Here is a 70,656-nt window from a genome sequence, read left to right as displayed (position 1 = left end):
CCCACCTTCAATCTCTACTTTGCTGGATTCTATCCCTTCCTTAACATAAACGGCCACCCCACCTCCAACACGCCCCTGCCTGTCCCTCCTGTAGAGTTTATAGCCCGGGATTGCGGTATCCCACTGATTCTCCGCATTCCACCAGGTTTCCGTTATGCCCACTATGTCAATATTTTCCCTTGTCACCAGACATTCCAGTTCTCCCACCTTTGCTCGTAGACTTTGCTCGTAGACTTCGGGCAATCGCATAAAAGCATTTATACACGGAATGCCCCAGGATGCGCTGCTTATTCGCTCCTTTGTCTCCGCATCCTCTCATTGTGCCAAACCGTCTATCACATCCCATCACCCTACCTTTCCCAATTTCTTCTCCTACTCTGACTTTGTCTTGTTGTTCTCTAACCTCCCCATCCTCATCCAATAGGGATGAGGAGTCCCTATGTCATGAGTGAGGCATGACATCACTTCTGGTTGTGACATCACTTCCGGGGCATCATTTTGAGCTTGGCACCAGACTACACGATCACTAGCTACACCACTGCCTCTGCCCCTGCAGTTATGTGATCCTGGAGATTGTGTTGCTGTCTTTCCCACCCCTTAAGGGGTCAGAGGCCGAGGTCCTTAGGCTAGGGCATCACAGTGCCCCAGTTTGAGAACCTCAGCTCTAAACAGTTGTTTCCTCTAACTCAGTGTTTTCCAACATTTTCCAGAACTCATGAAAAAATCACCACTAGGTGGTAGAGTAAGAAATCCAGTATGGTGTAATTCTCAGTTCAGTGATTTTCTTGGCCCAAAATTTGACTTATTTTCCCCAAAGTTCCAGACCACACATTTGTGCAAATTGCCTAATTTAAATGGTTTAACAATTTAATGTGAGTCTTTAATGTGAGTTCCAGTTCCAAAATGGGAAAATTCTCTCACGTTTTCAGGACTCCATGTATGAGAAATCAGGAGCTGCCTGTGAGAAGATCAAGACAACCTGCCTGCGAGAGGAGGGGCGCTTCCTGGCGAACTATGTCAAGTGGAGCAGCCGAGAAAACTCTGAGGAACCCACTGTTGAATACTTGCAGGGAGTGGCTAACATTCGGCTGTGCATGGACAGGGCTGCAGAGCTGCTCTTTGAATTTTATGGGCCTTCAGGCAAGTGAGAAGACAGAAACCAAATAGGGATGCAAATGTCCCAAAGAACTAAAGTACAAGAGGCTTCCTGCTGAGACAGATGAATTGTGTGATAGACGTTACCATTTGTGCCCCTATTGAACAGAGGAAGGAATCTGTGCTTTTGTATTTCAAACAAAATGTAGTATATGTGTCTCCTCCAGTCTTCTTGTACTGCCAGGAGAATGTTTTTCCTCTTTCAGGTGCAAAACTTTGAAAGGCAGTTTATTATTCTCGGTTCTTCTAGAAATGATATCTTCTAGATATCAGTAACTTGTCAAAAATAAGCCCTTACTTTCCTTTTCTGCAGATGGTGGTAGAGAAAAGGACAAGCAGCTCTACCTGCAGAGAGTGAGGGAGTTCTGCTGTCAGACTCAAAATGACTGGTATAGAGTTTACCTTGTCCGAAAACTCACTAACCAGTATGGGTTGGAATTCACACAGAGGCTGTCTGATGATCGTCAATGTCGCTGGATATTTCCAGAAGAAATAATTCAACAGCAACAGGTAATAATTATGTTTCTAGGTCTTAGCAGCTTCTAGGCATTGATTTCAGATGAGTGACTTTGTATAAGAGGACCAAGTGGGCATTTGTTAGGAGGGAATGTGTAAAATAATGTTCTCTGGAAGGGGAAGGAGGGCGTTCTTTACCGAGTGGGTTGCCCCTGCAAGAGGTGGGGCTGGGCTTACTGAGGTCTCTTCCTGCTGTGGGAAGCAGCCCAGTCCAGCCCAGCTCTGCCTCTCTAAGAGACAAGTCAAGGCTTTGCTGAGCCCATAGGTTCAGTTTTTTCTGGCCTTCCTTTCTTCCTCCAATCCTTTGTTCCTTCCTTCATTCCTTCTACCCTCTTCCCCCCACCTTCTTTTCCCAAGTCTGGCCTGCCATCCTACCTTGCTGCCTTCTCATCCATTCCCTTCATTCAGCCAGGGAACAGGGGAGACAGCAAGACCTGGTAGGCCTCACCAGCATAACCGCTTCTGGGAGGCCTTTTTTGGTGCTCGCTCTCCAGTGCCTTGGAGTTTTGCTCCAGGCGTGCGCTGAGACCAGCGCTAACCGTAAAGTGCCTGGAGCAAGGGAAGAGCTCCAGGTGGTGGTGAAGTTCATTAGGGTGGAGGGAGGGCAGCCTGTCATGGAGTCTCTCAAATTTTCTATTTTGCTGATGCAGAAGACCTATAGTGGGGCTTGGGGCTTTCCCTGGGTGAAGGAACGAAAGTCCCCTTTCCTGAGGAAACCTTCAGCTGCTTCCTGGTGCCTGCTGGATGCAACTGTGGCCATTTTGGCCCCACTGCTCTAGCCAGAATGTTTAGAATTGGGCTGCTAATCCACAGGCAAGTTTACTGTACTTAAGCCTGTAATTCAGTTGCAGAAACACTGCTTCTTGTTGAACATTTGCTTTAACAACAGCTCTGTGTGTGTGTGTGTGTGTGTGTGTGTGTGTGTGTGTGTGTGTCTAACTTGCTTTCATAGTGATTCTTTAAAAAAAATGGGATTTTTACTTTGTGATCTCAGATGCACCAGTCAGATCAGATTGATCAGTTTCTAATATATGGCAAAAACTACAAACGCATTCGTGATGCTATGGGAAAAGCAATGCTAGAATGCCAGACAGACGACATTGCAGCAACAGTGAAGGTAAGGACTTCTTTTTGACTTAATGCCCTGCACATGCCCGATCTCGTCTGATCTCGGAAGCTAAGCAGGGTCAGGCCTGGTTAGTACTTGGATTGGAGACCGCCTAGGAATACTGGGTACTGTAGGCTTATACCAGGGGTGTCCCAAGTTTTTGGCAGGAGGGCCACATCATCTCTCTGACACTGCGTTGGGGGCCGGGGGAAAAAAGAATTAATTTACATTTAAAATTTGAATAAATTTACATAAATGAGTATATTAAAGATGAACTTATATGAATGAATGATCTTGCAATAGATAAAGGCCTGTAAAAGGCCTTTTGCAAAGCAAGGCTGGCCTTTCCTTCACTGCCACTACTGCATCACAGATGTGAAACAACAAGCAGTGGAGGGAGCCCTCATCCCACAGCTCATGCAAGGCGTCAAACAGTTGCTCTCGTGCTGAGAGCAGTTGCGTCGGGCCCATGTGGGCTCCAACAAATCTCTGTAGGGCCAGAGGCTCATTGGAGACTGGGGGCTCCCTGAGGGCCACATTGAGAGGCCTCGAGGGCCGCAAGTGGGTTTGGGCACTCCTGGCTTATACCATAGTCTTTCGAGACTGAAGGTTGCCAACCAACCAACCACCTTTTTGAATCGGCACATCTCTTCCTGATTGACCTGAGGGGAATCTTTTAATTTTGTAGCCAACAGGTATTTAGGACCAGATGTGTTCCTGTTAGCGATTCCTGTCTTCCTAGCTGAACTGAATAAAAGGATATTTTCTTGCTTACTGTTGATGCCCTTTTGGTTTAGTGAGAATACACGTAGGATCATATAGGTGTGTTCCCATATCCATAGGGTTTCCATTCTGGAACCCACATGAATGCCTGAATCAGTGAATACAAGGGAACACCTACCCCATCCTCCGGAGACGAGAGAAACTCTGTTCTCCTCGCCTTCAGGGGTCTTCTGAGCCCAGCAGAAACCATGGATGTCCGTCTGCAACCTCTGCTGGGCTCAGACCAAGTCTTGGAGGCAAAAAAAGTTCTGGTTTTACGAAAGTAGTTTTATGGGGGGAAAAAACACGGAAGTTTTGCCTCTGAGGCTCAGTCTGAGCCCAGCAGAGGCTGTGGACAGACATCCATGGCCTCTGCTGCCACAGACCGCATTGATATCTATCACTATGTGCCAAAGATGCAGGTTCTATTAGGTGCTCTCTCTCCCTCTCCACCTCCCTCCTTCACCTGGTCTTTGTAACTGATATTTTTCTTTGCAGGCATGTAATGGCTCCAAGTCTGTGCAGGCTGTTCATTTTCTATTGGCTGTTTTCAGAGAGCTCACATCTTTGTACAGATGCAGGGAGCCTAATTATCATCCTAAGCAGAAGGTAAATCCCTTGGTTTCCAGATTGCATGTTGCTTTGTACACAAATGCTCAGACAGGAGAAATAGAGTTTTTGGCTGCAGTGAACACAAATGAGAGTGGGGGAAATTCTGAGCCAAGAGTGATTGGGATTTTTTTTTCAAATAACTTTAATTTGAAAGTCATTTGAAATTTTAAATATTAATCAACTCTTTCCAGGTGTTATCACAGTTGTCAGTGTTTCACAGAGTGCAGCAAGTTTCTTGAGTTTCATTAATTTATTTTTTATAAAATACTTTCTTTTTCAGCAATGTGATGTTCTGAAAGAGTTCATAAAGAGTTCTGAAGTTCTTTCTTCTCCAGAACTGAAGACATTTGCAGAATCTCTTGTGGCTAACAATCTCCCATCACTGAGAGTGAATCCCCAGGATTCCAGTTACAGGAGGATAGTGATTGAAATGGCAGTTCACACTGCCACAGTTTTGCTGTGTGGCCAGAATCAAATCCTTGAACCTCTAAGGAATCTGGCGTTCTTGCCCAGCACAATGCAGGTAAATGAAGTATTTGCTGAGCCTTTGTTCCACATTCTTGTTAGGTTCTTAAATCATGTATTGCTTAACTAACCTTTCCCCTTATATTAATTCCCCTGCATTTTTGGAGTAACTGGTGATGTACCCTTGTCTCTAATGTTTCCTTCTGTTTAGTTGCATGAGAAAATGGGTAACTTGTATCTGGAGTTCATGTAGTCCTTCAGGGCAGTCAGATCAGAGTTTGCTGTAAGGTGGCACTGTGTAGTGCAGGGGTGCCAAACATTTTAGCAGGAGGGCCACATCATCTCTCTGACACTGTGTCAGGGGCCGGGAAAGAAAGAATTAATTTACAATTTAAAATTTGAATAAATTTACATAAATGAATATATTAGAGATGGAACCTATATGAATGAATGAAGGTCTTGGAATAGCTCAAGGCCCATAAAAGGCCTTGCACAAAGCAAGGCCAACCTTTCCTTAGCTGCTACTGCTGCATCACAGACGTGAAACAGCAATTAGGGGAGGGAGCCCTCATCCCACAGCTCAGATGAGAGATCGAACAGTTGTCCTCATGCTGAGAGCAGTTGTGTTGGTTCAGCACAGGCTCCAGCAAGTCTCCGGAGGGCCAGAGGCTCATTGGAGACTGGGGGCTCTCCAAGGCCCTGATTGGGAGCTTCCGAGGGCCGCAAGTGGCCCCCGGGCCGGGGTTTGGACACCCCTGGTGTAGTAGTATGGTACCTAGTCTTACTGTAAATGTCTTTGTTTTTCTGCAGCATGCTTTTTTGCCAACCATGCCAGAAGATTTATTGAAACAGGCTGCCGACTGTTTGAGAGGTGTTTGGTATAGTAAGTACTCTGCCCAATTTTGGGAGTAAGCTGGGAAGAGTTTTCAGTGGTGCTTTTCAAAAGGAGAGGGTATTGGCAGATTCTGGGGATATTCGTTTTGCAGTTTTGGGAGATAATGTTCTCTTGAATCATATTGCCCTATGTATCCATTTAGGCTAATGGACATGTAATCTGCTTCTTTTGGTTTTTTAAAAAAATCAAGTACTGGTCACTTTCAAAAATGTATAGTAATGGCCAGAACTTTACAAAATGAGTTTTGTGATAGGAAATTTCCACAGATATTTTCTAAATTGTGTGTTATGGTGTCAAGGGTTTGAGACATGGTGCTCTGGGCAACAATCTCATCTCTGAGAAGAATCTATAGATTTTTGATTATGAAGTTCTGTAACAAAACCATGAGGTCAAGCTGGTCATTGAAATGGCCTTAGATTTGTTCCCTGTTGACAGGACAATATGCACTGTTGTATGCTATTCTGTTCTTTCGTATAAAAGATCTTCACAGCATAATTAAAACCAAAGAGTGACATTTACAGTCAGTTCTCTTTATATGCAAATTCACTATCTGCAAATTCATTTATCTGCGAGGGGCAGAAATGCCACCTACCTCTCCTTATCTGCAGCTTTGTTCTCATTATCTGTGAATACTGTGCCAGTGTACTTGGGGTGGGGCTGGGGTTTGGTGCAGCTATGAGCAGAAAGGCAGGGGTGAGAGAGGTCATGGGAGGAGGAGAATGAAAAAACAGTGGCCTTCTCATGAGCAGAAGGTCATGACCCACCAGCCTGGGAAGCCCTGCCTTTGTCTCCTTAAGAGGTAGGAAAGAGGGGAAGGTAGCCACATGATCCCCAGGATCGTACTGTTACCAGGGACAAGGGGGATTTTTTGCACATTAACCTACAGCCAGTGCCAGCCTGGGGGGGGGGGGGTGGCAGGGAGCCTGTGGACCCCTCTGCAGGGCTCTCCAAGCCTCCAAAGCTCTGAAAAAAGTTTTTTAAAGCCCACCTGCTATTTTTGTAGCGAAACTGGATATGGGTGTGTTTTTAATTTTTTTAGAGATTTGGAGGCTTGGGGAGACTTCAAGGGGATCCACAGGCTCCCTGGCCCCCCAAAGAGTTTGGCACTGGCTATAGGTAAGTATGCAAACCCCCTCATCCCTTGCAGCAGTTCAGTCCTGGGGGTTATGTTGCTAAGCCTAACCCTTCCCCCACAACAACTTACTTCAGTTCTCAAAGTCCCTGGGAGTTTAAGAACCATTGCTATGCAGTACAGGATGGCTCCTGTATCTTTGGATTCAGTTATCTGTGGATCAGATCTGTGGTCCCCTTCACACGCGTCTCCTCTGGAGGCAAGGGAAGCAGAGCTCCCCTCACCTCCAGAGTGTCCTCTGAACCCTGCAGAGGCCATGGACATCCATCTGCTACCTCTGCGAGGCTCAGACTGAGCTCGGCAGTTGAAATAATGCAACTTCCAGGTTTTCTGTGAAACCGGAAGTGACGTTCTTAATTCCTTAAGATTGTAGTCGCCAAACTTATTACCGCTGTGTGTCAAAAATCAGTCCTTGTTTGGACTGGAGCTTACCATTCCACCTCCATGCTGCGTGTATTCTCAGTAGATCTGGGCCACAGGACACTCTGGGCAGTTGCATCTGTCGCCCGGCATCTCAGAAGACTATGCAACAGGATGTCTAGGCAGACGCAACTGTCCAGAGTGTCCCGGTGCCCAGTTTTACTGAGAAAACCCACGGCATGGACGTGGAACAGTAAACTCCACTTATGGAGCGGAGGGCTTTCCCCAAACCCCAGATCCGGTCCCCAGGCCATGGTTTGGAAAGTCCTGAGATGCTAACTGGGTAAGAGGCACTCTTTCAAGTGGATGTTCCTCTTTTTAGCAGGGGGAGAGTAACTAGCCCACCTCACCCCAGCAGTGTCTTTTCTAGTGGCTGTCTGCTGGTGTTCTTTTGCATCTTTTTAGATTGTGAGCCCTTTTGGGACAGGGAGCCATTAGTTATTTGATTTTTTTCTCTGTAAACCGCTTTGTGAACTTTAGTTGAAAAGCGGTATATAAATACTGTTAATTAATTAATAATTAATAATCTAGTTTCACGGAAGTGAATCCCCATGGATACAGTGGCGCGCCTGTATATGGCCGGAGGGGATTGCAGTAATTGCATCCAGCCAATTATACTCCTTGTTTTTAAAAAAGTTGTCTGGGTCAGTTTTCTTCATCAAACAGGTATTGGTATTGGCCCTTTGAGAATCATTGGACACATTTGTGTCTGTTTCTGGACTTGTCTCACCATCTTGGGCACTATCTCAGGGATTCTAGTTGAACTTTCACAACCTTGGTGATGATGAGAAACTGATGATGTGAGGTCAAGGCTACTTGAGAGCTGCTGTGGGGCTGAGGCAAGCCCAGGGAAATAGCCAAGAGACAGGTGGTGGAGGAGGGTGAGTGAAGCAACCCCCTCTCCTCTGCTGAATTTTGTGGCCTTACATTGGGACAGCAACCCTCAACAAGTCAAGGGACAGTGGCGTAGCTACGTCATTTGACACTCATAAACTTTGTCACTCCCCATATGACACAATTAATTTTTTTACATCCTCCCAACAACCCTGTGAGATAGGTGAGATTGAGAGATAGTAATAGTTATGACATGAAATGAATAATAATAATGACCAGAAAATAAATGCAGTTAGTATTTCTCCACAAGCAATGAATGAAATTCTGCATCAAATGGTATATATAATATGATGGTATTATTTCTAAAAGCCATGATTTCCACAATTTTGGTCCCTAGGGTGTCATCAGGACACACTTCTTAGAATGACAATCTGTCCAGGACCCTCTGGAAGTGATGTCACGTCTGGAAGTAACATCAAGCAAATTAAAATAAATAATTATAAATAATTAAAGAAAAACAAATAATTAAATAAGTGGAAGCCAGCCTGTTCCACCAAGTGAATTTTATTTGTAGCCTGCCTGCAATAACGCCCCACCCACACACACAAAAATCAGTGAGATTTTCAGCCCTACCCAGTGCCCAGTTCACTTTAAGTTCTTATATTTAAACCATATCACTAGCAGGATCCACCAGGCTTTACAAATGTAAAATAGAAAAAATTCACCTACCTTACCAGCTGAAGCCTCTATTTTATTCTTTTTAAGAGGGGAGGCTGATTTGTGGAGCATTTGTTGAACTCCACGTTCATCAGATTGGGACCGTTCTGGTAGCTTTGTATTCCTCTTTTCCTGACCTGACCAAGAGCCAAGGCACATTTGCTTACTCGTGAGTGAACGCGACCATGTGGCTTAGTTTCGCTTTCCGTGGGGCTTAGTACATTGGTCAGCTTGGAAGGGGGATTTCCTTCTTGGGTATTTTTTAGGGGCTGTGTTCATCTGATCAGGACCATTCTGGTGTTGTTGGATTCTTCTCAGCCTGCCCTTTCTGATGAACTAAGGCAAGTTCATCTACTCACGAGTAACCACATGATATGGCTCAGTTTCACTTTCCCTAGGGCTCCATACATTTTTTGTTTCTAGTTTTTCGGCCATAACGTTTGATAGAGAGGAGATATTTCACTCCTGGTTTTTTCATTGCATTCTGCTGGAAATTCCACATCCAACAGTATATAGCACGATGGGGTTATTCCTAACCACCTCAATTTTAGTGATTTTGGGCTCTTGTGATGTCACCCCCACAAGGCTGGTACCTAGGGCAAACTGCTTCTTGCTAGCTATGCCACTGTCAAGGGATAGCCATCATTGAGGAGGAAGCATCAGATATTGGAGTTGTTGATGAACCCTTGCTATCACCCAGCCCCATAGACTTCAAGCTGAGATTCGGTTTCATAATATTCAGAGAATATATGGTGAAGAGGGGCCCCCTAACCTCATTTTTCCCACAGGATTAATGATTCAGTAGCCGCTTATTCGGTAGCCACTAGATTTTTCAGGAACCTAGCAGATAATGAAAACTGACTGAAAATCTTTCAGATAAATAAAACAACAAATTCTTCAAAGTCACTGAACTAAAAGGAGTTGACCTGTAATGGGCCACAATTTTAGTGACGACTCAGTAGCAAAATACTGGAGAAAAGGTGGTCACCACCCCCAGGACCTTCTGGGCAACTTGTATGTGAGAAGTAGAGACCTCTAAAAGAGAGGAGAGAATCACAAAGTGGTGGAAAGGGCACCACCCAAGTCAATCTATTCCTGTTTATGAAACTTAAAAGTCAAACTATGTTAGTGTAGAAACACAGCTACAACCAACCTCCATCTTTTCTCTGGTAATCTAAAGTTTAAAAAGATGCGCGTCATGCCATCAACATGTTTGGTGGTGTTCCCTGCTCATCCAAACTTCATGTGGATGTGGAAATGCTGAGCGTGATATTGTGTCACAGCACATAAATTGAGCTTGACTTGAATTTTAAAAGTAGTTTTTGTCCATTCACAGTACTATAATGTTAATTTCTTTCTTTTATTAAATCAGCTTGTCCAAATGGCCATCCCTGCACTGTTGGAGAGGTAAGAAACAAGCTGGCTATGCAACATTTTGCTTACATCTTTGCTGTTTCTCAACATTCTGTCTTGTAATAGGATGCCTTGAAGCCAAACTAAATTGGTTTGGTTCATTTTTGTTACTCCATTGTATTCAAATGCAGGTGTTCAACAATAGATAGATGATGGCAGGGTTGGCACAAGCTTTCATGGGTTCCTCTGGCACAAAAATCCCATGGGGGCCACTCTCTTTATATGCATGCTAGCTCCTCTACCAGTCTACCCAGAAACTGGCCAGGAGAGAGCACAGAGGAGAGTTCTCCTTCATGTGGCCGCTGCAGCAGTGGTGTGAAGGTGAATGTTTCTCCGTGTTTTGTCTCTTGCCCAGAAACCAAGCTAGAGATGAGGGTTTTCCTCCTGCGCCACTGCTTCAGTGGAGGTCTGTGGCTGCTATTCCCTCCTGTTCCCGGTTGCTCAGCAAGTGTCCTGACTCCCATGAGTTACTGAGCAACTAGGGAAGTGGGACTTCAGCCACAGTAGTCTATCCTTCATCTTCCCATGGACCATTTTAAAATTCCTGTGTGGCTTGCTCCTAATATTGTATTGAACCCAGGGCAACTGGGAATTTTAAAATGGCACCCAGGAAAGATAACAAATGACTGCCACTCCATTCTCTGTTGCCAGGGGATGCTTACCAAGCTATGAGGTGGAGGGGGGAGGAGTGCAGTAGCAGCAGCAGCAGTGTGTCTGTCACCAGGAACAGATTGTGTGTAACCAGGCATCAGCATAGACGTCTTTAGGGGCTATAGGCTCTTGGCACATGTCCAACCAAGCCTTCACTTGTGCTGGTTAAAGGGATAGTTCAATACAATTCTGGCAGCTCCTAATTTGCCCATTTTTGAAATGGGGAGATATAGAGATTAATAGTGGAAGTGCAATTAGAGTGGATTTATTTTTGAAATAGAGCAGTTACAGTGTGAAGATTACATAAACAGCTTCCTCTGAAGCTGGGTTAGTGGCTTGATGATTGGTTGCTATTACCTTGAAGTTCAAGGGGGAGACTCTTTGAAGGGGAGAGAAACTCATCAGAGGGGAAAGCAAACTTCTAGCCAATGAAGTCCTTTCCAGGCAGAATCCATTCCAGCCTGCCTACCTGCCAGTCAGACAAGACTGGGAGAAAGAGCTCACAAGAGGCAGAAAGAGAATGATGCAGCTGCTGTAGCCTGAGGTCCTGAGTCAAGTCCCTCCCATAGTAATGTGGGAGGTTTCATAGCTTTCAGGAGGAGCTGGCAGCAGAAGACTCATTCTTAGGGTTTAGGAACCAAGCATACAAAAGCCCCTATCCCTCACACAGCACCAAACTCGATCGCCTAGGCTAGTGAGCCATCGACACCCTCATTGCCTCCCAGTAGTGTCTCTTCATAATTGCTGTCCATGAAAATGAGTGCTTGCTAACCCTAACTTCACTGTGCCATGCCCATTATTTCCTATGGGAAAGCCATTGTTTATGTGTTTTTGATACACATCCAATTATCCAGGAACATAAACCTTGTGTAAATTAAAAGCTGCTTTTAAAAGAGGGGAAATTAGTCTTGCTTTTTACAATTACTAATTTTTAGAAGAGAGAAATTTTTTTACCCTGGAGTCCAATTTGGCTCAGCAGAACCAAACAAATCTTGCTTCTCTGTGTTTGGTGGTAATGTTTGTGCTTTTTCTTCTTCCAGTGTGGTCGTCCTATGGTGAGCAGTTGGTGTGTTGATTGTGGTGTATTAATAGGAGGCAGAGACCACATCCCATTGCCACAATTTGCTGTAATGCGGTATGTTGTTCTTTCTTCAACCTCTTAACAATACTAGATGGAATAATCTTTTATTTAAGGCAATCTCAAAAGAGTAGAAGCTATAGGAATTCTAAGTGAGTCCATTCTGGAATAGGGCTCTGCCTCATTGGTTGTGGTATGTTGATGATTACTTGCAGAGGTTCTGTACTAATCTCTTGTTCACCCATTTCCATGATTCTAGGATGATCTGTTTTCCTTTGTGTTTGGGCAGCAGTTCCCAACCTGTGGTCCACAGGAGCACAGGAGGTGGTTCTCAGGCCAACTGGGCCCAGCAGTTGGCAAGCGAGTGAAGCACTGTGAGCTCATTGCTTCCCTGGTGCTTGTGTGGACCCTCCCTTGGCCTGAATTAGTCCAAATGGGGCAATCCAGCAGCCACTGGTGATGGCATAATGACATCATCATGTCGTCACCACTTCCTTCTGCGGCTAGGGAACCACTGTGTTAGGACCTGGGAAGAAAGCAAATTAACAGCTTCACTCCCTATATACCATACAAAATCAATCTGTCTGTACTGGTTTTTTTTCTTTTTAATATTATATTGTCAATCCTATGAGAAGAGAGGTACTAGCTGGCAGAAGAAACTTGGAAAAAAAATCTCATATTTTGTAGCTAGTATAGTTTCACTTTCTATTTTATGTAGGACTATAGAGGACAGAACACAAAGTGGCCACGTGCTTGGAGACCCTAGAAAAAGAGAGGCTGTGGTAGCGTCTGAGAGGGAGATGTCTCCAGCCATCTTAATTCTGATTCGCTTGCTCACTCATTTGGCACTGTTTCTAGGAGCCACCAAAGATTGCCAGGTATGTATTTGTTGTATTCTAAAGAAAACCACCACTACATAATTCTCTTAAATGTATTTCAGTGTAGAAGTGGATGAGGGACAAAGGTGTACTTTTCAGGGGGTCCAGGTCTGCAAGCCTATTTCCTTGACTGCAAAAAAGGAGGCTGAATTGTATTGTGGATGATGCTTGGGTGTTGTTTTTTTTAATTGAAAAGATTTATACCCTGTCTTTCCTCTGCTAGAGCAGATGCCCAAGACAGCTTACAGTTTTAGAATTTAACAAAAACAAATAAACAAGAACACCACAATATAAGCAACAATAAAAAAGACAAATCACACTCTCTAAAGACTGAACAAACGTTTTGATCCTTCACTGAAAGCCATGAGGGAAGGGAGAAGCTCTTAGTTCTCCTAGTAGAGAATTCCATAGTTGTGGCACCACTACAGAGAAGGCTCATCCCCGTATCCTCTGTCTTGGGATAAAGGCAGCACTTGAACGAGAGCCCCCTTGGATGACCTAAGACAGTGGTTCTCAAACTGTTGGGCAGCGACCCACCAGTTTGTGTAATGCTTCCCCTGTCCCTTTAAGGGGCGGGGGAAGGGGAGGGAGGCATCGACACAATCCCCAGGATCACGTTGCTAAGAGGGGCGAGGGATGGTGCTTTGCACTTACATTGAATGATGGACTGCAGCAGGCTGCAGGAGGTGCAGGGAGCCATGCACAGCCCTCCGCAGTGCTCCTCGAACTTTGGAATGTTGACTAAAAGCAGGCACAGAGCATTTCCGTTTTGCAGGAGGCGCCTTGCGCCTGCTTTTAGTCAACGTTCCAAGCCTCGGGGAGTGCTGCAGAGGGCTCTCCCTGCGCTGCAGCCCTACATCATTCAGTGTAAATGCAAAGCACCCCCCTTGACACGATACTGGGGATTGTGTCACTGCCCTAGCCCCTCCCCCGCAAGAACTTACTAAGGGAGTAAAGCTCCCTCAAAGTTTGAGAAACGCTGATCTAAGAGATTGGGCTGGAATGTATGGGAGAAGGCAGTTCCTCCGATAACCTGTACCCAGACCATGAAGGACTTTAAAGGTCAATACCTGCACCTTGAATTGGGCCGGGAAGTGAATGGGCAACCAGTGCAATAGCTGAAGCAGCAGCCCAACAGATTCAGACCACCTAGCTCCAGTAACCACCCAGGCCACCCCATTCTGCACTAATTGCAGCTTCCAAACCATCTTCAAGGGCAGCCTCATGTAGAGCGCGTTAGAGTAATCCACTGTTGAAGTCACTAAGGCATGGACCGCTGTAGAAAAGAAAGATGGAACACCAGATGACTCAAATAAAGCTTCAGCTGGCACACCAGCCAAAGCTGGGCAACCACACTCCTGGCCACAGCTGCCACCTGGTTCTCCAGGTGGAGCTGTGAGTCCAGCAGCAGTCCCAAACTGCACCTATTCATGCAGGGGAAGTTTGACCCCATTCAGAGTGGGCAGATGACTCAGTACCTGCATTGAGGATTTCCTGACAAGGCGGGCCTCTGTCTTTTCTGGATTCAATCTCAACCTATGGGCCCTCACCTAGACCCCAACTGCCTCCAGGCAGTACTGCAGGACTTCCATAGCCTCCCTGGAGTGGGATGGTAAGGGGAGAGAGAGAGCTGGGTATCATCAGCATATTGGTGACATCACCCCAGAGGTTTCATGTAGATGTTAAAAAGCATGGGGGACTATATAGAACCCATGTGGTACCCCACAGGGTGAAGGCCAGGGAGCCAAACAGGTATCTCCCAGCTTTACCATCTGGGATCTGTCAGCCAAGAAGGGATGGGACCACCACAGAGCAGTGCCCCCATTTCCCAGCTTGGCCAGTCAATCCAGAAAGATCCCATGGTCGATGGTATCTCTGAGAGATCCAACAGGACCAGCAGGGTCACACTCCCCCATTTAGTCAACAGTGAAGATAATCCAACAGGGCGACCAAGGCAGTCTCTGTCCCAAAACACATTCTGAAGCTAGATTGAAAGGGGTCTAGATAATCCATCTCATGTTGGATCCCTTGAAGCTGAGACGCAACCACCTGCTCAATCACCTTACCCAAGAGAGAAAGATTAGAATCTGCTTGACAATTATTTAGTTTGTTGGAATCAAGAGAGGGTTTTTTTCAAGAGTTGATGTACAACTGTGGTCTTCAAGATATTAGGCATCACTCCTTCCTGCAAAGATGAGTTTACCCTATCAGCCAGATAAACTCTGGCAAATTGCTGGGTAAGGGTCAAGCAGACACGAAGCCAAGCTGCAGAGGACCCTTTCTGCATTCTCAGGTCATAGCAGTTGAAAAGAATCCATAATAGTGGATTTGACAGATGCGATGGGGACAACATCCAGAACTGTTAAACCAGAGGTCAAGTTGCGGTAAATCTGAGCGATTTTATCTGCACAGTGCCTTGCAAACTCATCACAGTGGGGCATCAAGCACTCCAACTCACTGACAAAGCAGAGTGGAGCAGATCTCGAACCACCTGAAAAACCTTTGCTGGACTGCTCCTAGAAAATGCAATGGTTACAGAAAAAACCTTCTTCACTGCCATCCCTGCTATGGAATAGGCCCTAAAATGGGCAGGCTTGTATCTCTGCATTTATATGGCATGTTCAGATCTTGTGAGATATGCTGAAGCCAATATGAAGCAGAATCAAACAAGCTACATTCTGAACTGCTGACTCATTGTGAATTAATGGCTCGGGTCCTCTTCCTGAAAACAAAAGAGAGAGAGAATGCTTGTACTTGCAACTCTTGGGCTTGTCTCTTGAGACACTAAGTCCCAGAACAAATGTGCAAAAAATCATGTGGGAATGAGTATTTGCCACAGAAGCAGTGTATACTGTATTTGCATGCAGAACCTAAGTGGGTTTTTCTATCAATGAGTTGTTTCCCATAAACTAAGCAAAGTACCATTGCTTTTTATTCTAAATTTTCCACATCATTTTTGAATATATGATATGGAAATTCATGTGGTTTTTTATATATGTGGGTTTGAAGTCCTCAGAGGAGAGAAGGCAGTGCCTTAGACTGGATCCTTTGCCACAGTTCATCTTCCCATCTTCTTTTGCTTGAATGTTGTATAGGAGAAACAGCAATGAAAGTGGCTTGTGCTTGATCTTCAGCTCTGTGAATCTGGCAAGAGAGGGAGAGGGAAGCCCCTTCCCTTCAGGACAGCCAGGGGAGTCCTCAGTGCTTTGATGCTCTTTCCCTGGAGGAGGAAGGGGGGGGGAGGTGCCTTGGATGCTGCTGTTTCTATTGCCCTATGTATGCCTACACAGAGGTGTGTTTGGTGGGGCTTATTTCCAGGAATATGTATGTAGGCTTGCAGGCCAAATCATAGGAAAGGTGGCCTGCAACTTTTCTTGGAAACTACAGTTTCTCCACTTGCACTGCTCCCCTACCTGAAAGCATTTTTTTCTTTTCCCCGCCTTGTTGACAGAGGGACTGTCATCCAAAACATACCTAAAGATAAATAGGTAGGGGTGTGTGTGTGTGTGTGTGTGTGTGTGTGTAGAAGAGTGTGTGGGGGTCCCACTTTACACCTGATGCTTCCTGCTTGCTTTCTACTTCCAGCTGATCCACCAAGAGTTCTTTGAATGCTGTGAACTTGGGATATTCAGTTGGAGCAGCAGTCTCTGGTAGGGATGGGGGCCTGTTGAAGACTGTGCTACGTAGGAGGATTACAATCACATTTGTGCGATTGCTCTTTCTGCATGTGGAGTGCAAGGCTGTTGCATCACATGTGAGAATATTTGTGTTAAGTTTCAATAATACATTAAGAATCATCTGTGCTCCAGAACTAAGGAGGATAAGCAAGAGTTGTATTACGCTCAGTGCTCTGGTAGAAGCATCCTGAAAATGGGAAAATGTTGATCCTCACGGTTGTCAGATTGTAATTGATATTATGGCAGACCATCACTTCTTAATTCAAAGGAATGCGGTTTAGTGATTATAAGCTAGGCTTTTGGACAACTGTGACTTTGCGTCGCTTATGACAGAATACTTATAATATAACAGCATATTGTGCACTCTGAATTTTGCATTCTGTTGTTCAAGTCCCTACTGCAGATCATTAAACCTCTGGTTCCGGATCCAGTGAGCTTTCTTGAGGAACATATTCATAAGGACTTGGAGCAACTGATGAATACCCTTGGGAAGAGTGTGGATGAAACCGCTAATGTTGTCCATCTGATTCTGTGTAGTCTTCTCAAAGACCATCACCAGCACGTAGGCCAATGTAAGGAGAGGGCTTATTACTTGTTTTTCCAGAAAAGCAATTTTATGCATTATATCAAGGGGGTGATGGCAGTGGTCAGAGGTGATCAAGGAAAGCAGTATTGTACCATTTCAAGCATTTGAAATTGGTAACAGCTGTTCCTGCATGGGCAGCAAGAATAATTCTTAACATGACTTGGTAGTCTCCTTGGTTCCATTGAAGAGTCTTATGTGAGTGTGAAGGGAACTGGGCCGCCCCAGCCCTTGGATGCTTGCCTACACAAGCCTTTTGGGTTCTGTTTTGTCATCCAAGCCTCCCCTGAACTCACAACACTCCAGAAGTCAAAGAAAATATATTTTATTAATAACTGAGGTTAGTAAGTAGGTAGCTGCCACCCATAACAATGGGATACTCAAGGGCAATTATACACATTTCAGTACACTCATAGGTGCAAAATGAGAAAGCTAGCTCGATCTATTCTGCTTACTCACATGCCTATGTTCAGGTTGCAGGGTTACATCTTGATGTTCATAGCAGCAGAGTTTCCCCTTGGCATATGCCAACCCTGAGGGGAGCCAGAGCAAAGACACAGCCCAGATTTATGGAACGGCCTGTCAATCATAATCCCCCAAATCTGCTGAGTCGTGCCCAACCCACTTGTGCTGTTGGACAAATCACCTTCCTAGGTCCGCTTTGACCTTTGCACATACTCCTTGCTTGTGGCGTGATCTCATCATTTGCACCTGTGTGTTATCTTCCTGGCTCTGTTGCTATCCTGCTAGTTCTCAAGGCCATCTGGCCTTCTGGAGTTCTTCAGACTCTCTACTTCAAAGTTAACTCTTCACACCTTCTTCGCTCCATCATTCTACCTAGCTATCTGGTCTAACTTCAAAAGACATTACTTCTTTTCCTATGTTCTTTTACAACCAATAGGCATCTGAATATTTCTCCCTCAGTTATATTGCCCTACCTCGTCCCATCACCTTGATATATTTCAAATATTCCCTTATAACTCAAAAAGCCCCTTAAAATCCCATACACCTCCTTCACAGTGGGTTATGCAACTTTTCAGACTTCCAAAATGGTTGTCTTTGCATTAGTAGTTTTATATGCTAGATGAATCCTATCAGAGGCATGCACTGTTGATGCACAAATCTAAGCTGGAAAAGTGTGGTGGTCTGTATCATTTTGGTACACATGGTGCTCTTGAGACATTTTGGTTTTTAACATATATTGTGTTATAGTGCTCATTTATATGCAAGAATGGTCTTTTTTAATCCTGCATTTGAATTCTTGTGTGCCTTTCGGCAAGACAATTATCTTTTGCACTTGTGGCTTGACTGAACGCAGAATATGCCTGTCACTCTGAAAAGATCATGTTTGACTCAAAATTCTTTGAACCAGTAAAGAACTCTTTGAACCATTAGCCATTTTGAATGCCTGTCAGGATGGTAAAGCAGGATATAAATTTGTCAGTAAATAAAGGGGGCTTCAGAGGTCATTTATTTGTAACCTTTCAATGAGAGAAAATGTGCCACCTACTCTGCCACATTCACTGCCCCTACACTGGCAACTGGAGGAAGAAAGTGGATATCTTTCTTCATGAGCTATTGCAGGAAGAAGAGGTTGGAAATGTCTGTTGTACTGTTGATCCCTAAAGCAAGAGCAAGAGCAGGTTCCTAGCTGCTGCCATTACCACTTTCCATAACGGGGGGGGGGGGGGGGTTAGAGGAAATGGGAAGGTAGGATGCTCCTGACATGCAATAATGCTCTTTTGCAGGGCCAGTGCGCTTTGATGGTCGATTTTCTACTAAAGAGAAGAGGAATAATTGGGAAGGAATTGTTGCACGCACCATTATTGCTCCTGAACTAAAGGTTTGTTAAAAATGCTTTCCAAGAATCTCATTGACTAGCCCACATATCACATGTACCCCATTCTTGATTGATGTAAAAAATATGCCAATTGTGATATGATTTGGAATCTACATTACAAAAGAGACTGTAAAATTCAGAGACATAAAATGTACAAATGAGGATTGTTCATGAGTTTTGGGAGGGATTACTGAACAAATAGACATGAAGAATAGAAATTTTGAATAACAAAGAAGTTACACTAATCATATAGGTGGGTGTGCATGAGAAATTACAGCCCTTCCTGCCACCCTTTTTAAGTAATTGGAAGCCTTTTACAGTAAAATTTGTGATATCTGGGATCAAAGGTTTACTGGGTATCTTAATTTAGCAGATAGTAGAACACCTCAATAGCTATTAGTTGCACTCTTAACATTATCAGTGCTTTCAGTTTCATTCAGGACACTGCCAGTTTCCCATAATTGACAGCAGCATTGGTTGCATGCTGGAGGCCGGGTTGGTGAGCTCCCTGTGCCAGCTGAGAGCAGAGATGCTCAGGGTCCTGTTTCAGGGAACTGCCAGATTCTGTTGCTCAAGGGAGATTCTTAGATCATTTAATGTGCCAATTCACAGAGAGCCTGAAAAGAGAGGGTGCAGGTGACTGGGCCTCTCTTCTTCCCCTTGTTCTTAAACCGTGTGCGTGCGTGCGTATGTTTTGCTTTGTTTTTGGTGACGCATATTTTCTTGTTTTCAAGCAGGATTTGGATAAAACACTTCTAGAGTTGAATCAGCAAATCAGCGAGGATGAGAGAGTCTGTTCCAACCCATTAGTAAAAATTATATATGGGGACCCTGCAATTTTTCTGTCCAGATTGCCCAAGATCAGCACTGTGCACTGTTCCAAGATGTGGAGTTGCAGGAAGCGGATCTCAGTTGAGCACCTGGGGCATGTTGTCCAGCAGAAAGGTGGCAAGGATGTTGTGCCCATCTTGTGGAATTTTCTTCAAAAGGTGAGCACACCCAGATCTTTCCCAGGACAGCACTGTTTCAGATATACTAGAAAACTGGGCAGTGCAGGGACCCACATGTAAAATGCTCTTCATAATTGGTAAAGGCAATTGCCCAGCAGACAACCTTGCATCCTCTCTTCTCTTTCTTGAGCTTTATGAACATGATGTCTTTGATCTTAAGAGCAGGAAGTCTCCTGTCAGCAATTGTCAAAAACCGAAGTACATCAGTAAGCATGAAAAGTGTAGGTGCTTTGAAAAATTAAAATCACAGCTACAGCATAAGGTAGTTTTGTGTTGGTATGCGTGAGGTCAAGCCAACTCCCAAAGGTGTCTGACTGCTGTCAGAATTGGATTAAACTAGTTTTCATTCATGCTTATGTCACTACTGAGAGTTAGGAGAGGAACCTGAGGAAGGTTCAAGTAGGCACAAGGCACAAACTCTGCTGTAGATGGTAGTAGTTGTTCATGTAAACCTACTGCAGGATTGTAATTGTCAGTTTTGTGTACCCTTGGAACACATACAAGACACAAACATGTTTTTCTTCAGGGGATTGTATCACAGTGGTATGAGGGGGAGAAGGGAAGGACATGACAATGGAGGAAGAACCAATGCAAAAATGGAGGTTTGCCATGTGTAGGGCCAAACTGGATGTGGCATGAATCCAGTTGCCTGGTATTCTTGGAAGGGGCACTCAAATCCCTTGCTATCTGTCAGCTTTTCCTGTCTGACGTGCCCTATCTTGTTCTTTCTTTAGGAAGCTGAATTGAGGCTGGTGAAGTTTTTACCAGAGATTCTGAGCCTGCAGAAAGACTTGGTGAGAAGATTCCAGAACCATCCTGAGGTGGAATCCTGTAATATTGGAGACTTTCTGAACAGTCTTCCCTCAGGTGCCATCAATGAGCATTAACTATAGTAGCTAAAATGGGAGAAGGATTGTCTTCACACCCTGCTTCTGGGACATCTGGTTGGCCATGGTGTATGCAGTACTAGATGTACATCTAGTACAGTAGATGCTGTACTAGATGGCCTTCACTTTGAAGAACTGCTCTTATGTGTTTAAATTATTCTGTACTTCCTCTATTTCTAAAATGTCATTGTGTGATTGACAACATGCAACAGAATCTTCCCAGTCATAACCCTCCAGAGCTCTCTCACCCTGCAGGCCTTTTGACCTCCTCAGGGGTGTGTTTTCAGCAATCAGGAAAGTTTTTTTTCATTCAAACGGACATTTGGTTAATACCTCTGTGTATAGTGTTTGGATTCCCTTGTTTTCTCAGTTGATTCTCTCAGTTTTTTAGTTGTCCATTTTGGGTGGTGGTGTTTTCATAACTGTTGTTTTTGTTTCCATCGGATGTGAGCTGCCTTGGCAGTCTCTGTGGAAACCAAAAGATGTGATAGAAATCTCTCAAATGAATGAATAAAGGGCATGAAGTAGAGTTCACTGAATTGGAGGGATTTTGGGAAAGAGCTGCAGAAATCAACAGTTTCAGGTCTGTCATACTGTTTGTACCTTGCCTTCCCCAGAAAGCATACAAAATCTTATGAAAAACAGAGTGAAAATATTTCTTTCTGTGTGGAATCGGCTAAGAAGATCCTTGGAAACAAATGGTGAGTGGCCAGTTTGCACTCGAACAGAATGTCCCCCAATTTCTATTGGATTGTCAGCTATTCCACCCAGCAGGAAGGTGGCACTTGTTTGTTGTTCTTGGCAGGCTCAATTTTTCCTATTTTGTTTTATGCAAGAGGAAACACTGTTTCGCTCTTTTGCCTAAAGATGTAGATCGTTACTTACTGTCCTACAGTTCTCTCCTGTTGCTGCTCTTGGTTCTTTTTAACCCTCTTTAATGGGTAGTGCAAGCAGCAACTGTTAACCTGCACATGCCTGATCTCATCTGATCTCAGAAGCTAAGCAGGGTCAGGTCTGGTTAGTACCTGGATGGGAGACCGCCTGGGAATACCAGATGCTGTAGGCTTATACCATAGTCTTTTGAGACTGAAGGTTGCCAACCAATGGGTAGTGCATAACACAACCCATTCCTTCATTCCAGTGTGCCCCAGTGCCTGCCTCCCAGGCTGGAAACTACTAGAATACGTTAGCCATAACAATGTGACAATTAGAAAACAACCAGGAATGAGTCAAGACTGAAATTATTAGTGGGTTGGGACACCTCCCTTACTAGCAAAAGCTGCAGCATTTCTGGCTCTTTGGTTTAGAAAGAAGGTACCTGAGGAAGGACATGTTTGAGACATATACAATTATGCACGGGATGACTAGAGTGGGTAGAGGAACCAGGGTACACCCACTAAAATTGAGTGAGGAGAGTTAAAGGAAGACAAAATGAAATATTTCTTTATCTAGAATGTGATTAATCTGTGGAACTCCTTACCCCAGGATGTTGTGATGGCACTTGGCCTTAGATACTTTTAAAAGGGAATTGAACAGATTTATGGAGGAAAAGTCTTATCACATGTTACAAGCCATGATGTGTTTATGCAACCTCTGGGTTTTAGAGGCGACCTATCTATGAATGCCAAGTGCAAGGAAGCAACAACAGGATACAGGTATCTTGTTGTCTTGAGTTTTTCCAGAGACATCTAGTGGGCCATTGCAAGATACAGGAAGCTGGACTAGATGGCTCTTGGCCTCATACTGCAAGGTTATGATGATGATGATCTAGAAGGGAATATCCTCCAGTGGGTCTGGGCTTGGAACTCAGAAATGTTTCCTGATCATGTTACAGGTGAAATTAAACTTCCCCAAGGCTATTGTGATGTTGACCTCACACTCAGTGATAAGCTTGCGATTCTCCTGCCTCGTCGGCGAAGTCTGGGCCTCTGTTCTACAGCTCTAGCCAGTTACCTCATCAGCTTGCACAATCACTTTGTCTACACCACTGAAGAATCTTCAGAGGATACCAAGAGGTACCTCCCACCCCCCCATTTCTCCTGGGGCTGCCATATGGCCTTAGTGCTGCCAAATCAGCAGCAAAGCAGAGCTTCTCATTCCTCTTCCCTCCCTCCTCGGCAGATATTCTGTCAACCCCACGGAAGTGGCTGAACTGCATGTGATCACTTATGAAGTGGAGAGGGACCTGATTCCACTGATTCTGTCCAACTGCCAGTACAGTGTAGAGAAAGGAAGGGAGGCTCTTGAGGAATTTGACCTGGAGAAAATTCAGCAGCAGATCATTAGCAGATTCCTACGAGGGAAGCCCTTAATCACACTGACGGTAGGTAACATTGCAGTTTGGTGCTGCTGTTTTGCCTCCCTAGTGCCCATGAGATCCAATTTTCAACCCACAGAATATCCGGCCAAGGTCCACTGATTGAGGCTGTTCTTTGTTCTCTTCTCTGAAAGGGCATACCCACGCTGGTGTACAGGCATGACCGAAATTATGAGCATCTCTTCAGTGATATCAAGAGCAAGCTGAGCCAGGTAACCCAATCAGTGACTGGAAGAATATCGCTTGTTAAAATCAGGAGTAGTTCTCCACTGCACTCTCTTATGTCTGATCTGGTGTACAGTTCTTGGAAGTTAGCCCCATGGAGCTATTGGGGACTGAATTAACAATGAATATGTGCACTGAGCTCTTCCAGTCTAAAGACTGTGTTTGCTCACTGGCAAATGGCAAATTGAGGCCTGGCAAATGGCACTTATCATTCTCCTTTATTGCCCAGAGGAGGAGTGAATGCAGTACTACAATATCCTACCTTTGTTTCATAATGGTGTCATAACCTGAAGGAGTACCTGCATGGTGCATTTACTCTTTACTCTGCACTCTTTCCTGTAAAGAGTAGGTATGATGAATGCTGATAAAACACTGATGTTTTATTCCCTTGAATTACAGAGCTCCCTCCCAAATTCCACAATTAGCACGATCAGTGGGGAGTTGCAATCCTACAGTGACATCTGCGATGCTCTCAAAATTATTGAAACAACCTTAGGATTCTTGGCTATGGCTGGAGGAGACTCGAAGATGACTTTGGCTGAGTATGTTGAAAATATTCTACAAATGGGCAGTCACGTGAACTCTCATGTGCTGAAGGTGAGTGAGGGGAGTCAGGAGTCAACCCACCACTATAGGAGGGGAGAGTCCAACAGAGCAGACTGAAGCTGGGAATATCTTGCATGCCCCAGACCAAGAGATCAGGATCTGGAGGTATTTCTCCCAGATCTCTCTTTGCTGCTTGACTAGGAAGAATTTTAAGTGTGTGTTGCCTGGTAGTCCTTGGCAAGCCTCACAGGACAGCTGAATACACTGAGTGAGATGTACGAAATGATCTGCTCCGCAGTTCTTTTATTAGGATGCAGCAAAGGAGATCAGTGTGTCTTTTAGAACTAAAGAAAGTTGGAGAGAGGGGAGAGGTCTGCCAGGCTCCTTGATGTGGCAAAAGACATTGAAGTACTGTTTGCATGTTCCTCTAAAGCAGCAGTCACCAAAATGGAGACTGCTGTGTGCCGGGAACGTGGTGGGCATAAGAGACTTCTAACAGATCTCTGTACATTTTATATTTTGGGGGTTTAAATTTTTTAAAATGTTACTTAGTCATTATATTGCATACAAGATTATAAATAAGAGAGACTGTTAAACATGGTGTGTGCTTCAGAATATAAATAAATGAAAATAGAAACTCTTACAGCAATTCTTATAGACAGCTGTTAATTTCTCATCTCTAAGATGTATACAGGTACCCCCCCCAAATCTTGTTATCTGTGGTTCCCCGCACCAATTAATGTCGCTTAGGTGCTTCCCATTGGCTCCAAGCTAAAATGTTTCTACCTTTTACAGGACACTATAACCTGCAAACTTATACCAATGTGCAGGAAGCCTGAATGCTTGAAGATACTAGATTGACCATTAACAGGAAGCAGTAACGTCCTGCTTCTTGCTGATGTTTGATCTAGCCTCTTTAAAATTCAGCCTGCTTCCACATTGGTATAAGCTTGCATGCTTATAGTGTTCTGTAAAAGAAAGATACATTTTTACAGCAGTAAGCATCAAAATGTTAATAGGCACAGGGGAAGGTATGGAGGTAGGGTTCCCGTGTATCCATGGAGGGGGGGCTGAAACGGATCCCCCATGGGTACAGGGGGACGCCTGTATTTGCATTTCTTCTAAATGAACATTTGGCTATTCGTGTATCATCTTTGTAGCTTCACTTGTAGGATTCAAGGTTAGGATTATAATAGTCTACTTTCTTTAAAAAACGTTTGTGTGTGCGTGTGTGTTTCAGGCTCTGAGTCGATGTCACCTAAAGCACGCCATTGCAGTGTGGCAACTCCTCTCTTGCCATAAATCTGAACAGCTGCTGCACCGGAAGAGGGTAGGGTGATCTAAGTGGGTGGGAATCCCTTGCAGTTCTGGTGCTGCTCTTTTCCCTTCTTCCCCCAACTTATACCGCTGTGTGTTTCTTCTTCTTTTCATACCTCCCAGGATCCCTTTGCAGAGGTCAGCCCATCCTATAAAGAACCCCTCACTGCAGAAAACACCAAGCTTCTCAATGCCTTCCTCACACAGGCTGGGCTGGAGGACTTCCTCCAAGAGCTGCATGAAATGATCATCCTTAAACTGAAACATGCCCAACCTGGGGAGGAGTTCAACCCCACATGGAGGTAAGAGTCTGCCAAGTCTACCCCAAGCTTATTAGGCTTGAGCTTGTTGTTCTTTCCCTGAATGCGGTGCTCTCATGATGATGGTGAAAGCTGTTTTGTGAGATTACCTGCCTCTCCCCCCCCCCCTTCCTGCATACCAGTATGGCTGATCATATTTGTCTCATTATTTTCCAGCCTGAAGGACACACTTATTTCATACCTTGAAAGGAAAGAGAGTGACACACTTGGGGAACTAGAGGATGAATTCCCAGAAGAAATCCAGCTTTCCCAGTGTATCTCTGCCTGGAAAACAGCTGCTGTTCTTAAACACGATCGAAGACTTGGTTAATACAGCACAATAATTGGCAGGCACTGCCTCTCTCTCTTTCCTCACCCCACTCCCAAAAAAAACACGTTGAAGAGAAAACTACTGGATTTATGAGTGTTGCTCTTGTTTGCACTGAGCAAGTAAATTATGGGGCCTAAAAGCCTTTTCGGGTTAGGTAAATCGTAAACTTAAGTGTTGCTGCACTATAGCTGGAATGAACTATAATGCAGAAGGATAAAATAATTCCTGTTTTAGAAGATGAAGGATTTAAATTTTGTTTTTAGGATGTGATTTCCAGAAAATGCAACTTAGAAATGCAACCACATTCAGAGGAAAGGGTTCAACTGGAGAAAAAACCTGTCCAGGGACCCGATCTACAGGCTTTGCCAGAGCCAACTGTGTCCTTTGTTCCCCCAAGAACCACTGGACAGTCAAATGGAGGGTGTAGTTTACAAACCTGAGGTTATGTGCCACCTCACTGACTGGCTCCTTTACTCTTGGAGTTATTGAGATGAGAGAGTCAGTCCCCTTTCCTCAAGATCCTTGTCTTCCAAAATGCTACCAAAGCTGCCTTGCATGTTATCAGGGGCATCACTTCTGTTCTATTTCTCACCAATGGGATGTCTCTGTCTTTGAATCAGGGCATCAGACCAAAGTGTTTCAAAACTTAGTGGGGGGAGCTTCTTAGGTAGCTGCCTTGAAACATTCCAGCACAGGCAATATTCCCAGGTATGTTACCTGGACATCACTGCCTATCAGATGTTTTTTATAGTAGATGCATCATGTTTGCCTTTAGTTTGCCCTCTTTGTAGGGGCTTTGACTGGGCATATTTCCTGCTGAGACAATCTTTGCATTCACATGAGAGCCTTTAAATCATCTTATGGGCGGCTTGACTCCTCAAAGATGCATATTTTAGTTATACTAGTTGATATTAGTATATAGTTGACTTACTAGAGCTGTGACTTTGCTTCAATACACAACTCTCCTTGGTCTGAAAAGCAGCACTTTTAGAACTGGAGTTCAGGCATATTTCTGAAAAAGAAGCCGTAAGTTGTCTTAAATCTATTGAACCAAATAAGTGTCTTCATACGCTTCTAAAAATAATGCACAATATTTTATTTAGAGCAATCATGTCAGTCAACCAAGTATAATAAGCTCATTCATCTGAGGTTATGTGCACGGTTGAAAGAAAGAGGATTCTATGGAAATAAATTGCTTAAAGGACAAAAGAAGAATTAGTTATACCATCAACACTTTGAAGGAACTTGGTTTTTGTTGGGAACCAAGTAGATACTGGTGGATATTTTTAAGCACTTCCCACAATAAATTAGGGGAAACTCCTCTCTCAGGATAAAGTAGAATCCCCAAATAGTAGCTTTGTTGTTGATTCTGCTTCCTCACCATGTTTAACTGTAGAACCTGAGTGCTTCATAAATTACAAGTTTATTATGGCAATTATGCTGCATGCTCTTCTACTTCCTTTAACTGTGCTGTTCCTCAGAAGGACTAGCTTAACACTGGTTTTGCTGTTGAAAGGCTGAAAGCTCTACTCACAGAAATTCTGGGGGCTGGTCACCACTGCAGTTTTCCCAAGCCTGTCTTGTCCAACTTCCTACCCTGTCAGTTTGCATTAGGTTTCAAACTTTGTTGTAAGTCTTTACTCTGAACTATAATAGGACTTCAGTTTATTTCAGCAGTTGTCTTACATTCTCATGGTTAGAGTAGTGATACAATACTGTTATCTGCCCTGCTTGTCTTTGGAACATGAGGAATACGAAGGATAGGATCAAGTGATCAAATATTACTCAGGCTTTTCTTTATATGTATGTGGATGATATATCTACACTAGTGGTAGTAGAGCAGTAAATCCTCTGGATTGATCTACTACTCTTTTCCAGTTTTTTGCAATGCGTACAAATTCTTGTGGTTGCTTTTTTTTGTCTTAATAAAATATTTTCTCACAAATGCTTATAATGGTGTTTTGAATCATGCATCTTGATAGGGAATTCCTGATGTTTTGAGTTCTGGTTGGGAAAATGGGTTTTAAACAACCTCCCAGAAAATATTAGTATGAAATTTTAGCCGTTAAATTACACAGTGAATTTTGGGAGCTTGCTGTGTTTGGCTGAACTGCTGTAGTCCCCTTGACACAATGTCCTGTGAGACTGCGTTCTCCACTTAAACAGTATTTATTGATGCAATTCTTACTGGACTGGCACAGGAGAGATCCTGCACATACTGTAACTCAGAGCTACCGGCAGAAATGTCTTTCTATTATCAGCATAAGCCTGAGCATCTTATGTGCAAAGCAATTTTGCATGAACAGGTGGAGCATGTTATTTCTGCTGCTGTGTCAATTATTAAACTACAGGTGGTGCCCCGGTATCTGCAGGGCATCCATTCCCAGACCCTCTGCGAATACGGAAGTCTGCGGATTTCAGCACCTGTCCACCTATAGGTGGTGCTCTGGTTGTGTTCAGAGGTCTTTTTGAGGACTGGGGAGGCAGTTTGTGGCCTCCCCGACCCTCAGGAGTCCTTGTGAGGTCTCCAGAAGACCAAAAATTGGCACTTTGGTCTTCAATTGGTGACCATATACAATTGGTGCTGATTTTTGGCCTTCTGGGGATCTTTTTGCAAGGCCAAACAGCCACTCAAATAAGCAACTCAGAATGACTCGGTACACATGGATGAAAGTTCACAGGCTTTTACTGAATTGTATACAATTGGTCCATGGGACTCATGTACAGAGCATGAACCCCGTCTAAACAGTGGTCCCCAGCTTTTATTCTACACAAACCTTTGTCTGAAAATCCAGACTTCTCATTTGCTGAAGGTTTGACATCATAAATGGGGCTCAATTTTAATAGGACATAGATAACACACCATTTACATACAAGATGGAAAATAGGTGGGCAACAAGTGAGCAAAACCATTGATTGGCTCTTATTTACATACAGGTGGGGTTTCATCTCAAAACTTTGCCAAAATTACACAATTTCAAAGAGTTTCCAAAACCAGTAGGGATCACTGTAACTTCATTTTATCCAACACTGATCCTCACTCATATTTATTAGTCTAATTAGGGACCTCTTTGAGAAAATAAGTTTTCATACTATCCCTATTAAAGAAAACACACAAATACTTAAACATGGGCGTGAAGACCTTAATTTGGCAGAACTTCTTACCCTTTTATTGACTTTTATTCCTTTAAACCCTTTTTAATTAGAATGGCTTTGCTCATGCTACTCATACCTCTTCTCCTGGTTTTAGTATGTTTCTTGTGGGCCCTCTTGCTAACCTGTGTAAACTAGAATCTTTTAAACTCCTTTTTAAGAATTTTACTATATAGTTCTGTATAACTATTTACTTTAAATATATTGGTATTGAGGGCTTTATGACCTTCCTTTTGTGACTGGCTAGCACTTATTAAAGTGTCATAAGGCTTCAGCTAGTCTTCTTGTGACCTTTCTACACTCCAAATAGTACTCTGCATATGTGATTTCTCTCAACTCCTTGCTCTATTTACTTTCAAACACATTATATGTATTAATATTATATAACAATAACTATGACAAAAACAAAAGCACTGCTAATGTTTTACGCAGAGTACAAAGACAGATCTCTGCCCTAAAGGGCTTACGATCCAGGCAAGCTGTTTTGAGGCAGCTCTCCACCTGCTCCCCCTCTGATCCATCTATTCAAACAAAGACTCTTTCTTTAAGGATGGTCCATCTATCTTAACTAAATGTTACAAACTTGTTTCTGCAGGTGTCTGCCAAGAACAGGCCAACTGATAAGAATGTTTGCTAAGCTAAAAGTTTCCTAAAATCGAGCAATTTGATTCTTTAAGACTTTAGAAGAATAAACAAGTGACTTTTGGCACTTGGCATGGAGACCTGTGCGCCTGCCAGAAGCAGCCTGCTATCTTTTGTGGCCTTGGTTTCTTTTCTAATTTCTGTGTAGCTTCCATGCAACTAGCAAACTTTTAAAAATACTGGTTTTTTTTCCATCCTGTTCTCTGTGAGACCAACTTATGATGTTTAAAATGACTTTTCTGTGCCTTAATAAAACCAGGCAGTTAGCAATGTGGTTTTTCAAGCTGTTTAAGCATTTGTTTCTAAAAATCAAGCAGCTCTCTCTTCTATTGTGCATATGCTATAACATTAAACTAATTCTTAGTACTCTGTTTATACTCTATTGGGCTATCCAGGTCTAGGGTCAGAGGTCACCTTGCCTTAACCTTAGAAGGCCTCCTGAGGGTCGGGGAGGCCACACACTTCCTCCTCGGCCCTCTGAAGTGTTGGAGTTGGTGCAACTCCATCTGCTGTCCAGGGGGGCAGGATACTGTCCAGAAGGGGTCAAGCTATGGCCCTGTGACTCTGACCTTTCTACCTGTTCTCTCTGTGATCCTTGTGGGGTGTGGCCCTAACCCTTTATCCTTCCCTTCTTCTCTGAGCACTTCCTCTTGTCCTCTGACCACCGACCTGTTAAGGTGCACACACCAGGGCTCTGATGCCCAGGCCATCTTGAGCACAAGGCATGCAGGGCGAGGCAGCTCCAGGGCCTTGCTATCTCTAAGTGTTGAACCTCTGATTCTAATCAGATGCTGTAAATATACACTCAATGGAACTGTAAGTAAATAACTTCTTTTTGCAACTTTAACAAGCCATTGCCTCTGTCTTTTTTTTTTATTGATTAGCAGTCAGCCGGGTGAGGGAAGTTCCCTGGGGTGATACCCAAAAGGGGGGTTTGCTGTTTAAGCTACTCTGCTTCCCCCCAAAAAGGAAACTATTTTTAATTTCCTCCAACATGAAGTGCTTTTGAACACAACTAGAGGACAGCTTCAGTTGCAATCAGAGGGCAGCAGATGGGGCAGATCCACTAGTTTGGGACCCGCAGTGAGGTCTTTAGTTCTTCACAGTTAAGCTCATCAAGTTTTGCAATCTCTGCAAAATGAAGATCCCTGCAAGAAACTTGGGAGCACAATGTCTGCAAGCAATCTCTGCAGCAAACCTTTTGCAAGTATAGATTGCCTGATTGGGGATCATTAAGAAGTCAGGAAGTATGATGGAATGCAGGGTCTGCTGAGGCCCCCAACCTAAGGTCTGCTTGGCTGAAAAGGGTCCCTGAAAGTCCCTTTTTCTTGCCAGTTTACCAGCAACTCCGCAAAGTGACCCTCCCTGCACTTTGGGGCTTTTAGAGGAAGGGCACTGGGCTGCAATCCTATCCAGTTTCCTGGGAGTAAGCCCCATTGACTATAATGGGGCTTATTTCTGAGCAGGCATGCATAGGATTGGGCTCTGGGGGTGCAATCCTATCCACACTTTCCTGGGAGTAAGCCCCATTGACTATAATGGGGTTTACTTCTGAGTAGGCATGCATAGAATTGGGCTTTTGGTTGTACTCTCAACCAAATTTTTCTCAAATATGAAAGCAGGCCATTGGCACTTCTCTCTCCTCTTCTACCCCAGCCCACCCCCTTTACCAGGCATATCCACCCCCCCAAATCTCACAATGACAGTTAACAACTCTCTTACTTTCCCTCCCCTCACTTGTCCACACCTTCCAAAGATACAAAATCACTGCCTCACATTCTCTCTCTCTCTCCCACCCCCCCCTCAGTTTAATCCTGCACTTGTTTCAATCATGTTTCCTCATTGCCCCTCACCCACATTTCACCACTATGTGATCAACCTGCTCCTGTCTTTGCCAGCACTTTCTGGAACTTTTGATAAGATTTTGAAAATAGGATTTTTCCTCCTTTTCAGAAACCACATATACTTCCCTCTCCAAGCTTCTTGTCAATTTTTTTGTCATGTAATGATTTAATTGTATTAATTTTATTCATTCAAGGTTAATTTTAATGTAGTAATTTAATGTAAGTAAAAAGCTGGTAGTGTGCCTTGACAATTTTAGTGCCTTGTCAGTGTGCCGTGAGCTGAAAAAGGTTTGAAAATGGCTGTACTAGTTGATCACTCAGAGGAGCTGGAATGGGGCTGAGAAAGAAACAAAAACTGAAGGCAACTGAGTTTAGAAAAAAAAAAAAAAGGCTGTCACTTTGTCTATTAGTCAGCACTATGCAAGTTCTTACACAGGCAGTTTCCAGAAAGCTGTTAATGGAACAGGAGCTGCTTTATTTTTTATTTTGCTTTTGGCTGCTGGATTGTAAATGGAATCCGTTGCTCTAACATGGCACCAAACGTCTACTTTTGACTTGCACAGAGTCTCTCAATAGTTTAGGAGTTGAGCAGGCACTCCGGGTTGTGCTCTGGAAGTTACAGCTGCTTTGGATAAATTGGCATAGTGGCTCCTATTCAGGCTTTTCTGGGAATTACAAGGAGGGGGGATATTGGAGGACAACAAGAATGAAAGTACAGCAGACCCACAGTATCCATGGGTCCACCATCTGCAGATTTGACATAATGCAGATGCCAGCAGTCCGAGGATACCCATAAGGGATACCAGGGTCCACATTTAAATGTCTTTGAAACAAAAATGTATGAAAATAAGGGCTCCTGCCATTTTGCACCCAAACCGCTCCATTTCCTATCTTCCACAGCCATTTTAGGGCTTAAAGACCTTTCCAGGTCATGTGGAGGTTCTTTACTCCTCCCAGCCTTGCCTCAGAATGTATCACTTCTTCCACTGAATCGTATCCCTGTGTCAGGCTCAACTTGGTCTTTCCATGTCTCTGCCAGCAAAAATCTGGCACAGACTCAAGAAGCCCCATTGACCAGACTGGGACTTTACTTGGGATAAGGGGACAAATGTCTCCTTCCACCTAGGAGAACTCCAGCCGGCTCAGATCCAGTGGTAGCCATTTAGTGCCACTGCTCCTGTGCTGGATAAGAGTGGGCCATAAGCCTGCTCCTAAATACCTAGTTAGTATCTTCCCAGCGTGTGTACAGAGTATCTTGATGCCATCTGACAGTGTGACTATGTCCTGTTTCTTTGGCTGATAGGAAGCAATTTGTTAAAGTCCAAAGTTGGTATTTTACACCCCTCCCAACTTCAAAAGACCCACCTGGGAATGATTTGTTAATCAGATGTCTAGCACCTCTTACATGCAGGTGACAGGCAGCCATTTTTCCTTTGCCCTGGTGTCAAGAGCTGGGGAGTCAGCCTCTTTCTGATAAGGCTGTTCCCAGGATTGAATTTTACAGCTTCTTTTTGTCTTCTTAAAACAGAAAGACAGAGGCTGGTCACTAGGATGAGAACTAGGCACCAAAGAAATGCAGGTTTTTAACCGAATAAATTTAGGTGTTGTGTTCTTGACACCTGTTTTTACCTGGCCCACAGGTGTACACATTCCATCCCTGTTGTGTATATACAGTGTTGGGCAAAAATGTTTTAAGCCCATGGAAATTTTACTTGGCATTTTTGCATTGCAGCAGGGGAAGAGTGAGGTTGAGGAGTGACCTGCCCTAAGGCCACTAGTGTGTTCATGGCAGAGGAAAAATTCACACCAAGGAAGTCCTGATTCGCAGCTCAATCTCTTTAGATACATTAGCCTTTACCCTCACATCAGCATCACGCAGTTTCTCATACAGGGAACAGATATATGTTCAGTGTGAGAATTAGCAGCCTTTGGGTGGGTTTATTGTGGCAGAGAGAGAGCAAATGGAAGTTCTGAATAGTAACAAAGCTCCTATTTTCTCCACTTCTAATCTCCTCTTGCAGGTCTTAAAGCAGTGATTTTCAACCCTTTATATCTCATATCACACTGACAAGGTGCTAAAATTGTCAAGGCACACCATTGGTTTTTTGACAATTGACAAGGTGCACCCATTGACAGCAGGGGCTCACAACCTCCAGTGGCCCTTCTAACATAAGACCCTTCCCCAAACTCTTGCGGCATACCTGCAGACCATCTGCGGCTCACCAGTGTACCACAGCACAATGATTGAAAATGGCTGTCTTAGAGTATGAGGCATTGTTCATACAGCCTACCAGTGGTCTCCATTTTCCATCTATTGAGTTCCTGCAGAAAACTGTGCAAAAATATGCTCTGTCAGGTAACCGACTAGAAATGCCTGTGCTGTTGGCTGTGAGGAATTGAACAGGGCCTGAAGTAAGAGTCACAGCCACTTGAACGAAATAAGCCAGTCACTCCCAAACTGAACAATGGCTCCTTGGGGGCCACAGAAACCAGCCAGGGGAGCTGTGGAATCCTCATGAAAAATCTGCCACCCTATAAAGTATAGGATTGCAGCCCAAATGGGGAGCTGCGGCCAATGGCCCAGTAGGCCAAGGGAGCCACCAGTCTTTGTTCCGGAGGACCAAATGTTCCTGACCCCTGTGCTTCTGAGACCTTTGCTTGAAATGTGTGGGGGGGGGGATACTGCCAGTCAGTGCTGGCGATGTTGAGCCACATGGAACCAGAACTTGACTCAGAGAGCAGCAGCTGCATTTTCTTATATTGGTCCTGGGTTAGCAGCTGTTGTTCTTAAACACGATTGAAGACTTGGTTAACACAGCACAATAAGGACACACTTATTTCATACCTTGAAAAGAAAGCTCGACACGCCTGGGAAACTAGAGGATGAATTCCCAGAAGAGATCCAGCTTTCCCAGTGTATCTCTGCCTGGAAAACAGCTGCTGTTCTTAAACATGATCAAAGACTTGGTTAACACAGCACAATAATTAGCTCTCTCTCTTCCCCTCCTCCCACTGATTGTTGCTCTCGTTTGCTCTGAGCAAGTAAATTCTGGGGCCTAAAAGCCTCTTCAGGTAAAGGAAATCCTAAGACCAAGTGTTGCTGAACTATAGCTGGAATGAACTGTAATGCAGAAGAATAAAATTTCTGCTTTAGAAGATGAAAGATTTAAATTTTGTTTCAAAGATGTGATTTCTAGAAAATACAACTTAGAAATGCAAACCACATTCAGAGGAAAGGGCCCAACAGGAGAAAAAACCTGTCCAGGGGCCTGATCTACAGGCTTTGCTGGAGCTCATAAGAACATAAGAACATAAGAACAGCCCCACTGGATCAGGCCATAGGCCCATCTAGTCCAGCTTCCTGTATCTCACAGCGGCCCACCAAATGCCCCAGGGAGCACACCAGATAACAAGAGACCTCATCCTGGTGCTCTCCCCTACATCTGGCATTCTGACTTAACCCATTCCTAAAATCAGGAGGTTGCGCATACACATCATCGCTTGTACCCCATAATGGATTTTTCCTCCAGAAACTCGTCCAATCCCCTTTTAAAGGCGTCTAGGCTAGACGCCAGCACCACATCCTGTGGCAAGGAGTTCCACAGACCGACCACGCGCTGAGTAAAGAAATATTTTCTTTTGTCTGTCCTAACCTGCCCAACACTCAATTTTAGTGGATGTCCCCTGGTTCTGGTATTATGTGAGAGTGTAAAGAGCATCTCCCTATCCACTCTGTCCATCCCCTGCATAATTTTGTATGTCTCAATCATGTCCCCCCTCAAGCGTCTCTTTTCTAGGCTGAAGAGGCCCAAACGCCGTAGCCTTTCCTCATAAGGAAGGTGCCCCAGCCCTGTAATCATCTTAGTCGCTCTCTTTTGCACCTTTTCCATTTCCACTATGTCTTTTTTGAGATGCGGCGACCAGAACTGGACACAATACTCCAGGTGTGGCCTTACCATCGATTTGTACAATGGCATTATAATACTAACCGTTTTGTTCTCAATACCCTTCCTAATGATCCCAAGCATAGAATTGGCCTTCTTCACTGCCGCCGCACATTGGGTCGACACTTTCATCGACCTGTCCACCACCACCCCAAGATCTCTCTCCTGATCTGTCACAGACAGCTCAGAACCCATCAGCCTATATCTAAAGTTTTGATTTTTTGCCCCAATGTGCATGACTTTACACTTACTGACATTGAAGCGCATCTGCCATTTTGCTGCCCATTCTGCCAGTCTGGAGAGATCCTTCTGGAGCTCCTCACAATCACTTCTGGTCTTTACCACTCGGAAAAGTTTGGTGTCGTCTGCAAACTTAGCCACTTCACTGCTCAACCCTGTCTCCAGGTCATTTATGAAGAGGTTGAAAAGCACCGGTCCCAGGACAGATCCTTGGGGCACACCGCTTTTCACCTCTCTCCATTGTGAAAATTGCCCATTGACACCCACTCTCTGCTTCCTGGCCTCCAACCAGTTCTCAATCCAGGAGAGGACCTGTCCTCTAATTCCCTGACTGTGGAGTTTTTTCAGTAGCCTTTGGTGAGGGACCGTGTCAAACGCCTTCTGAAAGTCCAGATATATAATGTCCATGGGTTCTCCCGCATCCACATTCCTGTTGACCTTTTCAAAGAATTCTATAAGGTTCGTGAGGCAAGACTTACCCTTACAGAAGCCATGCTGACTCTCCCTCAGCAAGGCCTGTTTGTCTATGTGTTTTGAGATCCTATCTTTGATGAGGCATTCCACCATCTTACCCGGTATGGATGTTAGGCTGACCAGCCTATAGTTTCCCGGGTCCCCCCTCTTTCCCTTTTTAAAAATAGGCGTGACATTTGCTATCCTCCAATCTTCTGGCACCGTGGCCGTTTTGAGGGACAAGTTGCATACCTTAGTCAAGAGATCTGCAACTTCATTCTTCAATTCCTTAATAACCCTTGGGTGTATGCCATCAGGGCCCGGTGACTTATTGATCTTTAATTTATCAATGAGGTCTGAAACATCTTCTCTTTTAACCTCTATCTGACTTAACTCCTCGGTCAGGAGGGGCCGTTCGGGCAGCGGTATCTGCCCGAGGTCTTCTGCCGTGAAGACAGATGCAAAGAACTCATTTAATTTCTCTGCCATCTCTAAGTCTCCTTTTATCTCCCCTTTCCCTCCCTCACCATCCAGAGGGCCAACCGCTTCTCTGGCGGGTTTCCTGCTTCTAACATATTTGAAGAAGCTTTTATTATTCCCCTTAATGTTGCTGGCCATGCGTTCCTCATAGTCTCGCTTGGCCTCCCCTATCACCTTCTTACATTTCTTTTGCCGCAGTTTATGTTCCTTTTTATTCTCTTCATTAGGGCAAGACTTCCATTTACGGAAGGAAGCTTCCTTGCCCTTCACAGCCTCTCTAACTTGGCTGGTTAGCCATGCGGGCACCCTCCTGGATTTAGTGGAACCCTTCTTTCTTTGCGGTATACACCTCTGCTGGGCCTCTATTACTGTTGTTTTAAGCAGCCTCCATGCTCTCTGGAGAGATTGGACTCTTATTACCCTCCCTTTCAACCTCCTTCTAACCAGCCTCCTCATTTGAGGGAAGTCCGCCCGTCGGAAGTCAAGGGTTTTTGTTAGAGATTTGCCTGGTATTCTTCCCCCAACGTGCACGTCAAAATAGATCGCAGCATGATCACTGTTCCCCAATGGCTCAGTAACGTTTACATCTCTAACCAGGTCCTGCGTACCGCACAAAATTAAATCCAGAGTCACCTGTCCTCTGGTGGGCTCCGTGACTAGCTGATCTAAGCCACAGTCATTTAGCACGTCAAGAAATCCGGTTTCCTTATCGTGACCAGAACACAAATTGACCCAGTCAATATGAGGATAATTGAAGTCCCCCATGATTACAACCCTGTCCTTCCTTGTCACCTCTCTGATCTGTTTCCTCATTTCAAGGTCCCCATCAGATTTCTGGTCTGGAGGACGATAGCACGCCCCCAGTATTACATCGCTGCACAAGCCTGGTAATTTAACCCACGGTGGAGTCGGACCCACCTTCAATCTCTACTTTGCTGGATTCTATCCCTTCCTTAACATAAAGGGCCACCCCACCTCCAACACGCCCCTGCCTGTCCCTCCTGTAGAGTTTATAGCCCGGGATTGCGGTATCCCACTGATTCTCCGCATTCCACCAGGTTTCCGTTATGCCCACTATGTCAATGTTTTCCCTTGTCACCAGACATTCCAGTTCTCCCACTCTTGTGTTCTTTGTTTCTGCAATAACCTTGGGACAGTCAGAGGTGTAGTACATACCGGAGGTTATGGCCACCGGGGTTATTGAGATGAGAGGATTAGAGAGTCAGGGCCCAATTCTATGCAGTGCCTGCCAGCTCACCAGAAGGCATGTTTGCAGTCCTTAGCACTAGAGGAGAGCTGGTGCTGGGCAAGCACCAGTGGAACACCAGTGCTCTGCCGCTTGGTGGTTGTGTGAACTGCCAGGTGGCGGAGAAATAGGTAGGGGTGTGGGGGGAGGTGGAGAGGAGGTGTTCCAGGGCGGGGGAGGCGGAGGGAGGGCTGGGAGGAGGCATGCTGGGGGAGCGGGGTGAGAGGATGGCGGAACCAGTGGAGCTTTGCTTCACCAGATCCTTAGCCTCTGTGTCAGGCCACCAGCCTGACATGGAGGCTCTTAATTCTAAGCGACCCTTGGGTTGCCATAGAATCGAGTAGCCCCATTGCGGGGCTACTTACCTTACCCGGGGGAAGGGAACAAAAGTCCCTTTCTCCTGAGGAGCTGCCTGCGCTGACCACTTAGCGCATAGGATGCAGCAGCAGCCATTTTCGGCACTGCTGCAGCTCTGGGTGCCAGGCAACTCAGGATTGGGCTGCCCATCACTTTGACCCCCTTTGACTCTCAAGCATCCTTGTCTTCTGAAATGTTACCAAAACTGACTTCCTTTGTTATCGGGGCATCACTTCTGTTTCTGCCATGATAATTCCCTCACCACACAGATGTCTGTCTCTCTTTGGATCAGGGCATCAGACCAAAGTGTTTCAAAACTAGATGAGGGAAGCTTTTTGGATTGATGCCTTGAAACATTCCATCACAGGCAATATTCCCAGGTATATTACCAGGGCATCACTGCCTATCAGATGTTTTTTACAGTCGAGTTGACACATCACAGTTGTGTTTAGTTTGCCGTCTTTGTATACGCTTTTTGACTGCACATATTTCCTCCCAAGAGAATCCTCACATTCGCATGAGATTTTAAATCTTCTTATGGGTGGTTGGACCCCTCTATCTAGAAAGATGAGTACCTTAGGGCACAATCCTAACCAACTTTCGAGCACTGACATAGCTGTGCCAATGTGGCCTGCATCCTGTAGTGGGGAGGTAGTCAAGGAGGCCTCCTCAAGGTTTATACATGTTTGTTACCTTACCTTGGGGGTGCATTGTGGCTAGGTCAGTGCTAGAAAGTTGGTTAGGACTGCGCCCTCAGTTATACTAGTTGATATTAGTATATTTTATGGAGTTTGATCCAGGTCTACAGAGCTTGCGTCCTGAGTACACTTCTGTACTGCAGCGAGTCATGGACTCTTCGCTCACAACAGGAGAGGAAACTGAGCGCTTTCCACATGCGCTGCCTCCGACACACCCTCGGCATCACCTGGCAGGACAAAGTTCCAAACAACACAGTCCTGGAACGTGCTGGAATCCCTAGCATGTATTCACTGCTGAAACAGAGACGCCTGCTTTGGCTCGGTCATGTTGTGAGAATGGATGATGGCCGGATCCCAAAGGATCTCCTCTATGGAGAACTCGTGCAAGGAAAGCGCCCTACAGGTAGACCACAGCTGCGATACAAGGACATCTGCAAGAGGGATCTGAAGGCCTTAGGGATGGACCTCAACAAGTGGGAAACCCTGGCCTCTGAGCGGCCCGCTTGGAGGCAGGCTGTGCAGCATGGCCTTTCCCAGTTTGAAGAGACACTTTGCCAACAGTCTGAGGCAAAGAGGCAAAGAAGGAAGGCCCATAGCCAGGGAGACAGACCAGGGACAGACTGCACTTGCTCCCGGTGTGGAAGGGATTGTCACTCCCGGATTGGCCTTTTCAGCCACACTAGACGCTGTGCCAGAACCACCTTTCAGAGCGCGATACCATAGTCTTTCTAGACTGAAGGTTGCCAATATTAGGATGTTACAGTTGACTCACTAGAGCTGTGACCATGCTTCAATACACAAAACTTTCTTTGGTCTGAAAAGCAGCATTTTTATAACTGAAGTTCAGGCATATTTCTGATAAAGAAGCCACAAGATGTCTTAAATCTATTGAACCAATTGAGTCTCTTCATATGCTTCCAAAAATAATATGCAATCTTTTATTTTATGAAGAGCAATGATGCTAGTTTGTCAGCTGAGAATAACAAGCTCAGTCACGTGAGGATATGTGTGTGGTAGAAAGAAAGGGGATTCTGTGGAAGTAAATTGCTTTAAGGACAAGTAACAAGTTTAAAGGCAATTATGTCACATGCTCTTCTACTTTCTCTAACTAAGCTGTTCCTCAGGGCTAGCTTAACACTGGTTTTGCTGTTGGTCATCAGTGCAGTTTTCCTAAGCCTGTCTTGTCCATTTTCCTATCCTGACAACTTGCAATAGATTTCAAACAGTGTTATAAATCTTTACTCTGAACCAGGGGTGCCCAAACCCCGGCCCTGGGGCCACTTGCAGCCCTCGAGGCCTCTCAATGCAGCCCTCAGGGGGCCCCCAGTCTCCAATGAGCCTCTGACCCTCCAGAGATTTGTTGGGAGCCCACACTGGCCCGACGCAACTGCTCTCAGTGTGAGGGCGATTGTTTGACCTCTCACATGAGCTGTGGGATGAGGTCTTCCTCCACTGCTTGTTGTTTCACATCTGTGATGCAGTAGCGACAGCAAAGGAAAGGCCAGCCTTGCTTTGTGCAAGGCCTTTTATAGGCCTTGAGCTATTGCAAGACCTCCATTCATACATATAAATTCATCTCTAATATAGTCATTTATGTAAATTTATGCAAATTTATTCAAATTTTAAATGTAAATTAATTTTTTTTTTCCCCTGGCCCCTGACATAGTGTCAGAGAGACGATGTGGCCCTCCTGCCAAAAACTTTGGACACCCCCTGCTCTGAACTATAGTAGGGCTTTGGTTTATTTTAGTAGTTACCTTACATTTTCATGCTTGGAGTAGTTAATCCAATGTGATGACCTGCCTGCTTGTCCTTGGGACATAAAAAATGTAGAGGACAGGATCAAGTGACCATTTCTTGCATTCTTTAGATGAGTATATGTTGATGACACATCTACACCAGTGTTACTCCTTGCTGTGGTGGCAGAGCAGTAACCTCTGGATTGGTCTACTACTCTGCTCCAGATGAAGAGGCCAATTTTTTTTTAATGTACAAATTCCTATGGGGTTTTTTGTTTTTTTTGTATTAACAAAATATTTTCTTCCCAATGCTTGTAATGTTATTTTGAAATCATGCATCTTGATAGGGAATTCCTGATGTTTGGAGTTCTGGCTGGGCAGACAGGTTTTAAACAACTGCCCAAAAAGTATTTAGTTTGGAACTTCAGCCATTAAATTACACAGTGGATTTTGGGAGCTTCCTGTGTTTGGTTGAACTGCTGTAGTCCTGTTGAGAACAATGTCCTGTGAGACTGTTCTCCCACTTAAGTGATATGTATTGATGCAATTCTTAATGGATTGGCACAGGTGAGATATTGCACATACTGTAACTCAGAGCTACCAGCAGAAATGTCTTTCAATTATCAGTATAAGCCTGGCCTCTTCTGTGCAAAGCATTTTTACATAAAACAGGTGGAGCATATGTTTATTTACTTTATTATTTATTTACTTTATTTACTTTAGCTACTTTGAATACAGGATGTGAGGTAAATATGTGTTCACTTTTGGAGTTGGAGCTAATAAGAGAAGGGGAAGTACTATGGGAAGAGGCTATGGCTCTTCCCAAGAGCACTATGGGTACATAGCTCTTCCCAAGAGTGCTGTGGGAAAAGGCTATGGCTCTTCTAGACTCTAGAAAACTGGTGCCTGACGGGGGCTATGATTGAGACATACAAAATTATGCAGGGGGTAGATAGAGTGATGCTCTTTTCCCTCTCACACAGCGCCAGAACAGGGGACATCCACTAAAACTGAGTGTTGGGAAAGTTAGGACAAAGAAAATATTTCTTTACCCAGTGTGCAGTTAGTCCATGGAACATCTTGCCACAGGATGTGGTGATGGCATCTGGCCTAGATGCCTTTAAAAGGGGATTGGACAAATTTCTGAAGGAAAAGTTCATCATGGGTTACAAGCCATGATGTATACCTCCCGATTTTAGAAGTAGGCTACCTCAGAATGACAGGTGCAAGCGAAGGCACCAGGATTCAGGTCTCATGTTGTCTTGTGTGTTCCCTGAGGCATTTGGTGGGCCACTATGAGACACTGGAAGCTGAATTAGTTGGGCCTATGGCCTGATCCAGTGGGGCTCTTCTTATTTTCTTAAGTTCTGCAGCTCAGTGGTGCAGAGCACATACTTCGCATGTGGACAGGCCCTTGTCCAAGACCTGGAATCCACATGCAGGGCTACGAAAGAGCCAAGCCTTAAATCCTGGGGAGCCTTTCCATGGAATTTGTAGTGTCAAGGCTCTGTCACTGATAGGCTTTACATGTCTAGGAGCCAAACCTCCAAACAGCAAATAGCTGCAGCTTCTATAATGGTCATTTTAGATGTGTTGGTCTCTACTGGACAAGGCTCTGTTGTGCTTGCTGCAGTGGACTAACAGAGATACCTCTTTAGAAGTGTCACTATGGTCATAAAAAGGCTTCCATCTGATATCAGTGTGGGGATCATTAGCACAGATTCCAACACTTAGCTGATGAGAAAGTTAAAATAGCCTCATAGTCTGCTGACTGTTTTCAATGCTGGGCACACGGCTCCTTTTCCCGATGAGTGAATGTAACAAACTGATTTGTTGAGACAAGAGGCCCAAGAAAGAGACTTGCGGCCCAATCCTATCCAACTTTGCAGCGCCAATGCAGCCTTTCCAAGGCATGTGAAAGGGGAGGCAGCCACAGAGGCGAACTTTTGTTCCCTTCTCTTGGGGCTGCAGTGCGACTGCATCGCATCAGTGCTGGAGAGTGGGTCAGGGCTGGGCCCCTGGCTGAGCAGGTGCAGTCAGAGGGGGAGGGTGGATGTGACCCCTTACTCTGAGTGTCATTCAGAAGCCACCCTCTTTCCACCCACGATGGCTCAGAGATGAAATGCAGCCTTTAATGGGACTACACTGACTGCTAGGAAGGAGCGAAAGGGGAGGAGAGTCCCTACTGCAGCCGCTGCACCAAGGCTCAGTTGCAGCCACCACCTGCAAGCTGCGGGCGCCTGACAGTCCCTAAGCGTTCTAAGGCTGCGGGTGCCACGCGAGACCACTTCGTTGCGCGGAACCCGCGGTCTCGGGTTTGTGTTCTGCGGGAGGAGGAAGGTGGTTGCACCAAGAGCCACGCAGGAAGTAGGAAACGAGGCCATGGCGAGCAGAACAGAACTGCTGGAGGAGGACACGCTGCGCTGCTGGGAGCGGTAAAACACCAGCGGGAGGCTGAAGCGCTCCCTAAACCTGGGTCTCCACACGGAGGGGATATCGTGAGGGGCATTTCCTGCCGCGGGGGACTCCGGGATTTGTATTTCTTTCAAAGCGGCAGCCTATGTTCTTCGCTCGTGCGCCACCTGCTGGTTGCTTCTGTTACAGCATTGACGCCTGCCGTCTCAGGCAGGTTTCAATGGTGAAACTAGAACGACTTACTTTGCAGTAAACAGAAATAGGTGCAAGTGGGGGGTGCAGGTGTTGCTTTTATTTTATTTTGGAAATAGATTTTATTTTTATTTTATTATTATTTTATAAATAAATTTATAAAAATTTATTTTATTTTATTTTGGAAATTTAAAGGCTTGCAAAACCTGTTTAAGCAGCTTTGACAATGGAACAAGAGAGAGGCGCGCACAGTGCGCACCAAAGGCAGCGCACTGCCTTTATCGCACAACTTTCAACTCTCTAAAAAATAAACACACCAACCCCTGTCAAGCAATCTCAGTTTGCATCGGCAGCTGACACATGCAGTGGATTGCAAAGGTTCCTCTGCGTCAGTGGTTCTCAAACTCCTTAGCACCGGGACCCACTTTTTAGAATGACGGTCTGTGGGAACCCATCAGAAGTGATGTCATTCACTGGGAAGTGATGTCATGGCTGGAAGTGACATCATCAAGTAGGAAAAATTTTTTACAACCCCCTCAACGGCAAAATCAAATCAAGCAAATTAAAATTTTACAGTAAGTTTGAAAATTTATTTAAAATAGAAAAGAACCATCCTAACCGTCCCAAGCAGTTGCTGATCTGTTTAAAAAATATTCCCCAAACAGCCTAAAGGCTGCAGTCCTGTCCACACTTACTCAGTAGTAAGCCCCATTGACTATCATTGTTAAAAGCATATCCATAATAGCTTGTTAAAAGTACAGATCTGTCACATTTCCCCAAATGCAGTCATATACTGTGGTAGCATCAAGTCTAATATGTTAAAAATAAAATATACATCGGAATGAATGGGGACACACCTGAAATCAGCTCTCCACCCACAGTTTGAGAAATATTTCTTCTATGTCCACTCTTTCTGAAATGCAACATGGACTACGCATGCAGATTCACATTCTCTATGGCCTGCAAGTCTAGCCTTTGCATAGATTTAAAAGAAATAAATGCCTGCACACCATTATACTACAGTTACAGTATTTCAGGGAACTAAATGAGCATGACTCTGAAGTGCCCATGAAGAAATGTGGGAGAACTTTGATAAGTGAAATCAGAGGGCAATACTCTCCATAATGAAAAGCTGTGCCGTTGTTTATAGCTGTTTTGTTCTACATCTTTATGCCTTGATCGATATGTAAAGCAAGAAGATGCTAACGGCACATCACTTTTACAGTGTATAATATGTTGTTCATTTGGAGATGTATGGAACTAGTGGAAAGTCACAGCTGCTGATGCAAATTGAGAGTGCTTGACAAAGGTTGGTGTGTTTTAGAGAGTTGAAAGTTGTACGATAAAGGTAGTGTGCCGCCTTCCGTGCACAGTGTGTGCATCTCTCTTTTGTTCCTCTGTTATAGCTGGTTGAATAGGTTTTGCAAGTCTAGAACAACTTCCAAAAACCTATGGTCCATACCTAAAAAGTGTATTAGGTGGCTGATATAGGTGGTGTAGTGTCAGCAGATGCAGGCACAGTCATTCTCATGCAGGCACACACCCACCCATTAAATAATAAATAAAAACCAAATAAAACTGTTTTATTTTTTCACAAATTCTGGATTTTTTTATTTTATTACAAAAATGAGAAGTGCAGAAAATGGTGTTAGGCGTTTTTATTTCGTTATCACCATTTTCTCCCACCGCTACCTATGGACCGTATATGTTTAAAGCAATGGTGGGTTGAGTGTATTGTGGGCAAGGATGGCTCTATTGTGTCACTCCCAGTACACTGCGCCTCCCTTCCCAAAAGACTCTTTTCTGCCCCAGCATGTTGTGATGCTGGAAGTGAACAGCTTCTACCTAGTTCTGTTGTATTTCTTAGGGATCAAGCCCAGCTGAAGACAGAAGTGATTGAACAGGACACAGAGGAATGGCAAAAGAGCTCCTCCTTTGCGGGACTGGGGAGAGTTGGAGGGGTGGACTTATCTTACATCAAAGGAGATGACACAAGAGCTTGTGCTTCGCTAGTGGTGCTCAGCTACCCAGACCTTGAGGTAATACTCTTGGGACATTTTCTCTGGGACAGTGTTGATGGCATAGCAAGGAATCCGTGTGCACAAATGGGCTGCATGAAAATCTGGCACAGAAAGGACTAGAGATATTACAATTTCCAGTGTTCTTAGCTGTTACCTTGCTAATTTTTCAGTTAGTAGACCTGGTAGTCTTCAGCTGCTAAAACCATCTCAACCCTCTGGGTAGATGCTCGTGGCAGCAATTCAGGGGTAAATCAGGTAAGAGGCTGATGAGTTTTAGGACCTGCACTGAACTGTGGCTATAGTCAGTTCCACTGTCGTCAGAGAAGGTGTTCCCTCCCTCCTATGTCTTGCAACCTGCCCATCACCCATTTCCCAAGCTGAAAGCATAGGCAGTGTTTTCAACTGTTTGCAGGTCCCTTTGTCAGTTTCATTTGCCTTTCTCACCATTTATAAGAAATCCAAGATACGGAATTATAATTCTGTTTCTCTCTTTGTCCTGAGATCTATATTCTTAGGCTCTTGGATTAGCAGCAATTTTATTCATGAGAGTTTTTCTCCTGATATTTAAAATTTGTTCAGAAATGAAGTATGCTCAGAAGCAATGCTACCAGAAGAAGATGCAAAAACTGAAAAAGAAAAATTAGTCAACTTGATGGATAAGAAAAGTCTCAAAGAACAATGTAGCAGACCAAAGAAATTGCCCCGGTCATAGTTTGCATGCACCTACAAATGCAGTTCATCCTCCTGATACAGATTCCAGGTTAGCTAGCTACAGCCAGGGTTGAGTCATCCATGACATAAACAATGAGGTGGCATTGTGGTAGAGGGGAGCAGCAGATTCAAGGTGCCGCCTCCCCCCCCCCAGTCTGCCACTGCCACCCTCCAGCCCACCGCGGCAGAGCAGAATCAATCTGCTTTCCTTGCTCCTTCCTCACACAGCCCCTTTAAACATGAAGGGACTACACATGAGGAAAAAGAGAGGTGAAGGGGTAGAAAAGTGGATGGCCACTGCCCAAGTGGCTTTTTTCAGGCATGGGCAATGGCCATCCACTTCCCTGCCCCTCTTACCTCATTCCTTCCTGGTAATCCCTTTAAATAAAACAGAACATGCCAGGCACACTGGGAGTTCCCAGCATGACCCACATTTCCAGTTCTGTCAAAAAGGATTGTGGTAATCACAGCCCAAAATTTCTAGATAATCGCTCAGTGGCTTTATGTTATAGTTTTTCAAACTGTGGGTCACAACCCACTTTCTGGTAGGTCCCGCAGAGCCTCCAATTAAAACTAGGGTTCCCAACCCATGGTCGGCGGACCCCCAGGTGGTCCATGATGTCTCTGGTGAAAAAAGGAAAAAAAATGCCCTTCCAGGAAGAAAAAAAGCCTCTGCAGCGCCAGCAGCCGCTCAGAGCCAATCAGAGCATAGCCGCTCCGTCTCCTGCCTCCCCCCTCCACCTCCCTTCCCTCCTTGTCTGTTAGTGCCCAGATAAGCAAAAAAGTGAAGCGCAGGCGCCTTGTAAGGTACGCGTGTGTTTGTGCAGCCTCATGTGGCTCAGCTGCATGCAGAGGAGAGGTACCCTGCCACTCACTGCTTCCAGCCTACTGCCTCCATTCCTTGACCCTGTGCCCAGGTGAGCCCTGGCAGCCTGGTTTCTCAGGAGTCAGATCAGGACTCCAGCCAGCCTGGGAAGTCCCTTTTGCGGGTGGATGGGGGGGGCTGAGGAGGGGGGGCTGGAGGGGGAAGGGGGAGGAGGAGAGGGGCCTGAGAAGGGGGAGGAATGAGAGTAATGAGGAGGAGCAGGCTCCCAAAGGCATCACTGGCTGGCTGTCTGGGAGGATTTCCCTGGGAGTGCAGACTCCAGCTGGCCAGGGAACACAGAAGGAGTTGGAGGCAGTGTGTCAGCAGGAGAGGGGAGAAACAATATGCTCAGCCCTGGTACCCCCTCCCCAGTTGGCAGGACTGGGCCCCCTGGATGTGCTCTTCTAATGCCCAGGGGTGGAGCAAAGGATCCAGGCAACCAGGTTTTTGCACCCCTTTTGGAGAGGGAAACAGGCAGCATCTCTGCTGTCTTACTGCAAGCTGCCCACCTGGGGAGAAGCAATCCCAGAAGTTGCAGAACAGGCACCACCGTAGCCAAGTAAAGCAGGTGTAACCCGACTTTGCCTCCTCAGAGAGCAGCAGCAGCTTTGTCCATGGGGAGCCCTCCCCCACCCCACACTTGGCCAGTTCCCCTATCTCTTCAGATTGCAATCCTATGCATGCTTACCTTGGAGTAAGCCCCATTGACTATAATGGGACTTACTTCTGAGTAGACGTGCCTAGAATGGGGCTGTTAGTCACACTGTGGCTGTGATGTTCTCCAGAAATTTCGCCAATCCCCTTTTAAAGGCATCTAGTCTAGACACCATCATCACATCTTGGGGCAAGGAGTTCCGCAGAGTAGGCAGCTGTTGTTTTGTGGCTGCAGCCTACCTATAGGCTTGCTCACACTCTCTTAGCTCCAACCAACGTAGTCCACAGCTACAGCATGACAGCAATTAGAACAGGAAGTGAAGAGAGGTTCCCCCCCCCCCAAAGACCTTGCAGTGCACACCAAAAGGACTTTTCTTCCTGTGACATGCAGCAGCCATTCTGAGATGTTGCTCTGAGCTGGTGCTTCTCCTTCAGGACCAACCTGCCTAAATTGTGTTGAACACTCTCCTAAGGACTCTGGACTCACAAGTGGGGGGGAGCAGGGCTAGGGCTGTGTAACAAAAGGAACTGTGGAGGGATGTGTGTGCTTTTTATTGTCTCATTTAACTACCTTGCATGACTTGTCTATAATCCCCTTGTGCTTACCCTCTCCCTTTTTGAGGCGTTTTTCCACACTTAAAAGAGGCAAGGGCTGTGTGTAATGTGGTCTGGTGTGGGGAAAAAGGGACTGGATTGAATTGGGTGGGTGTGAAAACCTCTGAGTTGGGGGGGGGATTATTTTGTGTTCCATGGAAACCCAAGACTTTCATAACTAGTGAAGCAAATGCAAGCACAACCATCACATTAATTATTAAATAATCTTCTTATGTATTACAAATTTAATTGTAATTTTGTGTGCGAGAGTGGGGGGGTTGCATGTGGTCCCCGCCGTCTCCAAATTTTGCCTTAGTGGTCCCTGAGCTCCTAAAGGTTGGGAACCATTGAATTAAAACATGGGTGATGGAAAGATCAGACAATTAATTGTCTCAAGCCCTGAGGCTATTCACAAATCAGATAGCTGCCATTTGCCCTGCAAAGAGCTGAGCTCCTGCATTTTGCAAGCTTTCGTAAATATAGGGAGATAAATGTTTGAGCATCTTTTTTCTGTTGGATTCCCCCCCTCCCCCCAAGTCTGTCAATGACAGGTAGTGGGGACAGGAGAAGGCTGGGTCACACAAGCCTCTCAAGCCTTGAGGCTATTCATTAGGGCTGCCTCATTATGGGAAATGGATTAAGATTTTTTGCAAATAAATAATTAAAAATATTTTCTTTCTAGATTGCCTTTCTTTAAGTCTTGTAAAGCTAGGTGGGTCCTAGCAGGGCAGTGATTTTCAACCTTTTTCATCTCTTGGCACATTGGGAAGGCACTAAAATGTTCAAAGCACACCATCAGTCTTTTTACAACTCACAAGGCACACCACATTGCTGGTGGTGGTGGGGGGGCTCATATTCCCCAATGGCCCTACTAATAAATGACCCTCTCCCAAATTCCCACAGCACACCTGGAGACCATTCACAGCACGCCAGTGTGCCATGGCCCAGTGGTTGAAAATGGCTGCAACAGGGTGTCATTTTAAAAAGTGTCCTGACGCTAAAAAGTTTGAGAACTACTGCTTTATGTAGGTGTTGAAAAGCATAAGGGTCACGATGGAACCCTATAGGCTTCTGTAGGGCAAAGGCAAAGGGGGGTAAGCGGGGGGGGGTAAACAAAAGTTCCCCTGCACCCCTTTCTGGAACCTGTTTGACAGGTAGGATTGGCCATTAAACATTGACTCTCAACCCATCCTGGCAAGGCAGCAGTCCAGAAGAATGTTCTGGTTGATGGTAGTGAAAGTTAGTGAGACTTCCAAAAGAATTAAGAGGGATGCACTCCCCCATTCTGATCCCAGCACAGGCCATCCACCAGGGCTACCAATGTGGTTGGTGCCAGATTGGTAAGGACTGAAATAATTGTCAATATTCTGAAAGGGGAATTCAGTTCAGTTCAGTTCAGTAGACCTTTATTGGCATAAAATACAGAGAAAGAACAAAACAAAACAAAAATATACAAAGACACCACAACATAGACATCAGTCTTTTCCTCACATACTGCCCAGAGTTCCAGAGCTCTGCCTGGCAATTACCCCAGATAAAAAGGCAGCGACCCTATCAAGGGTCTCAGAGTCAGATGTGGAAAGGAGAGACTGAAGCATGATTGAGTCCTCCCAGCCCTGCATCCTAGTTAGCAAAGGGCCTAGATATTTCTTGCGTGAGACATCATGAAGTGGGCAGTAGAAAAGGGTATGTGTTATGGTCTCAATACAATCCCTACCACACTTGCATTTCCTCTCCGAGTAGGGAATACCACTGAACCTGCCCGATAACACGGCTGATGGAAGAGCATTACATCTTGCAAGTGTGAATGCTCTCCGAGCCTGTGGGCACTCCAGGTGATAAAAGAAGGAGGCCAGTTTCCCAAAACTGATTGGAACATGGAGATAGAGTGGAGAGCATGTGGTTCTGGCGGCACTAAACAGCTCTTGTTTTTCGATGTCAAGAATTCTTTCTTTGACGATTCTGTAAGCAGCATCACACCCAATCATGCCTAGCTCTGCAGTGTCCAGCCCTATTGACTTGAGCTTGGTTAGAAGATCAGTGATCTCTAATGGCAGGACTGAATCCGACAATAATTGGAGCATTAGACCAGAGGGGGTAGGGTTAAATAAAGTCCTAAACCAAAATTTCAGTAATCTAAGCCAAGCAGTCGTCTTTAGCCGAATTAACCCCACCTCAAGACACAGAACCGCGTAGGGAACGCACCTGGGTAAACCCAAAATCTTCCGCAGAAAGGAGGCTTGAATGCGTTCTAATGGTTGGGTAATAGCCTTATACCAGATGGGAGAGCCATAAAGGACCAGGGAAAGAATCTTTCCCTTAAATGCCTCCAGAGCAGCTGGAACATAACCATTGCCGCAGGTAAAAAAGAAACGGGAAATAGCTGAGGACGCCAGTTTGGATGCGTTCTGCACTGCCTTACGATGAAAAGCCCAAGTGAGCCTGTAATGGAAGTTGATTCCCAGGTACTTGAAATGCTTAACCTGCTCCATTTTATTGCCATTACAAGACCACTTAAAAGCCTTCCATCTATTGGCAAATATCATTATCTTAGATTTAGCATAGTTGATTTGCAATTTGTTGGACAGAAGATACTCTTCAGTGCGATTCAGCAGACGTTTTAGGCCAATCCTAGTACGGGATATCAGTACTGCATCATCCGCATACAGAAGTAGCGGCACTTGGCTTGCGCCAAGCTTCGGGCAATGGCTATCTATTTCCTTCAGGGATGGGGCAAGGTCGTTTAGAAACAGATTGAAAAGCATGGGGGCCAAGACACAGCCCTGTTTGACCCCTTTGTTGGTAGCGATGGAATGAGTTAGATTCCCACTCCAGGAGCGTCTAACCCTGCATGAAGTATTTAGATGGAGGGACCTAATCAGTAGCAACAATCTTTTATCAATCCCCATGTTTTCCAACTTGGACCAAAGAAGCTCCCTATCCACAGAATCGAAGGCACCTTTCAGATCAAGGAAGGCTACATAAAGGCGAGCCTTGCATATCCTAACCTGCTTATGGGCCAAATGAGATAGGATCAAACAATTGTCCAAAGTTGATTTGCCCCGACAGAAGCCAGATTGCTCGGGGCCTAAGATGCCTTGCGAAGTAACCCAGAGAGTAAGTTTATTGCATAGATATTTAGCATAAATCTTACCTATTACAGAAAGCAAACTAACGGGCCGAAAATTTCCTGGTGTGGTAGGGTCACCCTTTTTATGGATAGGAATAACTGTCGCTGTAAGCCAGACATTGGGCAATAGGCCAGAACTGTCAATCACTGTAAAGACGTGGGCAAGTAACTGGGCCCACCATTCCGGATCGCCTTTTAAAAGCTCAGGTGGTATTTCATCTGGACCTGCAGCCTTCCCTGGCTTCAATTGCATAATTAGTTCTTTAATTTCCTCAGGGGTCACAGGAGGCCAGATAGGCAGATCCACAGAGGTAAAGTCAGGGTAGGCGTCTGGGGATTTGCTCTTATCGTAAAAAATGTCTGTGAAGTGTTGAACCCATGTAGATGATGGAATAATAGCAGGGTCGTATGTTTCTGATCTACACGAACCTGCTACAACTGCCCAAAATTGTTTATTATTTTTTTGTTGAATTGCTTGATGCAGCTTGTTCCACTGAGTTAAAACAAACCTTTTCTTTTTCTCTGTCAATAAAACACTTAGTTGTTTTTTAAGGATAGAATATTTAACCAAACACTTGGAGTCATTGTATTTTCTAAAATCTAAATAAGAAGCCCTAATACACACCTTAAGATTCCTACATTCACTGTCAAACCAATCCTTTTTGTCAAATGTACCACAGGATTCAACCAACTTAGGCTTCGTACTCAAAACCTTAAAAACGTGACCAATAAAACCTTCAAAGGATTTGATTTGAACAAGGGGATCCGGATCCTGTAGAATGGCTGATAAAAAATCTCTGCTTGCTGGTTCCGTACTTAGACGATGGAAATTAGGGGAAAGGGCGCTATTAGCCACAATTTTATACCTACCCTCTGGATTTGTATCCATCTCAGCTTGTGATGGAACACTCCCAGAATGGAGGTCAAGGACCAAGATTAAAGGTAGATGGTCACTAAGGGTTAGGTCCCCAATGGCAAAATCTTTCACATGATGTTTCATTTTAGTGGAAACTAAAATGTAATCCACAACGCTGGCACCACGAGAGGATACAAAAGTAAATTCATCAGCGTTGGGGAACTCTCTTAGACCATTGAGCCAGATCATGTTAGAGCTGATGGAAAACTTAGCAAGGGCCATACCATTAGCATTATAGTATGCATCTTTGGACCGCCTGCTTAATGCGCAAATGGGGGGGAGGGAGCTGTCATCAACCACATCCCAGGCTCTGCGAAAGATATCTGCTGAATTTCCCACCCTGGCATTTAAATCGCCCTGCAAAAGAATTTCAGCATGGGGGTGGGCCCTCTTGAGGTCATTCATACATGATGATAGATCATTCCAGAGCTGGGTCCTTTGTAAACTATTAAGCAAAGGAGGGATATAAGTGTTGACGCAAATTAAGTCAATGTCTGCAAAAGACACCCTCAGTGCTTGTATCTTGCAACAGCCTGGAATGATGTCTAGAGGGCATGACTTAAACTGCTTCAGTACAAAGCTGGCTAAGCCCACCAAAGGACGACCATTAGAGGTGGATTTAGTTGCAGGTACTACAAAAGCCTTGTAGCCAGGGATATACAGATGGTCCAAAGCCCATGTCTCCTGCAACAGAATAATGTCAAAGGTTCTAAGATAGCTTAAGAAGCCACTGTCATTTTTCTTATTCTTCCACCCTGCAATGTTCCAGGAAAGAATTTTTAGTTGGGAAGAAGTAGCAGGGGCTGGAGAAGCATTAATTAGTCAATCTTTGCTTCCTGATGGACACTCAGCACCAGAAGGATGATGAGACATGCAGCTACTCAGGGCTAAGTTGGTCACCGGAGAAGGTGTAAAATCCCTGGAATAAGGGACGGGAATTGCCTCAGTGGCTACTTCTAAAGCAGATTGATGAGCAGATGCTGGCACTGGAAGGGTCAGAGAATGGATTTCATAGGTCGAAGTTTCCGTATTATAATTGAGAAGTTCTGCTTTAACCCTGTCCAGGGATCTGATAATATTTATTTGTTCCGGTCTTGTGAGTTCCTTAAAGGCGCTGATGGCACCCTCCACAATGTCATCCCCCTCCAGCTGTAATTCCATTATCAGATCTTTAGCCAACAATGCAGGAGGATCTGCCCTAGGGCCTTGTTCCGTTGACAAGGGGCCTTTGGGGGCTGGGAGCGCCCCTGCAATGAGTGAATGGTCGTCAGTAGGTAAATGCATTGGGAGGGCAGTAGTAATTGCGTTAGCTGAACCTGAATTTTGGTCATTCACTTCTATGTCCCCAAGGAACCTGGAGGGTAGGTGGGAGCCAGGAATCTTTGGCAAAGCTTTACAGGACACAAGAGCTGATTCCAATTCCTCATCGCAGGGAGCAGCAGATGTTGCCCCTGATGGTACCCCATCCAGGGCTTTAGATAAGGAGTTCATATTAGGCTGTGATGAGCTTGGGGAAGATGACAAGACCTGGGCTGAGTCTCTAGGCAATTGTTGGATAGCCACAACATGATGCAGGACCTCCTCCGCGTTAGTTGAATGGCACTGCAAACCCACTCCATTGAGATAGTCCACCTCACTGGCTGATTCATTCATCAGCACAGGCTTAAAGGCTTCAGAAGGAGAGCTATCCATAGACTCATCTGCTCCAGTTAGCGGGGGTATGCAGACAGAGGGTGACTGAGCTCCCATCATCTCAGAAATCAACGAAGAATGTGCCTGGTCTGGTGCTTGAGGTTCGGTGCCAGTGCCAGAAGGCTGGACCTGCCATTTGCTATTAGAAGCTGCACCAGTTGAACAGCCAATTGTTGAATTAACTGGCTGGGAGAAAGCAAAAGCCTGTGGCTTGTGCAGTGAAGACTTCAAGTGAAGCAAAGCATTTCCAAGAGAGTCAGCTGCAGACCTTAACTCATTAGCACAAGGCAGCACCAAGGGGCTTGAATCAGGAGAAAAGCAATTGGCAACTCCCACGCTCTGGGTACGATGATCTCTCCTCCAGTGACTGGGCACAGAGCCAGCCTGCGCAAGGCTGGATGGAAGGAGAGGAGGGGGAGGCTGCATTTTGTACCTTGGGAGCAGAGGTTTAATAATCAAGTCGGTAAACACCCTCCGCAAGAAAATGCCAAAGGACCGAAGAAACAAACTCTTCCCATGCAGCTGGCCTGGGATCTGAGAGGTGCCAAACTTCAAAAGAAGCCGGGTCCAATTTGGAGACTGGGGAATCCAAGGGAGTTTTATGATTTCCTGCAGATCAACACAGTCAGCCTGAGATGGATCAAGGTATAATAATCTGCATAGAGAGTCTTTTGCCCTCAGTTTATTGGCCCAGCGCCCCTTATGAATGGGAGAATCCTGGAATTCCAGCAGTATCTGATTTTTCAACAAACAATAGGCAGCTTCTCCACAATCCAGATTCTCACGCAGCCCCAGCAGTTCAGCTTCCCCTGGCTTGTTAAAGTTCAGACCCAAAGCTTGAGCAGAGAGGGAAGGTAAAGGCGGTTGAATGGCCTTGTGAAGTGAGTCCAGCTGCGCCAGAATAGTATTAAGCTGTTTACATACAAAAAGGAGCGTGTTTCCAATGATAATATTGTAATCGCCCAACAAGGTCAAGAAGCAGTTACTGGGATCGTTCTGCTGAGATAATGACTGCTTATCCTGTGGAGAGGGAGCTGAAAGGGTGGGTGAGGGAGGGCAGGCTGACGCTGTGCCAGTATGACTGAGGGGAGACTGATAATTCCTCTCTGCCTCTGATTTGGAAACATGAAGAGCTTCATATCTGTTGGGAGAAGCGAGATTCATGAGCTCACCTACTGTGTCTGACCATGCTGGGAGATCCTCCAGACGTAGCTGCTTGGCTGACTTGATAGGAGAGTTGCCCTGTCCAGGGGAGTGTTTATGCCTTCTCCTCTTCCCCATCGAAGCAGCTTTTTAAAATCCACTGTAATCCAAAGACAAGGGTGCAGACTGGAAACAACTGGTAGTGTTGCTTTGCTCTACCAGAACTCAGGAAGCATCCAGAGGAGGAAAAAGAATCAAAGGATCCAACTAAAGAGAAATATCAGGGCATAAAGCAGGAGCACAGTAGCAGGGATCCTACCAGGTGGCCATCTTGAATCAGCATCCCCCGGAAGTGATCGAAAGGGGAATTATTCACTCTGCTTTCTTCCTCCATCTCAGGTGCTATATGAAGATTGCTGCATGGTATCTGTGGGTGCCCCCTACGTGGCCGGTTTCCTGGCCTTCCGAGAAGTCCCATTCCTTGTGAAAGCAGTGCAGCGACTAGAGGAGCGAGAACCTGGTCTCAGACCGCAGGTGTAATGTTTTTCCCTTGGATTAGAAAAGTCTGCTGGATCAGACATCAAGGACCTTCTAGTCTGGCAGCTTGCCTTCCACAGAGGCCAAGCAGATAGGCTTGAAAGACAAATATCCTCGTGTTGTTTGTTCCCAGAAATGGAGGGGCACACTGCCTCTGAATGTGAAGGCTCCATTTCGCTATCATGGCTTATGTCCTCAGCTTCATGGGATGTGGCCTCTCTCAGATACTCTGTGCCCATAGCAAGCATCTGCTTTGCAGGGTTTTAGGCAGGCTGCCAACCTAACAGGGCAGTTGTGTAATATGGTAGCTGTCACATAGAGGGTGGATGAGAAAGAAAGAATTGCTTTGCTAGATTCCGGACTAATCAGCACCAGACAGCCAGGTGCCTCTGTCACCTCCTGAGTCTCTTCACTTGTTCTATGGCTAGTATGGCTCTTTCCATAGGCTCAAAGCATGTGTGGAAAGGCAAACAGATGCCTCATTTCTGCAAGACTGAGAACCATACAGAAGGGCTCCAGAGCTTCTCAAAGATGGCATGTTTAGAGTCACCAAGTGGAGCTAAGGTAATTCCCTCTTATTAAGAGGCAAGGCAGAGGAGAGATCTGGAAAGGCTGGGTCTGAAGAACTACTGCTCTGCCTGATCTCCCTTTCTCATAGATCTGGTCTTGAGGGAGCGCAACTGTTCACTTTCTGTCCATAGGCTCCGGTTTGTATTTCTATGACTGGCTTTCTAGTGTGTGGGCTCTGTGATTAGGGAGTACAATCCTATGCACCCTTATCTGAGAGTAAGTCCCATTGGATTCAGTGGGACTTACTGCTGAGTACATATGCATAGGACTGTGCTATAGGTCTCACCTTTTTCTTTTGGGTGTGTAGACATACACACACATATTCCATGACTGTCACAAATGTCTCCCACTATGTCTCATCTACCACTTATGTGCCCTTTTGTGACTCTCCTAGGTGCTTCTTGTAGATGGAAATGGGATACTCCATCACAGAGGTAAGACTCCTGGATAATACAGGCAGCCTATTTATCCACGGACTTTTTATCTGTGGATTTGTCTCAACAAGAATGGGGTGGGGGAAACCGAAAGTCACACACACCTTTGCCCTGCACTGGCATCTTGTTCCATTTCCAGGCAGCCCAAAAGACTGCAAAAAGGCTCTGCCTCACCCAGGCGGGGAAATAGCCCTGGAAGAGGTTCCCCTTGCAAAGGAACAGTAACACTCCTGGAGCCCCTGAGCCAGCAAAGAGGCTGAAGAGGGGAAGGGGGGGGCAGAAATCTCTGTAGCTGGAACACATGCAGCAAGGTGGAGCGCTCTCGCTCTCGCTCGCTCTCTCTCTCTCTCTCTCTCTCTCTCACACACACACACACACACACACACACAGTGGCAGGTGTGGTAGCAACAGAGGGGATTGCTTTAAAAAACCCAGGGAGTGTTTGCCAAATTCCCCACCCCCATTGAGATGGTGCAGGCAATCACTGACCCAAGCAACCCCCCCCCCCAGGTGCAGGCAATCACTGAAACAAGCAAGCCTTTCCACCAAGCAAAGCATGAGATATAGCCTACACTCCTCTCCACACTTTCCTGGGAGTAAGCCCCATGGACTGGAATGGGGCTTACTTCTGAGTAGAAACGCATAGGGCTGGACTCTTAAAAGATCAGCATTCCAACTATGAAAGAGGCCGGGCAGCTAGCAGTGGGGGAGGGCTGAGTACGAAGGGGGAGGAGAGGGAATTGCTTTAAAAAACCCAGGGAGTGTTTGCCAAATTCCACCCCCCATGGTGCAGGCTGTCACCGACACAAGCAAGCCTTCCCACCAAGCAAAGCATGAGATATAGCCTACAATCCTCTCCACACTCCACTCCATAGGACTGGACTCTTCAAAGATCAGCATCCCATATGAAAGAAGCGGGGCAGCTGGCAATGGTGAGGGCTGAGTAGGGAGTGGAGGGGAGGGGATTGATAACAGCTGCCTTAGTTTCCTTCCATCTGAAAGTGTCAGGCCGCAGTGTATTTGCGTAACTATGGAATTTAGTACAACGCGTTTTTTGTTAATCATGCTGAGTCACAGAACTAACGCGGATAAATAGGCTCCACCTGTACAGCCAATGTTCTGGCTACTGTTATCGTTATTTATTGTTTTAATGCCAATAAAGGTTTATGGTATGGCTCCACCTGTAATTGTTTTCTAGCAGTGATACGATTTTCTTTCCATCTTGAGCGGGTTTATCTTTCTGCCAACATCATTTATTTGCTTCTCCTGTGCAGACGAGGGCACCTGGTCTCCTCCTGGATGCTTCCCCACTTCCTTTGGCCACTTTGCTTTCCGACCCTTAGGAAGAGGCCTTGGGTTCTCCCTTCCAGAGCAAGACATCTGTCTTACCACCTATATTTCCTCACTCAAATCCCTTTGCCTTTCACAGGTTTTGGCATTGCCTGCCAGCTTGGTGTGCTCACAGGTTTGCCCTGTATTGGCGTGGCCAAAAACCTCCTGCAGGTGGATGGTCTGGCAAATGATGAGCTACATAAGGAACAAGTAAGTTCAGAACAGCACATTCTGCTGCGCTGGATTGGCTGCCTGTTTTGCTCTCAGCAGGGAGTGTCGTAGGCACTGGAGAATCACAGTGGGGACCTGCCAGCAACTGCAGTTACATTTTTTTTTTCCTTTTCATGAGGAGGGATCTACTTGAAATGGGAGTGATGGCTGGGCTGTGCACAGAGTAGGGTGCCTTCAGGCTGCCTCACACACTCTGCAGACAGAGGCCAATACACACACAGACAGAGGCCAATTATTTCAGGAAACTGGCAAATCCTGGCTTCCTGGAATGTGTACTCATACCATACATATGTATACCCTTGTTTGATGCATGTGCATGTTGTAAATGTCAAATTTTTGCAGGCATGTGTTAAAAACGTATTATATGCATTGGCTCTGATTGAGAAGCCATTTCCTCCTGCATAGAGAATACCTATAAGAAGCCATTTCATCCAGGCTATTCCAGTCCCTGCCTCTTTAATCAGGTCCTGATATACAGAGCAGCAGCAAGTCAGGAGCCCAGGCAGAAAAGGAGGTGCTGCCTCAGGTGACTCCAACCCCTCCCAGTAGAGAGTGTTTTAGGGAATCACCTTAAGATGCCGCTCCAAGCACCTACACCCAACGGGATTCATTTCAGTGGTGACAACTGTCTTCCCTTGATCCCCAGATCCGAGACCTGCAGTCTGGGGGAGACACATTCCCTCTGTCAAGTACTTCCGGGAGAATCTTGGGTATGGTAAGTGCCAGAGGATCCCCAATGGAAGAGTGGGGAGCACTGAGCTGCTATAAAATGCACTGGCCTGATGGAAAACAAACACTGATTGGTCCGAGGTTGCACTTGATGCCCCATTTGACAGCAACTAGCGCAGGACTGGGCTCTTCATTTCAGCAGTAGGACTTCCACGTGATGGTCATAGGGTTGCTCAGTGGAATGGGGCAGTGAAAACATGCTCTGGCTGCTTGCACCCAGGGAAGAGGCATCGTGATTCTACTTTATCCTGAACAGAATCTTGAGGGCTTCCAGAAGAACCCTCATCTCAGAAGTGGGGCCTTTGGTGGTGTCACAGTAGAACCATCCACTTTCCTCAGGTGGACTTGGTCTTGTGAATGGATGGAAAAAAAGGCATTTGAGGCCTGCTGTGGTATCAGCAATCATTGAACCAAACTGGTGGGGGATGCCCTGCAGTCCTAGAACAGGCAAGCAACATGGCAACTGTTCAGCAACTACTCTGCACCCCCATTCAGTCTTTCCACCAACCTCTTGACGTATCCCTCCAGCCTCCAGTCACCTTGTGCACCACCTGCTCCCTGCTGCTCTCCATTGTTCTGTTCCCCGTATTCCCCTTAAGTCCTTGCACATTGCCTTGGACACTTGCAGAAAGGTGATTTTTTTAATGTGAAAAAAGGAATAAACCATCCCACCCAGGGTCAGCCCCTCCACAAGGTCAGCTGATGGAGGTTGACTCAGCGGCAGGTTGCGAGGAGTTTGAGGGGATGGTGAATTTGGGGTGCCTTTCACCCTGAGTCTGCTCCTGCCTCCTACTACCTGGCACTATTGCAAGCTGTAGCAATCTGCTTTCTGCTTAGTCAGGAGAGTGAAGCAGATAATTCCCCTCCTCCCTGTGCTCCTTGCCTGGTACTTTATTTACAAAGACAGTGCGAACCAAGGAGTTCCTTTGCTCACGCTGTCCCTGTTCAAAAAACCTGCATGCCCCACACTTCTGAGTTTGACAGCAGCATGCAGAGAGCATGGGAAGGGTTCTGGCTTTTGTTCTGTAGCAAAGAGGGAGCAGATCTGAGATAGCATCAGGTAGTATTCTGGGTTGTGTGCCCCTGTCCCCACTCACCCCCTCCTTTCCTTATTTCTCTATTCTCCTTCCTCCTACTGCAGACATATTCCCCACTAGTCAGCTTCAATTTCTCCTTTACCTAGAGCCATTATTTTGGATTACAGAAGAGGCGGCCACGAGAGAAGGGAAATAAGAAGCAATTTCCCAGCCATATGCAGTGCATTCTCACATGTACACATACACCCTTATAGTGCCCTGTGCCCACCGAACATCTTACGCTCCCCTATTACTCAAGTGCTTTGCACTCTCTAGTGCAGGGGTGTCCAAAGTTTTTGGCAGGAGGGCCACATCATCTCTCTGACACTGTGTCGGGGACCAGAGAAAAAAAGAATTAATTTACATTTCAAATTTGAATAAATTTACATAAGTTTACATAAATGAATATATTAAAGATGAACTTATATGAATGACTGAAGGTCTTGCAATAGCTCAAGGCCTATAAAAGGCCTTGTACAAAGCAAGGCCGGCCTTTCCTTTGCTGCCGCTACTGCATCACAGACGTGAAAAAACAAGTAATGGAGGGAGCCCTTATCCCACAGCTCACGCAAGACGTCAAACAGTCACCCTCATGCAGAGAGCAATTGTGTTGGGTCAGTGTGGGCTCCAACAAATCTCCAGAGGGCCAGAGGCTCATTGGAGACTGGGGGCTCCCTGAGGGCCGCATTGACAGGCCTCGAGGGCCGCAAGTGGCCCCAGGGCCGGGGTTTGGGCATCCCTGCTCTAGTGTAATATGCACTCCCTCTCTTTCTTATCTTTCCTCAGGCCTTGCGCAGCGGTGCCAAGAGTACCAAACCTGTGTACATCTCTGTGGGCCACAAGATGAGCCTTCAGTCAGCTGTAAGATTGGTCCACTCCTGCTGCCGGTATCGGGTTCCTGAGCCAATTCGGCAGGTGAGAGCAAGATCTGCAATTACAATGGTGAGACTGGCAGTTTTTGTCCTAGGCCGGGGATTAGATGTCCTTGTAATGCCTTGCTGGATCATTTTAAGGGTCATTTAATAGAGCCTGCTGCTTCCAGTAATGGCTAACTGGGTGGCTGTGGAAGCTCACAAGCAGTGCACGAAGGTGGTGACCCTCCTTTGTTGTTCATCCACAGCATCTAGCATTCTGAGGTGGAAGCAGTCTGTATATGGAGGCTCCATTTGACTCTCATGGCTAATAACCAGTTGGTAGGCCCTTCCTCTATTTCAGTGCTATTCAAACTGGGGCGTCACGATGTCCCAGCCTAAGGGCCCTGGTCTCTGCCCCCTTAAGGGGCGGGGGCAGCCTAGAGGTAGGGGGAAGGCAGCGGCGCGATCCCCAGGATCGCGCCGCTTAGGGGGCTGCAGGGGCTTTGGTGCACTTACCCAAGCCTCCTGCAGCCTCCCTGGTGTGCGGGGAGCCTGGCGCGAATTCTGGCAGGGCTCTCCGCAGCAGGGAATGTGGATGCGGAGCGATCATGCTGGATGAAGTCACGCTGGGCTCCCTGCACCCCAGGGAGGCTGCAGGAGGCTTGAGTAAGTGCACCCAAGCCCCTGCAGCCCCCTGAGTGGCACGATCCTGGGGATCGTGCCGCTGCCTTCTCCCTGCCCCTGCTGCCTCCTCCCCCCGCCCCTGCAAAGACTTACTGGCTCTCAAACTCTCCCAGTTCTCAAACTCTCCCAGAGAGTTTGAGAACCACTGCTCTATTAATTTATCTAGTCCTTTTTTAAAGTCCTCTATACCAGTGATTTCCAAACTCCTACAAGGAAGTTGGGAACCAAGTGTTTGCGTGGGTGGGTGGCTGGGTGGGGTGTGCGTGCAACAGTGCTGCAGAGATTGCAGCACTCCTGTTGCCAGGGGGCTTTTTTACCTACGTGGGGGACAGTGCTGGCCTCCTGAGTCTTGGAGGCTCACAGCCCTTTCTGATCCCCTTTGTGAACTCGAAAACTGGAAGTAGTTTTAGATCAGAAATAAGGGCTTTGTAAACAAGCTGCAGAGGAAATCAGAGGGGGCTGTGATCCTCCAGGACCCTGCAAGAGGCCAGCACTGCCCCCCAGGTTAGTAAAAAAAGCCCCTAGGCAGTAGCAGTGGTGCAATCTCTGCACCACAGTTGCTGCCAACAGGGCAGGATCACTCCCCTTAATGGGGAATGCCCTGTTTCCAATTCTCCTGGTGGGTCATGACCCACCAGTTTAAGAACCACTGCTCTACACTATTGGTGATCACTGCATCCTGTAGCAGTGAATTTCACAAGCGAATGATATGTTGGGAAAAGACCAGTACATGGTTTTGACTCACCTGAATCTGCAGTCCTGAGTACAGCCTGGAAACATTTCCTAGAAGGACGTCTTTGTGGTCAGAAAGACAGTGTAGCTTTGGGAAAAGTGCTGGCCTAGACTGGGCCTAAAACTAAGCAACTGGGCCTAAAACTAAGCAACTAACTGTTAGGGATTTTACATGCAGCTTTATGTCTTTTTTCAGTTATATCAGGGATATCAGTTAGGCAGGCATCTGCAAGGGAGCTAAAAAGAGTGATTTGCTCCCTTCCATTTCCTGTCTAGTTGACCTATTCCACTTTGTCTCTACTGCCTGTTCCATTTGCTCCCCACCCTTCCTCTAAGGCAGGGGTGCCCAAACCCCGGCCCTGGGACCACTTGTGGCCCTTGAGGACTCCCAATTCAGCCCACAGGGAGCTCCCAGTCTGCAGTTGGCCCTCTGGAGGCTTGCTGGAACCCACGCTGGCCCAACACAACTGCTCTCAGCGTGACAGCCAACAGTTTGACCTCTCGCATGAGCTGTGGAATGAGGGCTCCCTCCACTGCTTGCTGTTTCATGTTGTGATTCAGCAGCAGCCACAAAGGAAAGGCTGGCCTTGCTTTGGGCAAGGTTTTTTATAGGTCTTGAGCTATCACAAGACCTTCATTCATTCATATAAGTTCCATCTCTAATATATCCATTTATGTAAATTTATTCAAATTTAAAATGTACATTTATTTTTTCCCAGCTCCTGACATAGTATCAGAGAGATGATATGGCCCTCCTGCCAAAAAGTTTGGACACCCCTGCTCTAAGGAGTTCAAGGTGGCCACCCCATTTTAACCTTGCAATGACTCTTTGTGGTTGGCTAGACTGTGATTAACCCAAAGTCATGCTGTAACCTCATGGATGAGTGGGGTTTGGTTCGAGGCCAATACTCTGGCCACACTGGCTCTCTCTCCTGCTTTCCAAGCATCCAACAAGTTTTCTTTAGCAGATGGTTTGCATTCCTTTCATTTTAACCTGTGTTGGCAACAGATTGCTTTAATCCATCCCAATTCTATCATCTCAATAGCAAATTCCATCATATTCCAGTCAAGAATCATGAGGGTCATCTCCAAAGTGATCTTTTTTCACAAGGACACTGGGCAGTGGGGATTTGTAAAGCGGTTGCAGGTCTCCCAGTCAATTGACTTCTCCTTGTCACAGCTGAGCCATGCAGCTCAGCGTAGCCATTATCTTCCCATCCATCATGTTCTGGGCTGGCCTAAAATGGTGCTGATTTGCCACTCCTGCCAGCATGCATCTCACCGCCCCCACCCCCACTAGTGCACATCTCATCCTTCTCAGCCGCTGCTTTTTGCCAAATAGTCAGTGGGGAGGATGCTGGAAGTGGAGCCTCTCTGGCTCCAACACCCCCTCCACCTAGCCACATTATGAGAAGCCATTGGGAAGGAAAAAAACAGCAGAAAGCCAGCTATTTGCCTGAAGATATCACAGCATTGGAGATGGAGGACGAGGAGGTCAGCTCACTCTCCTCTTCTGGACTCCAAGGAGAGTGCAGGAGAGGAGAGTGGGGCAGGTGGGCAGAGCCGCTGGGCAGGGGAGCTGGCTGGCAGATGGTCCTGCCCCCACCAGCTTTCTGACTTCTTCTGTCTGCCATCTGAAGCAAGGGGTTCTGCTGGGCTTGAGTCTGGGCAGCCTCTGGCCATCCTGCTACACCAGTGGGATCAAGCCCTTTCACAAGGGAAACGGTATGTAGTCATTCTTAACTTATGTATGAAGTACCCCAATCAAATATTGCACCTGGGTTGTCAAGTTTTCTCCTTGGAATGCGTAGTGTGAGAGCATCATGTGTTTACTGCACATGAGACAGGTGAGGTCAGCACTGAACAACCATGGAGGACCTTTCAGCAGCACCCCAAGAGTGGAGATGTGGCTCAGGGAGTGGATTAAACTGTCTGCTGAAGCCCCCCCCTTTTTTGTCGTCTTCCAGTCTTCAGTGCGTAAAAAAAACCTTTCCAGCTGCAGTGCCGATGAGAGGCTCTGTGCTGGCTGTTTGGCTCTTCAGCAGCATCACTCACAGTGCAGGCAACTGCAGTGCTGATCTCTTGTGTATTTTCAGAACTCTGCAAGAGGCTGCAGAGGCTGCCAGTCCGTAAGGCGACCAGTAGGTGGCAGCACAAGACCACCCTTCCTTTGATGCAGGATTTGAGCAGTGGGAGCATCTAGCAAGGCGTGTGGGCATCAGACAGGCAGCTTTGAAGGGCACAACGGTATCTTTCAATAAGGACATGGCCAGAAGAAGTTCAGAAGCAGCGGCTTCCCCCTCATGATGCTCTAAGTGATGGTGTTCTAGGTGCTCTAGGTAATGATGCCCTCAGGGCCCAGATTATCCCCACAGCTTTACAACCACAGCTGCGGCAAGCTAGGCAATTACCCCATTCAGCACTATTTTGCCTCCCCTGAGGGTTGGATAGAGGGTAAGAATGGACTTGGAGACCACTGCAGGTTCAGAGTGACTTAGGGAACAGCATGCAGCTTTGCAGTAATTCTCCTTCTGGTTCCCCTTCTCTGAGGCTTGAGGATTTGTACAGTGGCCAAACAAAGGTTTTGCTGAGACAGGTACACCCTTGAAATGTAAAGCTTTGGCGGGGGGAGGGGGGTTATACATCGCAGAAAAAAGGCACAGTGGCCAGAAGCCAACCTAGGAGTGAGAAGGTCAGAAGTGACCTTTCAGTAGCCAGTGGGGTCAGATCTCATCCTATGAAAAGCTGTGAGCTTTAGTGACTGATAGGCTTATTTATCAATAAGATATTCAGAAAGGTCGCCCTGCAGCTTATGCTAATGCCACCTTCCCCTTCCTCCAAGAAACATGGATCTCAAGAACTAAACATTGAGACAAAGACTCCTGCTTGAGGGAATCGGGCAGGGTTCTCTCTTCACCTGGTGCTGGTTCATATGTGCATGTTCACCAACTGGGGACTGCTGGATCGATGAATGAACCCTAGCAGCTCAGATGTCCAAGAGAGAACTTTTACATGGTGTCACCTCATAGGGTCGCATTTTCCAATAGAAGCATTCACACCTTCCAGCTGTGAGTCTTCAAATGTTCAGTACTCAAGAAGTTCATATATGTACATATGTGAACCAGTACTTGGCGGCGCTCACTTTGTCACCATCTGAGTACCCTCCACTGTTTCTGTTGTTTGTTGCAACGTCCCCCTTATTAGCTCCTTTTCATCTTGGTACCTGTTCTGCCCAACACTCTCACTGGTACCTAGAATGTGCCAGTCCCGTGTCCAAAAAGGGGGTGGTGGTGGTAGGGAAAGCTTGTTCTGAAGCTTTTGACCGCCACTTCTAGCCTTCCCATCACTGGACCTGAAAAAGGCCATTGTGGCAGAAGAATCTTCATGCCCCACCATCTTATTTGCCTCCTTACCACAGCTAGCCTGATATGCCCAAATCTCTTCCCAAAATACTCCCAGCATAACCTCCAGCCCCTAATGCCGCTGCTAGTTCGCGCCAAAAATAGATGTGATCTGAGGGGATTATTAAGGCAACATGATCCATCTTATTGATTAGCCTCTTGGTTTAATAAGCTGGGTTAAGCTGTCTCTTAGCACAGTGTTAGGAGTGAAGACTGGTAAGGTGTTTTGCAGTCCAAGAGGACACATAACGCTGCTTCAGATCGACTTATTGCAAGGGTGTCTTCCCCCCCATCCCTTCTCTAACCATGAACATAAATCCTAGTACTACTAGGTGCTAGCCGTGCTGGTAATAATACAACTATTCTGTTTCTTGAAGAAAACTTGCTATGAAATGTCCCAGGTTTTATGTTTTAATAAAATGCATTGAAATTTTCTGGTTATGAAATCAATTGAGCAGCTAGGGCTGGATGTTCTCCAATCATGACATTCATCACAAAGCCTTCTCTTTTGTCCAGCAAGCCAAGATAGTTGTTGCCTGAGTTTAAGTTACTTGAGCTGCAATCCAACACACGTACCTGATAGTAAGCCCCATTGCACTGCATGCAGTGGAACTTTGTTCTGAGTAAACGTGTAGGATTGCACTGTTAAATCATTTTTAGTTTAGACAAAAAATTCCTCCAGGGAAAGTTGATCAAAAGTCTAATTCTTTTTTTCTTTTTTACCCAAACTTGAAAAATGGCATTGATTTTCATGTGAACCTTTTGCTTCCACTGTAGCATGTAACACAACTTATTTGCTTGAGCCATCTGGATTTCAAAAACATGTTTCTTGCCATGCAGGCATGGCTGATATGAAGCTTCACTGATGTTGTTTGTTGTAATGAGCATCCCTGAATCAAGGAATCAGGAGTATATTGTCCTCCAACCCTCTGCATGGCTCGGCCTTTCTTACTCAAGGATGGCGTGGAGATCCTGAGCACTGCGCCATGCACATCAGGCACAACTCCCTTTGCACATGCCATCAGTGCGTACAGATCTAAAGGCTTGCACACAGGTCTGATGCAGCCTGGGAAAACAGGGCTTTCCTCTGAATCTAGGCAGAACCTGCCACAGAATTAAGATCTGTGAATACCCCTCCCCATTCAGTCGTGGGTTCAGCCTAGCCAGACTCCCAGTTCTACTTCCAAATTTTGGATTGTTCCAGAATTTGACTAATCCTATTGAGAGTCATAATGAAGGCTGCACCTTCATTACAAAGGGGGTATGTCTCCTGGGAACAATGTTTTGTTCCATCAACTCTCAGCTATGTTTGTCTGCTCAGTAATTTTGAGGTACCCAACCGTCTGCATGGCTGTGCCGGTGTTTGCTCTTCCTGAGCCAGTAATGACAAACACAAGCTGAGCTAGGAGAGGTCAGCCAGAGTCTTACATGTCCTCTCGCAACCGATTGCAACTCTTTAGGGAAGCCTCTCTCATCCTTAAAGAATCAGGGACATTGAAGTTCTCAACATCAGTCATACTGAACCCATGACTGAGACAAGAAGCAAATTTGTTGCTTGACTTTGTTTCAGTGCTTCATCCTGTGAGATGCAGACTGTGGCAACAGGTAGCTGGCACTGAGATGGTGTACTCGTTAAATATGTCAGCCAGCTTGGAGCATAGGCTAGAAAGAGCTGGTGGGAAGGAAACACCCTTTTTCTAGTCAGTCTAGAAAACAGATGGTGAGGTGTCATTTTCAGTGTTCTTTGGTCCCTGTTGGGTTGAGAACTGTGGTTAGGTGTGTGTAAATGTGGATGGGGCTGGGGTTTGGGCTCTGGTTCTTCTGTTTGCTGTGAGTGATGTCAGATCACTATGGCTTTATCCCAAGTATCCCAGAAGTAGCCATGTATACTAGCCAGCCTCAACAAACTGTCTAAATGATTCTGTCCCTGCCTTGATTCCAGGCAGACATAAGATCCCGCGAATACATCCGGAAGCATGTGGAGGCCGCCTCTGCTGCATTACCTCAGGCTGAGAGGTGGGTAGCTGTGTAGGTGGCTGAATGGCCATGTGTCCCCTTCAGGGCAATCTGCTTTTTTAATGCTCTTCTGTAATGGCATTACAGGGACAGCCAGGGTAACAAGTCAAGATAAAATGACAACTGGGCCCACATGCCCCTGGGAACAGCTATTTCTGGCAGAGCTTCATGTTGTGCCATGTGTTCTCTGGAAATCATGTGGCTTCCCTGGGCATAGCAGGAGTGAGGGCCTTACATTTGCCTTGGGAAGGTCACAGAAGATTTGCTCTTCTTTGAGCAAACGTGCTAGGAGCCATTTTGTCTGTGTAGAAATATTGGAGCCAGCATCCACACCCATAGACTGTGGAAAACCCAGAGGCACACTAGGTTATGGTTCTACTGTGTCATCAATCCAGAATAATCCCAGAGTGAAGTTTTACTTCTTGAAATAAAAAAATAAATCTTAATTTTCTCTGTGGACTCCTGTCCAGTTTGCAGTCACAACACCCAAGTCTAAAATCTGGTCTCCTCTTTCAATCCAGTCTTGCAATTCCAGCTTGATGTGGGCCCCAAAATAAATCAAACTCTCTTCATTCTAACATTTTCAGCTCTGAGGTGGGTGTCTCATAAGCCTATGGCCATCTCATCCATAATGAGCAGGCCCTAAAGAGTCAATCCAATAAGCCAGCTTCACTGGAGATACTGTCACTCAGTAATTTGTCGATTGACTTGAGACTGAGTCTCTTGGAGCAGAACTGTAATGCTGGCAGAGGAAGACTGCTTTTAAGTGATCACAACTTGTGCTGGCTAAACCAAAGTAGGATGATGGGAGAGGTGATGGGCAGAGAATGTTCTTCTGCATTAGTGACCAATTGTGCTCCTACAGTTTACAGGGGGCTGATATATGGAGGTTCCTGCCTTCATTCCAGTGGTTGGTCCATTCCAATTTCTAAGATCTCCATTCAGCTCAGTGCAAAACCATAAACAGAACACACAGCCTTGTTGTTGCTCACCCACTGCCAACCAAGGCTCTCATGCCCCATTGTCCTCCCTGCCTCTTCTCTTTTCCTTAACTCAGAACCTCCTTGCATGAGGCGTATAGGTTTAGATGAATTGCTTTTATGATCCCAAAGCTATGTTTCTTTATGATGTAATGAGATTTTGATAGAAAAGGCTGAAGTTTACCCTGGTCAGTTTTGCCTAACTTGTGAACCGTTATGTATATGTGTAGCAAGCTTTAATAGGCTGAATTGCCATTCACAATAATCTGATGCTATCAAAGTTTTCCTCCATGAAAGGGTGCTGATAAACTTTGCTTCAGGAAAGGCATGCAAAATAGATTTTTCTCTGACTTGTGAATTTCCCAGAGGTTTTTGCTCTATACTTCTTTTACACATTCTAGACAACGATTGCACCTTAACGCAGGCACCCTCTGTCCCCAGAAGTACAACCTGTCCTTGTGCTCTGCTTTTCCATCTCAGTGTTGCTAGTGTTTGCTCTGCTCATAGGGTTTTTCAATTAAGGCTCATGGTGCAGTGAGGGAGCTGGACAGATCTCAGTTGTTCATCCCCAGAAACAAGGCACTGCTGCTCTTGCTATGGGAATCCTGTTCTAAACAATAAATAGCTGTGCCTTCTCTTCTATGACACATCCCACCTGCTCTGATTTCAGGAACTAAGTGGGCTGTTTCAGTGCTTCAGTTCCACACATTCCCAATGTGCAGGGACTGCCATACCCCAGCCCCACATGAATATCCATGCATGGATTGTGCATGGAGAGGCATGGGTTGTGCAGGCTGCAAGCCCAGATCCCCTTTGAAAAAGTGATGATGGTAAAACTTTCAGTGCAACCTGAGACATGTTTATTAAGAAGAAGCATTAAGTCCTATAGTGTTCAGTGGCACTTACTTTCTAGAAAGTGTGCTAGGGACTGCAGCCTTTTCCCTTCCTAGGTATTGCAGCATCCACCTACGGGTGCGGAAACCTGTGACAGAAACTGTTACTGCCAATAAAGAATCTCCAAATAATGTCTTTGCTGAGACTCTGCAAAGGTTACTCAAATAGGCTAATTAATTGGTTGACAGCAAGACTGTTGATTAGCTCTTTAGGAAAAAAAATGAAAAAAACACCCAACTCTAATTTGTTGGCAGTCCTAGAAATTTCCTTGTTCTTTTTTTTCCTCTGCAGGGTGAGTGAAGACACAGATTCTGAACATTAATGCGAAACCAGGGAGAGACACCCACCAAGATGTCTTCATCCAAAGACAGCCCAGCCAACTTACTACTGCTGATATACCTACCCAGCTTGGCTCATTACTGCCAGTTTTATAACGATTCATTTAAAAGCCAGTTTAACCCAACGTTGCATAAACGCAACATTTGTGTACACCTGTGTTGGAGCTTCAGCCAATTCCTGCTCCCTGGAGAGTGTAACTCTATGATGCACATGTTTGGCATGTGCAATTGTATATGGAAAAGTTAAAAAAAATACATTATGAGTATATTGGGAATAGGCAATGGGTAAGGAAGTCCAGATTCTTACTGAAATGAATGGAAATTGGGGAGTGGTGGGGAAAAGTGCCCTTCCAGAGTCAGGACTCTCCTGATTCTTTGTTTACAGGGCCTCATGCAGTGCAACAGCCAACTTCAGAAAAAGATATCTCACTTCAATAGTATTGATTTGTAAGTTACATGCTGAAAATAAACTTCACTGGTAATCCTGTGAATGATGGTGTGTGTACCCACGTGTGCAGTTTGCTGAGAGCAAGCACGTATCCCAGCACCTGTGCTCTATTCTGTGGTAAGAAACCAGCTTATAGGGCTAATGGAGAAACAAGACATTGGGTTTCCAACTGAGGGGTTTTATTAAGAACTGCAAGCCAGGCAAACAACATAGATCTGTACATCTAGACTCTGGTTTTTGGTCAGTTTGTGTCTCTCTCTCTCTCTCTCTCTCTCTCTCTCTCTCTCTCTCTGCTTTTTTGCTTGAGCTTTTTAAGTGATATCCCCTCATCCAGGCTCCTGGCTTGTCCCCCCTTCCATGCTGTCTGCGTGATCATTGCTGTCACTTTCACACCTCCCTGGGGAACAGATGCTGAATCTCCAGCTCCTGATGGTTCCAGCAGATGGATGGAGAGAGGACTTTGTGTATCGGGTGGGTGTGTAGCTTGCGGAAGCCAACAATCTGCTGCCTTGTTTTGTAGGAAGCTCCAAGGCCGGGGCTGAAATTCGGGCTGCTAAAGATCTTTAAATCTTGCCTGTTGTATCAATTTTGCCAATGCCAGCC

The 70,656-nt window shown here is 45.7% G+C and overlaps 2 protein-coding genes and 1 pseudogene across 6 annotated transcripts in view; all 3 read left to right on the top strand.

Annotated features, from left to right (window-relative positions):
- The window catches only part of RNF213 (ring finger protein 213), a 125,223-nt gene extending 97,610 nt beyond the window's left edge, over window positions 1-27,613 (top strand). For all 5 annotated transcript variants that reach the window (XM_066616877.1, XM_066616878.1, XM_066616876.1 and 2 more), the window contains 21 exons: window positions 930-1,140; window positions 1,469-1,665; window positions 2,666-2,788; window positions 4,040-4,150; window positions 4,434-4,676; window positions 5,429-5,501; window positions 9,989-10,023; window positions 11,721-11,815; window positions 12,477-12,636; window positions 16,705-16,885; window positions 18,645-18,739; window positions 19,474-19,725; window positions 20,481-20,613; window positions 21,251-21,334; window positions 22,468-22,648; window positions 22,755-22,956; window positions 23,085-23,162; window positions 23,575-23,772; window positions 24,962-25,051; window positions 25,162-25,340; window positions 25,515-27,613. In XM_066616877.1, the coding sequence (XP_066472974.1) occupies window positions 930-1,140; window positions 1,469-1,665; window positions 2,666-2,788; window positions 4,040-4,150; window positions 4,434-4,676; window positions 5,429-5,501; window positions 9,989-10,023; window positions 11,721-11,815; window positions 12,477-12,636; window positions 16,705-16,885; window positions 18,645-18,739; window positions 19,474-19,725; window positions 20,481-20,613; window positions 21,251-21,334; window positions 22,468-22,648; window positions 22,755-22,956; window positions 23,085-23,162; window positions 23,575-23,772; window positions 24,962-25,051; window positions 25,162-25,340; window positions 25,515-25,668 (3,075 nt within the window). In that variant the 3' untranslated portion in view covers window positions 25,669-27,613. The remainder of the gene's footprint in view (window positions 1-929; window positions 1,141-1,468; window positions 1,666-2,665; window positions 2,789-4,039; window positions 4,151-4,433; window positions 4,677-5,428; window positions 5,502-9,988; window positions 10,024-11,720; window positions 11,816-12,476; window positions 12,637-16,704; window positions 16,886-18,644; window positions 18,740-19,473; window positions 19,726-20,480; window positions 20,614-21,250; window positions 21,335-22,467; window positions 22,649-22,754; window positions 22,957-23,084; window positions 23,163-23,574; window positions 23,773-24,961; window positions 25,052-25,161; window positions 25,341-25,514) is intronic.
- On the top strand, window positions 21,580-21,699 carry LOC136643104 (5S ribosomal RNA; annotated as a pseudogene).
- A 15,225-nt stretch (window positions 27,614-42,838) lies between the features above and the next one.
- Window positions 42,839-70,075, top strand: ENDOV (endonuclease V). Its single transcript, XM_066616815.1, has 9 exons — window positions 42,839-42,899; window positions 44,939-45,110; window positions 55,197-55,331; window positions 56,299-56,338; window positions 57,768-57,880; window positions 58,548-58,616; window positions 60,493-60,621; window positions 67,320-67,393; window positions 69,559-70,075. Exons 1-9 carry the CDS (start codon window positions 42,847-42,849, stop codon window positions 69,587-69,589), a joined length of 816 nt encoding a protein of 271 aa, XP_066472912.1. The 5' UTR covers window positions 42,839-42,846; the 3' UTR covers window positions 69,590-70,075.
- The last annotated feature ends 581 nt before the right edge of the window (window positions 70,076-70,656 follow it).

Source organism: Tiliqua scincoides, chromosome 2 (assembly GCF_035046505.1).
Source record: "Tiliqua scincoides isolate rTilSci1 chromosome 2, rTilSci1.hap2, whole genome shotgun sequence".
Taxonomy (NCBI): domain Eukaryota; kingdom Metazoa; phylum Chordata; class Lepidosauria; order Squamata; family Scincidae; genus Tiliqua; species Tiliqua scincoides.
Note: the sequence above shows the minus strand (reverse complement) of the source record. Positions and strands in the feature narration are given on the sequence as shown.

Coding starts and splice junctions, on each gene's coding strand:
- ENDOV (XM_066616815.1), top strand. CDS start 42,847: ATGGCGAGCAGAACAGAACTGCTGGAGGAGGACACGCTGCGCTGCTGG. Junction 55,332..56,298: donor AACCTGGTCTCAGACCGCAG/GTGTAATGTTTT, acceptor TGACTCTCCTAG/GTGCTTCTTGTAGATGGAAA. Junction 56,339..57,767: donor TGGGATACTCCATCACAGAG/GTAAGACTCCTG, acceptor TGCCTTTCACAG/GTTTTGGCATTGCCTGCCAG.